We start from the raw sequence: 72,089 nt of genomic DNA, 5'->3' as shown, positions 1-72,089 counted from the left end.
TGATATGGAGAAGAAAACTTTTATCACGCCTTAGGGAACATACTACTACAAAGTAATGTCGTTTGGCTTGAAGAATGCATGGGCAACATATCAACGCGCCATGGTAACCCTCTTTCATGACATGATTCATAAAGAGATTAAGGTTTACGTGGCCGACATGATTTCCAAATCCAGAACTGAAGATAATCACTTGGAACACTTAAAGAAATTGTTTTCCATGCTTCAGAAGTTCAAGTTGCGATTGAATCCATCAAAGTGAACTTTTGGGGTCCGATATGGTAAATTATTGGGTTTCATAGTCAACCAGAAAGACATTGAGGTTGATCCCGACAAAGTTTGAGAAATCAAAGATATGCCACCTCCCCAAGCAGAAAAATAAGTCAGAGGTTTCCTTGGTTGACTTAACTGTATTTCCATATTCATATCACATTTAATGGCTACGTACGAGTCAATCTTCAATTTGTTGAGGAAGAATCAATCGATTGTATAGGATAATGATTGTCAAGTGGCATTTGACAAAATAAAAAAGTATTTGCAAGAACCAGTGATGCTCATACCACAAGTTCCTGATAGGAAACTTATTATGTACCTCACGGTACCCGGTGAATCCATGGGTTGCATTTTAGGTCAGCACGATGACACAAGCAAGAAGGAACATGCAATATATTATCTCAGCAAGAAATTCACTGAATGTGAGACCAGATACTCACTTTTAGAGAATACTTGTTGTGCTTTGGCTTGGGTTGCTCGACTCCTGAGACAATACATGGTTTGCCATACTACTTTATTGATATCTAAAATGGATCCGATAAAGTATATATTTGAAAAGCCTGTTGTCACTGGTAGAATTGTTCGGTGGCAAATGTTGTTGACCAAGTATGATATCTAGTATGTGACTTAGAAAGCGATAAAAGGGAGTATTATGTATGACTGCCTAGATTATTTACCTGTGGAGGGTATCAACCGTTGAGGTTTGACTTTCCATATGAAGACATCATGTTTATCAGAGATTACGTTATTTCAGGCCCCGAACCAAGATCGCGATGGACACTCATGTTCGACGGTGCTTCCAATGCTCGTGGTCATAAAATAGGCATAATTATCACTTCTTCAACTGGCTTCCAACTTCCATTTACCGCTAGATTATGTTTCAACTACACCAACAATATGGCAGAATATGAAGCATGTATCTATGGTATCGAGACAGCCACTGACTTAAGGATTAAAATTCTTGAAGTATATGGGGATTAAACTCTGGTAATAAGTCAGGTAAAAGGTGACTAGGAGACTCGGGATAGCAAGTTAATTCCTTTTAAAGAGCATATCAGAAAATTGATGCCTTACTTTGACGAAATCTCTTTTTATCAAATTCCTAAGGAAGAGAATCAGTTGGCAGACGCTCTGCTGCATTGGCATCCATGTTTAAGGTAAAAGGAAAGAATGAAGCACCAACTATCCATATTTACCACTTGGATGAACCAACACATTATCTAGCAATCGAGGCAGATCTTGTTGATAAGCCCTAGTTCTACGACATAAAGACATTTCTGGAGAAACAACAATATCCTGAGGGTATATCTATTACCGATAAGAAAGATTTGGGAAGACTTTCCTCCAAGTTTATCTTAAATGGTGATGTGCTATACAAGAGGAATTATGATTTCGTGCTACTCAGATGCGTGGGTATACATAAAGCAAGCAGGACCATAAAATCCATACACGAAGGCTACGAGGGTGTACATGTGAAAGGTCCTGTTATAGCCAAGAAGATCCTTCGGGCTGGGTATTATTGGACATCAATGGAGGTTGAGTGTTACAACTTTGTTAAAAGATGCCACAAGTTTCAAATATATGGTGACAAAATCTTTATGCCACCAACTCCGTTGAACGTTTTGACGTCTCCATGGCCCTTCTCTATGTGGGGTATTGATATGATTGGGATGATAAAACTGAAAGCTTCCAATGGTCATCGATTCATCCTAGTTGTTATTGATTACTTTACAAAGTGGGTCAAATTTGCTTTGTATGCCAATGTCACTCGATAGGTGGTTACTCGATTTATTAAGAAAGAGATAATTTGTCGCTATGGAATTCCTAGCAAGATCATCACTGACAATGCCAGTAATCTCAACAATAAGATGATGAAGGAGTTGTGCTAAGAATTTAAGATCGAGCACCACAACTCTTCACCATATCTGCCCAAGATGAATGGTGTCGTAGAATCAGCTAATAAGAACATCAAGCGAATTATACAAAAAATGGTAAGAATGTATAAGGATTGGCATGAGATGCTACCCTCCGCTCTGCACGATTACAAGACCTCGACTTGTACATCCATTGGGGAAACTCCATAGTCATTAATGTATGTGATGAAGGTTGTTTTTCTAATCGAAGTTGAGATACCTTCACTCGGGGTTATTATGGAGGTTGACCTTGATGAAGTTGAAAGGGTTCAATCTCAGTATGATCAACTAAATCTGATTGAAGAGAAACGTTTGACGTCTGTATGCCACGGTTAGTTGTACCAAAGATGCCTCAAATGGAATTTTGACAAGAAAGTTATTCCTCGTGAGTACCACGTAGGAGAACCCGTGCTTAAGAGATATTCTACTATTCACTCGGATCCTTAGGGAAAATGGACTCCTAACTACGAAGGACCTTTTGTCATTAAGAAGGCCATCTTAGGTGGAGCCCTGATCCTCACCATAATGGATGGGGAATATTTATCGTCGCCAGAGAATGCTAACATAGTCAAAAAATATTACGCCTAAAAAGAAACAATGATAAAAGCCTGCTAGATTGACCTTCACAAGATCAATCTAGGCAAAAATGGTTATCCCGGTGGACCAAAATATGAATTATCCATGCAAAAGTTAGGGATCAAATAAAGATATAAAGCTCGCTAAGTTGAAAACCCGAAAGGGAGACTTAGGCAAAAATGAGCATCCCGGTGGACGAAGAAAATAGAAAAGGTCCAGGAAAAAGTTAGGGATAAAGGCATTTGACTATGTTTCTTGAGCCTACCTTGCTACAAGATAGATCTCAGACGGTCGAAGATCGATCCAATCATCATCAATCGAAGCGAAGTATTAGGATTCATATCCTACAGTAGATGACAGCCAGTGTTGTAATCAATGGAAAAATACAAAAATATTTCCCATTGCCATTTGTTTTATTTTTCAATTCTTGCAACTTTCTCTTTAAGGATTTTTGCATCCTTGTACGCATCATATGTACAGATTTGTTTACAATCAATAAAATTCAGTTCTTTTACCAATTGTTTTTCATTTCTCCTGCGCTTTGTTTGCGAAATAACTGATTTATTTTTATCATATAATGCTATAAAATTTGGGGAATAATAAAAGCTACATTAAAAGAAAACCTTATGCATTACTTTAACTCCTGAAGAATCCTAAAAGATGATCGGTAGTTTGAAAGTTTTTGTTTAAACATCTGGAATTATCTTGATGATTGCCCGGTTAGATCATTTGTCATGGTGCTCTCCAGTAGGACCATGTGGGCTCCCCAACATCGATGTTAATACACAATGTTCTCATAATAATAGTTTCATTGGTATAATCAGTGACGAGTCAAAGTTTCCGCTATGCCAGAAACCATACATCATGCAACATGTATATCATGTCCCTCATTTGTAATATCCCCTTAGACTATCAATAAATCCTAGAAGATGAACCTATAAAAGTCAAATTGTCATCCCTATATTCCATATGACGGTTCTCAACGAGTAAAATTTCGGATACTTCGGTATTTAATCCCCTTACACCTCGAATATCTGAAAAGCTCTCGTAATTTGACCATTCAGGTTTAAGTAGATTAAATAGGGGCAATTGTCATACCCTAAAATTTGATCTCCCATTTTCATCTTCTCATTCAATCATTGACTTGGGAGTCATTTGTTACCTTCATGCCTTATTCATATGCATCATTCATTCAATAAGTTGATCACTATAGATTCAAAGCTCTTGGCTTACAAGCTAGAGATGGTGTATGGATCAAATCTTCAAAGGCATGGCATTAAATATTCATCTAAGCACATGGGATGTGAAACCCTAATTGAATGGTCTATTGAAGCATGGGTTCAACAAGATTTCATCATAGCACTCCTCAGGGGTCTCAAACCCTAATTCCCTGATGACTTGGTTATGGGGCTTCGTGGGTACTCCTTGGGATTTGAATTAGCTACCCAACCCCTAATTGGGGGCTCACATATTGGAGATTTATTTGTGAAAGCATTGTGATTGATTCAAAGACCTTGGTTGAAGGGTATGCCTTACGAAACCCTAATCAGGGAGGATATGGTACTAAGGGACCTTATAGCTTGACTTTTCATCTGGATGGTCTCCAAACCCTAGTGGTATTTGATTCTTCACCCATTACGTGTTTGTTTATCTTGTTTAAGGTCCCCTAATACCCTCGCGTTCATGGTTCATTCATGTTGGTTACTTGGCTTTGGCTCTATTCATTGGTGCTTAAGCCCATTGGTCCTAGCTCAAGTCTTGGGTCCCACAACTTCCATGTTGATTCCTCCCAAAGCCTTGCATTTGGTCAGTTCAAGTGCCTAGTCCTTACCCTACTTGGTTTCATATGATCAATGTTGGTCAAGTCCACTTCATACCATTAACATGCTTTACTGTCTTGTCCATAGATATTTGATTAAATCATGTCATTTTTCATTGTGGTCCTTGCTAAAGCCTAATTAGATTCATTTAAGATCATATGTTATTCTTTCGTAGTTCTTTTATGGATCTTTGGGATGTTTTCTGTTCAAGTCATATCCATAGCTAAGTATAATTTATTTTCATCACCTGATTCATTTCAAATAGCCATTCAATATCAAATTCAAATTCCATACAAGTATAAGTTTCAATTCCATTCAAATAGTCAATCCCATTTATACAATTGTTCATCACATGGAAAAATAAAAATAAAAAGTGGAAGTTGACCAAATGTTGGCTTTGGTCAACAATTAACTTTTTGGTCAACTTTGACCAAAGTCAACCTAATTTCCCAAAATCCCTTTTTTTCCTAACCCTGGTCCTAATGCTAATCTTCAACATTTTATCCATCTTGATTGTTTCACCTTTACTACTTGGTCATAATTACTTCAAAATGCCAACTATGGATGTTATGTTGGTTCAACCATCATGCTATGAGTTTAAGTAGAATATGGCATGCAACAAGAACATCACCCAATCCAAAATCATGCAGCCTATGATTCACATTAGCAAACTTGCATAATACACAAACAAAACTAATGAGACAACTTTGCATCATGGGCTAATAGAGCAATATGATTCCACATGGCTTATGTTCATAACAACACATTAACATCTCATAACATGTTCAAATAACTCCTCTGCACAACAATGTATACCAGCAGAAAACTCAATAGGATCCACCTGCATAATGCATAGCAGAGCAACATGATTTTACATGTACAATTTTTTACTCACCTATAAATTTTCTAACTCAAGAAACCATTCAAATTGCATACAATTTTAACAGAAAATACAAGTTAATTCCCACCCTGTGAATTTTCTAAGAGCATACTCACACTCTAACTCAATTCATTTCACCCTTCTAACCAACTTGCATACATTCAACTAACCAACTCGATCCCCCTAACTAGAAATCAACCAACCTCTAACTAACCGAATTGGAACTAACTGATTCCAAACTCTAACCGAATTTTCTTTTAACATAAACTACACTCTTAACTATCACATTCCACCCTAACAAGTCAATCCAAGCAAATTAACCTAACAACCTAACATAAATAACTCATTGAAATTCATCTGTAGCTAACAACAAACCTAACCGGAAGTTAACTTCCAACTAACTTGTACCTAGTGATTCTAACCGAGTTAATCTAACTGAACTTCAAACTAACTAACTAATTATAATTGAATTCTCTAACAGAGTTATAACGATTAATAACTTTGCATTGGGAGTTCTTAACAAAGTTAATGGATTAACATCTCAAAGATCTATATAATGTTCAATCATTGCAAAGGAGATCAAATTTTCACAGATTTCACACATCACAATTTGATTCCCTCACTCTCATTCTCTGAGTTCATCACCCTGAATCTCTCTAAGTTCTTTGTAACAACCCAATCATTCCATAAATCACTCTCTAATCTCTCTATAATTTCATATCGAAATCACTCACAACCTCTCTTCATCAACCTCATAACTCTCAGTCCTATCAAGCAATCACCACTTTGCACTCATGTAGCATTGAACAAGAACAACAACAAATCACTGAGCCTACAGGATAAAGAATATTTGAAGAAGAAGAAGCAGGAAGAAATTGCACAAAGCAAGTAAGGAGTTGAAGCGTACCTGGATATACATCTCTGGTGTTTTCTTTGCAAATTCATCTTCAAGATCTTCAACGCTTCTCAGAGCCAACCTCCGCTCTGTAGGTAGGTCCTTCTTCTTCAATTCTTAACTTCCTTGCCCCAATGTTATTACCAGGATGTAGCTTTTGAGTTGACAAGAAGAAGCCATATGGTTTAGGCTCATATTGACATAGGGTTAGCATTTAATTCCAGTTTAAAGAGTTAGGGTTCTTGAAATTATTGTGGGGATTGAGAGAATTTAGGGAGGTTGAAGCAAAATACAGGTGAGAAGTGAGGAGAGGAGAGTGAGAGAAATCCAATAGTGGTATTAGGTGGTGTTTCTGGGTTGCTCCGCCGCCTCTGGCGCGGTGTAGCAATTTATGGCAAAAGAGAGTACTAGAGAAAGAGATAGTGTGTAGGTTGGAGTGAAGGAATAAAAGGAGTAAGTCTGAAACATTTCTCATTCCTTTTCCCCTCACAACCTTGGGCCTTCAAACACCAAGCCCAAAGGGCTTTTACTCCATACACCCTCATTGCATTGAGTTGGATTGAAGTGGGATTTTGGTGGGCCTTGTCTCTAGGCCTACATGTTTTTGCTCCTTCACACTCTGATCAGGGCTTGTACCCCTTATCCAGACACATTTACTTATTTTAATTGAATTCTTATTAATTATTTATTTAATCAATTGATTTTTTTTTGCCTTATTAATTCTTGATAATTAGATTAATTATGAACTTAATTAGGATTAACATGTTCATAATCTAGTAGTATTTAATTAGATTTTGATGGTTTTCTTAATTAAAATTAATTTTTCTAATTAGAAATAATTAGAATAAGTTTTAGTTAGATTAAATTCTAGGTTTAATTCCTTAATTGTTTCTATGAATTTGACCATTTTAACCCTAGGGTTTTAGTAGTGAAATTCATGTTCCCTTAGGATTAGGAATAAATTTAGATTAATTGATCTCTTTAATCAAATTAATTTTCATGTGATAGTTGGTAATTGAAGATTAATTTGACTTTAACCTTTGCATGATCCCTTAGTATAACTTGTACACATTTTTTAACCTTTAGATTAGGTTAACCATAGATTTCAAGTTAATTCAAACCCTTTGATTTAAGTTGATCATTAACTAAATCTTTTAATTCATGTATAATCCCACAGTCTATTCAAGTGATTAAAAGCCCCTTGATCACTTGATAAGACTATTCTGTAAAGTTATGAATCTCAAGGCCTCAAGTTCAGACTTTAGTACGAGGCATCTCAGGCAAATCAAGCAGTGGATTGTAAAAGGCATATCAAAAGTATTTCTTCAAGAGCTTGTGAATCAAGGTTAAAGTTGTGTGACATGAGTCTTAAGAAATAGGGAATGAATGAGAGTGGAAAATTCCATTAAATCATTCTGAATATCTTTGGGTATGAGACGAATGACTCAGTTGCTCATCGTATTCACCTCTATTCATAAACTTTATCACAATTCAAATCATATGATTGACAAGTCTCTCCCTTCAAAGCAACAGTGCAACAATCAGAGGTCTCCATCAATAACTTATTGATCATTATTCAAGTTGTATGTCATGAGCCTTAAGTAACAAAGAATGATGAGAGTGGAGAATTCATATCCTTGTCTAGGGTATCCTTGGGTACGGGGTGGATGACCCATTTACTCAAGTTATTCGCCTTTGTTCATAGACTTTAATGCAATTCAAATTGAATGATTGATAAGGTTTTCACCATCATAAGGAGCAGCAAGGATTCTTCTCCAACAACTTGATAGTTATAATGATAATCATATGCCACGAGCCTTAAGTAGTAAAGAATGAATGAAAATGGAGAATTCCATTAACTCATTCTAAATATCTTTGGGAATGACTCAGTTGCTCATCGTATTCACCTTTACTCATACACTATAGTGTGATTCACATCAAACGACTGCCAAGTCTTCTTCATATTCCATTATCATATATCACTTCTCTTGCCTCAATATCTTGTTGTCAGCCCTAGTAGGCTGAAATACAAAAGCTTTGACTTTCTCATTGCATAATGAGAATACGTAAGCAGGAGGATTCAGATTCTCTGCGAGCTACCTTATTTATTAGTCATATCTTATTTATTATTTCTCCATTCATCAATCAATACCATCTTTTTGAGATCAAATATCATTTTTTCTTAGACTTCATGCACATCCTTTTAGGACGACATAGCGGCAGTCCACCTCATGAACCAAGAGATGTTTGGCTACGAAACCAAACACTTCACTCCTTATTTTTTTGGCTAAGACGCATGTTTACTCTTCAGTTCAGATTTTATTCCTTCATGGATCCAATATATCATTCTTCTTTGGTTTCAAATTGTTTGTTCCCTACAGTGATACATTATTCCATGTACTAAACAAAACTGCTGCCAACCCTTGAAGTTGTGTTTGTCTTATTGTAGCGGTGTATTCGTCACCATTGGAAATATTAACTAGATCCAAGGTAAATCATACAAAGTCGAGTCGCCACCGCACTTCTATTTATCCAAAGGAATGGTTAGAAAGCGAACAAAAACCTATAAAGTTTTACAAACAAAACTAGTAAAAGGGGGTCAGAGATCTGGGTAAGGGGGTTGGTTATGCAAAGGGAAGGTGTTAGGCACCCAATGCATCCTAGGTACTCTTAGGGAGCCCTTTTCACAACTTGTTGCATTCGTTATTGTTTATGAAATTATTTTGTGCAAACATGATTGAAGAGATGAGAGAAGAATATACAAGTTTATTTACATTTTTGTGTTTGGATGGATGAACCCATTGCCTACGTACCTTTTCATGAAAGATAAGGATCAAAACCTCGTAGTTCGGCTAAAAGATTTCCAAAAAGTGAGTGGATTGATTTTAAACAAAAGCCCTAAGTTCTTTCATTATCAAAGGGAGAACACTCGACCTGAACAACCATAAGTCCACCATGTGAGAACAGCTTCGACATGCTAGTGAGAGATTATGCCCTATAATAAGCATGGAAGTCTTACAATTCAATCACTAAGGACAAAGGTGAGATTCACATCAACCACTAAGATAATTCAGATCTATGGCTAATGCATGAAAACTTGATTAAGAAGTGGACCAGGGCCACAAAAGCAATTGAGTGGGTTGAATTAACCAGTTAGAAGTATTCACAAAGATAGTCAAAGTTTGAATTAGAGTTCATTTACAATGAGTATTAGTGAAAAGAGAGTTTGAAAATCAAATGCATAAGGCCTAGGTTTCTAGTTTTGAAAACAAGTTAGATGTTTGCACAAAAGTTTTCTAGTTTTGGTTAAGGATGAGAAAATGTGGATCAAGGTTAAGCATGCAAGAGGTGGGTCAAGGGATAAAGCCTCAAATAGGAGTTCCTTTCTCGAGATCATAGAGATGATCCAAGTAAGTTCCTTTGAAATTAGGCAACACAAAGTAATAAGCGAGTAAGCAGGGCCTCATAAGAGAACAACAAAAACTGGAAACGGAGTGCCAATCAATGGTCTTACATCCAACTCCACAAACAAGCTGGAAACAGATAGCCAATCAATGGTCTTACATCTAACTCCACAAAAGAAAATAGAATAGGAAACAGATAGCCAATCAATGGTCTTACATCTGACTCCACAAAAGAAAACAGAATAGGAAACAGATAGCCAATCAATGGTCTTACATCTGACTCCACAAACAAACAAACAAAGATGCATGAAAAGCAAACGTATGAATGATGCACAAATAAGCAAACAAGCAATCAATTATCACACTCTATACACAAGCAAGAGGCTCAGACAAATTGGTTGGGCTTTAGTCAAGGGGTCATATCAACCTCGACAAACAAGCCAAAACTGTAGGGGTGTTTTTGAGCTCTTAACCACTAACATTGAGAGTTAGGGTGAAGCTGATGAATAGGAAATGAGGATAAGACCTCATGCTCTTAACCCTGGCCTAGGTGAGCTTGAATCAAAGAAGGTGTGGGGATCCAGAATGAGGGACCCTATTCCACATGACTGGCTCTATACAAGATCTTGGGGTGTTTATTCAAAAGCATCAGCACGTAGTGCGAGCATCATGAAAGACTCAACTGATTAACAGGGGATTGATTGCAAATCCCTTCTATCTGTCAATTTCCTTTTCACTTATGAGGACTTAAGTCACATGCCTCGACAAGGAGGTCTTAAGCACAAACATAAACAATCACAATCATTGCCTCTTAAGGAGGACTTCAGCCAAATGCCTGCCAAAAGAAACAACAGGGCTTCTAGACTACATGGACTTAGAGAGGTTACCTAAGTGGTATACCAACCACAAGCAAAGCAAAGCTCAAGTAATAAGCTAAAAGCGACTAATGTACCTGTACAAAAGCCAAAACAATCAGTAGGATATTCAGACAAACAACCAACAGACAACAACAGTGGTTTCCAATATGTACACAAAGCAAGTCCTAAAAGGCAATCACTCAACTGAGTTCACCACCAAAGGACCTACAACACAATCAAAGTTAGTTAACCAAAGTAACTTGCATCTCAAGTAATGATATCACATCAACCATTATAGCTAATTGCTTGATCCTGAAATACAAAGCTCAAAAGGTGAGTACAAACCACTAGTGCAAAGACTAGGGTCAAAGGCAAAGCAAAAAGTAAAAACAGAAGTTGATGTTCAACATGAAGCACATTTAATCAAGTAAGAACACGTCCTAAAAAGGATCAAATCCAAATCAATAAGCAAAGCCATCTAATGAACAAGATAAGGCAAAGGCAATCACAATGCACACAATTGGATATCAAACATAAAAAAAATCCACATTAAAACAGAAATGAATCCAATGATCATGAAAATTTTTATGTGCACACAACATATTAAACACAATCATCATGCAAAAAATTGGAATCAGAAAAGCTCAATTGACATGTATATGAAAATGAACAAGAGCAACATCAAAATGTGTGAAACACATTGTCACACCATACATCCATGTATCCAAAATAGAGATGGAATATGCTAAAAATGCCAAACAAAAGCTCAAACATCATGTAACATGTTAGGAATGAGCATGTTAAATTTCATGGCAATTGGACAATTAATGAGCATTTCACAATCAATTGAATGAAGCATGATAATTTTGCATACATGTTCAAACACACAATCTCAATTAAAAATCCAGAACCATTCAATTCACACAAATGACATCTAAAAATAATAGACATCAATACAATCAAGTGAGAAAAAATTGGGAGCAATTTGGATTAATTTCCTATTTTTAATGTTTTTTGGAGTTTGAAGAAAATATATGAAATAATGCATGAAATAATGTGGAGGGAAAATGAAAATATTTGATGATATTTGAAAATATGCTGGATGCAAGAGTTGAACACAGGATGCCAAGGTCACATGAGCGCTGGGAAATAAAATTCAGAAGTGCCAAAGCCAGGTTTCGAACTGATGAAGGTATGGTCAAGGCAAGTGTATAAAATAAAATAAATCAAAAGTAACATGCCAGGGAATCGAACAGAGGTTTATGATGTACAAGGCGCGCTAGGCAAAGATTAATTCAGAAATGACTGAAGCCAGAATTGAACCAAGTACCAAGAGGTTATAAGCGCGATTTGTACAAAACGCTGCCGTTTCAGTTGGAAGAGGAAATGAAATTGGAAAAATAAAACAACACACATGAGGAATCGAACTGGTGAGGCCAAGGTTAATAGCGTCCAAACAGTGAAACGCAAGCGCTGAACCAGAAACCCTAAGTTATTGTTCATGCGCGGTGGAAGACGGTGGTTTCCACCGTCTTCCTCAATGAGACGGCGGCGCTACAGTAACATTCAACAAAAAATTTCCCAGAATTACACATATGATACATCATTCGAACCGTCTCGATGCCAAGAGCAAGAATCTAATGATCATTAAGCCTAATTCATCACATAATGGACGGATCGATCGAAAACATAAAGCACATCAAAAGTTCAACTCAACATATCTCATGCAATTCTTCACCAAATCAAATTCTATTTATATCAGCATCATCAGTGAGAAAAACTCTACATATCCATGGCAATAAAACAGCAAATAGTGAGATTCGATTTCTGACCTTTTTGAAGAACAGTAAGTTGAACCAGTGGATTCAAGCTCCCTCCAGCTCCAAATCTTCTCCTCCAACCTTGATATGAAGTCTGGTACACGAATTGATGCTTGAGAAGGCTTGGATCTAGCGTAATTTGGAACCTCCATGTTCATGTTCATATGCTTGATGTGCATGAATCTTGGCCAAAATCTTCAAATCAAACCTTGATTCTTCATCAACAATGCTCAATAAACCAGAATATGCAAGAAAATTGTTGTGCTATGTGAAGAATTTTGAAGTTCCAATTGAGAGAAAATTTGGAGGGAAATCTCAAATCTAGATCTAGAATGTGATTGTTCTGAAAATTCTGTTATGTTTAAGCTTTTATACCATGTCTTAATCACCCTGCTAATCAAAATTTGTATTGGTTAATTGGGATTAATGAAATATGAGGTGTATGGCAAAATTAGTAAAAACACCTATGCATGTCAAGGCACACGTGAACAGTGCACATGTGAGGGTTCAAAGTCACTTAAAAACATCTCATGAGTAAGATAGAATTGGAATTTTGCATGTATGATGCACCAAATTTGAATTATGCATTTTCCCTCCAAAATACTCATGCATGGATAAATGATCATGTGATTTAATTTCATGCAATGCAATGATGGATTTGGAAAATATTGGTCATAAGAAGCATAATGCAAAAAAGAGGGACTCAATTTGGAGCTTTGGATCAAAAGTTATGGCACTTTGAAGTTCCAAGCACACTTTGCAATCATTGGATCATAACTCCTCAACCATTCATCAGATGCTCATGATCTTGGACTTTTTGGAAATGAGAGAGAAAGATCTTCAACTTTCATGTTCAACAAAATTTCATTTGAAGCTTCTTTGATGTTGGAAAGTTAAGTTGAATGTGAACCAAAAACTTGCCATTTTTGGAAACTTGAAATTATAGGTCACTTTCCATTTTGGGAAACTTTTGACTTGACCTCAAAATCTTCAATATGGATGTTTGAAATGTCAAATGAACCTTGTTTGAACATGAATGAGGTATTTCAATCATCTCCTCATCCTCAAAATCCTAAGTTGGCTGTACAGTTGACTGTCTTGGTCCTCAGATGACCTGAAAATGTTCTGATGAATTTGGGCCTTTGCCACTTGGGGAATTTGCTCCAAAATGAACCTTAGCTCATATAAGCTCAATGTAAAGATCATGTGGTCCTCATATCAAGAAAAATACCATCCTCTCTTGTACAAAGGAAAACCTTGAATTGCCTTGACCTGTGACTGCTTAAACTGTCAAAACAAATGTTAGATGACATATTTTGGTGCTTTTGGTTAGTGATTAAACAAGAAAAGCAATGATATACAATGCAAGAAATGCCTGGTGATCCAAAACCACTCACATGAATATCCCACCCAAAGGAAAGGAAGGCAAGATGCTCAAAGATCCTTGAGGCTATGCAATGCTATGATATGATGCCATGAGGGATCTTAGGGACAAAATTGGGGCCTTACACTTATCAATCCATGTTGCCTAGGTGAACACCTCTTTGTTTATACTGCAGTTAACCCCTGAAATTGTGTTTGTCTTATCAGTCTTTGTTACTTAGGCAAACACCTTTTTGTTGCCACCATTCTTTTGGTACAAGTTATATTTCTCATCACTATCAATCTCTCTCCTTTGTTCTCATGGTTCCATAAACTACGAGTGCTCTGACTTTCTCATTGCACGATGAGAACACGTAGGCACAAGGCTTCGAATCCTTGGCGAGCACATTCCTAATTATTCCTTTTTCTACCTTATGGAACCATTCATATCTTTCAAGAACCATCATCTACCTTCATTCACTCCATGTGATATATTGTTATCTTTGACCAAATACACTATCTCTTTGAGCCCTAGCTTGTGTCTGCTTGTGAACCAAGAGATGTTTGTGTTGTTAAACCAAACACTTAATTCTCTTAGTTTTCGGCCATACCATATATAATGGTGAACGCTTCCGACTACCCACATATTGGTAAAAACCATTTTACTCTTGGGTTTAGTTTTCATCCCTTTTTGGAGTTCAAATCATACAATCCTTTGGTTCATACCATACCTTGATCACAACTTCTTTCACCTCCCATGACTAGTTCTATGAACTACAGAGCTCTGAACTTATTACTGCATTATAAGGATACGTAGGCATGAGGGACCCAATCCTCATTGAGCACTTTATCTACTTCTTATTTTTCCTTTATTCTTTTGTGAGTAATCCTTAGATATAACATCCATTCGAGCAAGAACAATCAAAACGGTTCTCATGGAGTACCATGGATGTTAGGGGTGCTAATACCTTCCCCTTGCATAACCTACTTCCTTACCCAGTTTATATTTCCCCGGGTTTTATCAATATTTTACCTTTCCTTCGGGAATAAATAAAGTTCTATGGGGACTCTGTTGTATGTTCGAGCGTGCGATGCGTTCGGGTATATTTATGCTCGCTTCAGTCACAGAAGTAGTCTGAGTATTCATCCTGGTGCTACTAAAATGTATCAAGACTTGAAGAAAATGTTTTGGTGGCCAGGAATGAATAAGGATATAGTTGATTTCATTTATGCTTGTTTGACTTGTCAAAAGTGGAATATTGAACATCAGAAATCTTTGGGTTTGATGCAACCATTGGATATTCCTGAATGGAAGTGGGATGGTATTTCCATGGATTTTGTGATGATTTTTCCTAAGACTTATAAAAGGAATGATTCATTTTGGGTTATAATGGATAGATTAGCTAAGTCAGTTCATTTTATTCTGATTAAGATCAGTTATTCATTGCAAAAGTTGGTTGAAGTGTATATTGAGAAGGTTGTTAGCTTGCATGGTATTCATTCGAGTATTATTTCTGATAGAGATCTGAGATTCACATCAAGGTTATGGGGGAGTTTGCTGGAAGTCATGGGTCGTAAGTTGAAGTTGAGTTCTTATCATCTACAAATGGATGGTCAGACAGAGAGGACTATCCAGTCTTTGGAAGATTTGCTGAGAGCTTATGTTTTAGAGAAGGGAGGTAACTGGGACAATTACTTATTGTTAGTTTGGTTAACTTACAACAACAATTTCCATTCTAGTATTAGAATAGTATTGTTTGAGGCTTTGTATGGTAGAAGGTGTATGACACCTTTGTATTGGTATGATTCTGGTGAAAGTGTTGTGCTTGACCTGAGATTGTTCAGCAGACTATTGATAAGATCAAGATAATCCAAGAGAAGATGAAAGCTTCACAGAGTCGCCAGAAGAGTTATCATGATAAGAGGAGGAAAACACTTAAGTTCCAAGAGGGAGATCATGTGTTCCTGCGAGTCACTCTAGTGAAGGGTGTTAGTCATGCTTTGAAGTCTCGAAAGCTCACGCTGCATTTCATTAGTCCTTATCATATTATGAAGTGAGTAGGAGAAGTGGCCTATATATTTTATTTACCACTGTCTTTTTTTAATCTTCGCGGTGTGTTTCATGTGTCCCAACTTCGGAAGTATGTTCAAGATCTGTCTTAGGTGGTTCAAATGGATGATGTACAAGTGAGAGATAACTTGACATTGGAGGCATCGCTAGTGCGAATCGATGACCGAAAAGTGAGACAACTGAGAGGTATAGAGATCATCTTGGTAAAGGTTGTTTGGGGAGGACCTGGTGGTGGAAGCATGATGTGGGAGCTGGAGAGTCGGATGAGACAGTCTTATCCTGAGCTGTTTCATTCAGGTAATTTTCGAGGGCAAAAATTTTAGAAATGGGGGAGAGTTGTAACACCCCAAATTCAATTAAATTATTTAATTGAATTTATTTTTGTTTTATTTAATTATTTAAATTAATTTATATGTTATTATTTGATAATTTGTGAATTTATGTGTTTTGGTGGGTATCAAGAGAGTTAAGGGAATGGTAGAAATTAATTGAATTTACTTTAATTAATATAATTTAAGAGGAATGATTAAAAATAAAAATAAGATAGTTGTAAAAAAAATAAGTGAAATGGTAGAAATTGGTGGGAAATTGAGTTATTAGAATTAAAAATAAAAGAAAGTAGAAGTTAGTAAGAGGAGTAAGGGAAATATAGGGAATATGGGAGTAAGTTGAGGGTAATAAGTGAATCACCTAATTAAGGAGAATTATGTTTTGGTTTAAATAGAAAAGGTGAGAGTTGAAAACTTTTTACAGTACGTATTATTTTGGAACAAGAAAAAAGAGGCATGTGAGACAACCTAGGCTTTGGGAAGAAAATACCATTGTTGAGGAGTTTAGAGCTTGCTTTGTTGGAAATTCAAGGTAAAAGGGGATACTAATCTATTATGGTTCTATATTGTATCAAGGGTTCCTAACCCTCTTCTATTTTCCTTGTATCGCACCATTGTTGATGTGTTCATGTGTTCTTGATGAAAATAATATAAATTATATCTCTAATTGTTGTGATTCATGATTTGATATGTGTTTCATGACATGTTTAACTGTTATGAAACTGATATATGTTGTTAAATTCATGATATGATGTGTTTGGGTGTTGCAATATGAATTGGTTTGATGTATGACGGTTAGGGGATGGAGAAGATGATTGCCTTCCATTTTTTCGAATTCACTATATGATAAAAAAACATAATTTTTTTGGCTCTTACCTTGAAGGTGCATATTTCTAGATTGAGCCTCATATTATACTGTTAGACTCTTCGACGGACCCGGTTGAGATGTTGGTCGTGTAACACTTCTTCGTTGGACTTAATGATCATGTCATTCATACTCACTTCAAATGTTTTGTCTATCTCTTCTTTAAAAAATTATTCAGAATTCTTTGATATGTTTGTCTTTAACTTTTTAAACTAAATGGAATCACGTTGTAACAATAGTTGCTCTGCTTGGGCATGAAAGTGGTTTTCACTCGGTCAGGCTCGTGCATTGGTATCTGATTGTAGCCGGAGTATGCTTCCATAAATGACATAAGCTTGTATTCGGCTGAGTTTTTGACCAACTTGCATATACTCGAAAGTGGATACAAATCTGTAGGGCATGCTTTATTCATATCCGTATAATCGATGCACATTCTCCATTTTCTTGAGACTTTCTTGACTAGCACCACATTATATAGTCAGTCAGTGTATTTCACTTCAAAAATGAAATTAGAATTCAACAAACCTTAGGTTGTCTTTGTTGCCGCCTTTTCCTTCTCAGGAGATTGTTGTATTCTCCTTTGGGAGATGTGTCGGGCATTGGGATCAATGTTCAGCTGGTGACATGCTACACTAGGATTTATGTCAAGCATATGGGGAGAGATGGTGAAGATATCACTGTTGGATCTCAAACATTTAACTGATCCTTCCTTTACTTCAGCAGGTAGGCCAACTCATATTCTTACCGGCCTCATCGGCTTAACGTCCAGCTAGACGGCTTCGGAGTCTCCATCTAGAACTGATCTTAGGGCCTTTGTCATGACCCCATTTGAGAGGCCTATCTTGTCTCCCTCAGGGATTCATTGTAACACCCTAAACCCCGACTCTTAATATAAAAGAGAAAATAGTACTTATTTAGAAATGTTACTTCACACAAATAATTTATTTCATGAAAATAGTTTCAAACTCGCAGCGGAAAACAAATAATCCTCATAGTATCAATATTATAATAAGTCATCAAATAACGAAAAATAAATTTCAGCAGGAAACTCCAAAATAAATAAAGCTCATTTCCCCTGTGTTACAGATTAGAGCAGATAAATACCAACTAAAAACGATAAATAAAATAAACGAAGACAACCTCCAAGGCAATCTTTCAAATCACAAGCAATTACTCCTACTGAATACCTGATTGTATGTACTCCCGAAGAGCACAATGCCACAAAAACAACAAGGGGGTGAGAATACATATAACAAATTGTAATTGTTAAATTCAACAAAATAGGATAGTAATAACGAATATAACAATATTCTCAATCACACTCAAACACAATCAAACAACTCATAATGCAAATGCAATATAATGCCACCATATCCATCTCAAATGCATGTGGTACCAAAATCACTAGATCAAAGTTATTTGACTTATATTCTCATGTCTCTGGTTCCTTTCTAAATTGTTTCCCTTTCTGGAGGTGAGACTGCCAAATTCCCTCTCTGAACCAAGCCATCACTAGATCGAAGTCCTACCTATCTCTAAAATACATGAATGCATGATCATAAAACAACACAACATGCATCATCAACATCGTCTCAAAATCATAATAAAACACTGAAATTCTGGCGTAGTCAGTATTCAGATGTTCTACTTCAAGTCACGACATCTGATCTAACATTGTAGCTATTACAGCAAGACAGTTATTACACTCTGTACTAATGTGCACCTTTTCACAGTGTCACGACCTCTCCTTCTATGTCATCCTAGAAAGGAGGAACCCTTAGTTATGTGCACCATAACCTTCACTTCTGTTGTTTTCCTACACAGATATCAGCACGATGTCTCAATCCTGTTTTGAACATCGTCTGTTACATTGTTCCAGTTTGTTGGTCATGTACTTGTATTTCCTAAATTAAAGGTTGTAACAAGTTAAACTAATCTTCACTTATTAAGGAGCTAGCAAATAGATTATTTGCCAGGTTCATTAATTGTAGCTTAGTTGTTAGTTTCCTAGATTTTAGATCAGCTGGTGGATTCCTGAAGAATAGCCTGAGAAAAATCCTGAAACAGAAAACTAACCATCCAACAATTTAGCATATGCAGTGAGGAGTGAATGTCACAACATTCCGTTTGACATCCAAGTCCAGAACCATATGCTAAGTCTGTTTGGTTCCTGAAAACAGACTGAGCTAAATTTGCTGTACTGTAAAAGACCAACCAGTCTCTACATCAGTATTAGCTTTCTGGAAGAACTGTCAAGACACCCAGTTTGACAGGTTCACAATGATCTTTTGGCCAGGTCTGTGATGATTTTGAAATTCAGACTTCACTACATACTGAACTGAGATCATCAGCTTATTATACAGTATGTGCTGTTGTTGATGAATGTCAAAACATTCTGCTTGACATTCCAACAGAAGGCTATGTATCAGGTCTGCTATTATCTTGCTGAACAGACTGAATTACATGCTCAGTTTGGCAGACATGATTATATCATACAGAAGGAAAACAAACACAGGAAATTGTTAACCCAGTTCAGTCCAACATGACCTACATCTGGGGGCTACCAAGCCAGAAAGAAGATCCACTATTAGTAGTATCAATTCAGAGTTAAACTCCCCCGTTTACAACTCATCACTTAATCCCTACCCAATGCAATCTATACCTAGGAACTCCTAGATAGAAACCTCCAGTTTCCATTCCTATCACTACAAATACAATGTAATGTGCAAACACCTTGAACTTGCTTCACAGCTTCATTCAAGAACATAATTACTCTTGCCTACAGGCTTTGAGTAACAAACACTCTCAGGTTTACCACTGAGAAACACATGGTACCCTTCCCACAGATTGGGAGGTTTACCTTACACACACCCCTAAAAATTCATTCTAAGAGGCTTACAAAAACTAGATTACAATCAGCTATTTATAACCTAATCACCCAACTGGATTTGGGCCTTCAGAAAATTGCAGCAGACTTGTTCTTTGCTGTTGCAACTTCAGCAGAAAAATTCTGCTACAAACAAGGTCTTCAAGTTCCTAAACTCTCTCCATATATATCTCCATATTTAGAGCCTATATATATTCTGATTTAGTCTTCAAGACCTCCACAAGGGAGTTAGGATATTCACCAGATATCCTTGCTGATCCCATGAAATATACTGAATTAATTAATTCAGTTTCCTACACATGTGCGATGTCACAGACCTGATGTCGTGACATCGTACATGACATGTTGGTCCAGATGTTGAATTTCTTCAACCCAACATATTAAAACAACAGAGATGATTACATTATTTGTTTTCTAAAATTACTGCCAATCCTAAGGAATCAACAATCTCCCCCTTTGGCAAATTTTAGCTAAAACAAATAAACAATACACTGGACAAAGCATCCCAATTTGGGAATGCTCTTCATCTCCGTCATTGGCTCCACCACCACAAACACCAAAGTTGGTGTACATGGGGAAGAAGAGGGACAATACTCAATTGTACCAGAACCCTTCCCCTCAACCGGAGAGCTTCCAGAAGAATATGTAATGCTGAGTACATAGACAATGTAACTCAGATCACAGGGCACAACTGTCTTCTTAACTCAGATCACAAGGCACAAGTGGAAACCCCAGTTGGTGGATTTTGTGCCTGATGCCAACTTCTGTTTGCTGCCACTTCCACAGTTGGCTTGCTTCTGGTACAGTCTCAGCCCCAGGACTATCTTTCTCTCCCCCTTTTTAGCTAAACATTTGTAAAGGCACCCTTCACAAAACCAGATCCAGGCGCAGCTTGCCCAAACCTTAACATACCCCATGATTCTGAGAATGGAGTGTTTTTCTTGTGAGAGGAAGAGGGCTATTGCATCCTTTAAATAGTCCAGCCCGTGCCTAGGAATTTCCGGTAGAAATAAATGCTTGGTCAAGATGCATTTATTTTTGCTGAGAAACAGTCAGAGAATCACCAACAAAATCTCAGACTATCTTTGAATACCTTTTATAGCTCTTGATTGTTTCTTTTCCAAAACAGCCGTTCCAGTGTATGGAGACCATTCCATATATGCAGTCAGACACGTTGTACGCGATGTCTTAACATTCCTGCATTCAGCCAGTATTCAACAAGACCTCTGTCATACCTCCAGTGAAGACTTGACACCTAGCACTGCTACAGCCAACTTTTCACACTTCAGTTGATGGTTACTCCCCTTGTACCACACAGCTGTAGCCATCAGGCTTATTCTGGTTTATCAGACTTAGCCACATCACCCTCATAATTCCTACTGACTTTAAAATTCAGGAGGAATTAACAGCAATGTCCAGGGCAATGTCATGACATCCGGTCAGACATTCTTCTACTCACTCAGCCTTGACATACATCACAGCATCCTGATAACTACCTAGTCATCTGGGAACACATAGACCACAAGCTTGGTGATTGCTTGCAGCACAAAGGCACAACTCCCCCTGTCATGGACAACCTACTCTCTTGGAGGTCACACATATCCAACATGATTGGACCTTCACCTTCTTCCTGATTCAAAAAGAACTCAACCCACTTGATGAATGGAAAACATAAGACTCATCTTCATGTCTTCAAGAGCGCACCCTCTGTTCAACCCTCTTGGTTGAACACATCCACACTCTGTGTCAATCTCTCTTCTAACCAGAACAGAAAGCCATTTCACAAAATGTTCTAACATTCGTTAGGACATCCTTCACACATAACAGGGAACACCATCTGATAGTCTTCAAATATCACTGAGTCACCAGCTTGATCAAGAAGAACCCAGACATAAATTGGGACATATGCCTTTTCATCCCATTACATGAGATAATCTTCCATAGATGGCTCAGAACTCCTACCACAAGCTCCAAGGGATGAATAGAAGACACCTACTTTAGTCTTCAACTTGCTACTTTTCTGCTCAAAAGTAATTAGTCTCAGACTTTCCTCAAGAATAACCAGCTGCCTTATGTTGATTATCTTGATTCTTCGAACTCACTTCTGAGATAGACCAACTGTCACTGGTTGATTACCTCCTTCATGAATTCTCATATGAAAAGGTCAAATGCTGCTTTTTGACCTCCCCAAGTTTATCAGACTTCTCCCAAAGATATTCTGATCTTCCAAGTGAGACTTGAACTTCAAGCTACATGTTGAACAAAGCTTAGCTCTTCTAAAACATGCACATGTACCATCCTTTCTATCCAGCAACTCCAAAGTACTGCTACGAGGACGACCCTTTTGAAGTATCCAATCTACAACCCTGTAGACCCTTCTATCTCAAGTTGATGTGCCACTTCACCAACTAAGAGTCTGATGTTGAGCCAAATGTCATAACATTGTGTTTTGACATCTAGCTGTTGAATTCAGCTCCTTCTTCTGCCACTTGAAAGAACTTCCTCCCTTCACAGAACAAGAGTTCAATGTTCTCATAGACTTGATTGTGGAACCAAGTTTGAGTAAACAACCTCCATCCTGCAAGTTTGCAGTTAAGTCATCCAAGCTCACACCTTGATGAATCCCTGCTTCTTTTCCAAAGACATCAGACACTCTGATGCATGAGTCTTCAGAAGGACCAGTTGGAAACTAACCCTTCAGCTCTGCCAAGGATTCCACTTCCTAAAGCAAGGCTGTTTCCATGAGGTTAAGAATGCTGCCACTTGTTCTTAACTCCACAGTGTGCATTAGCCAATGCACTTCCTCACCTAGATCAAAAATAAACTGATCCAAGTAACCACCATCAAGGCTGTGATGCCTTCTTCTTCTTGTACACACCAAGGCTGAACATGTTTCTTGCCAGGAAACCTTTTCAGAGATCATATGCTTTTGCTGCCACCAACGAGCTAGATCATACCCCAATGTACTATCCTTCCTGTGATTCTGCACAGGGTCTTGAAGAAGAGATGTTCCAACATCTTTAAGAACATCAGTTATCTTGAGCTCCAAGGATAATCAATTAAATACTTGTACTTGACACAAGTAGACATTGATCTTAAATCCTTTCCCAATTATCCTTTCAGATACTTCCACCATAAGAATACTTTGAAAATACTCTTCTAGTGTCAACATCTTCTGCTTGCAAGCACATTAATAGTCTTGAGACTCTTTCCAGATTAGATTCACCCTTAGGAATGAGAGAGATGAATCCTTCCTTGCAAATGTGTCACACATCAACCAGAACCCATGTGACACAGGTCAACAGCCAACCTGACCCTAGGCTGACCAAACGTGAGGAGGTTAACCAAAACTCCTCCTCAAATTAACAATCATGGAAACTCCACACCAATATCCATGCATTGTACACAAATGTCTCAACACGACATCCACCATCCCTTACCAGTGGCAACTAACTCCTCCAATCACACCAATCAGACTTCAGCTGACCATAAGTACTAGTGAGACAGACATCACCAGTCAATAGTAGATATGCATTGCCAGAGCATATTACCTCAACCAACCTCTGAATCTTCATATTCTCACTCCTAGTAAGAACTGCCACTTCTGAACGTGGTGTTTGAATAACAAGATTCATGGTTCTAACCCCCTTTAATGATATCACAATCAGGTTACCCCATTATTGACTGCTAACATCCAGGAGACTTGTCTTCCAACACACCATAGTACTTCAGGGAACAACTATCCAATCCTGATCAAACTGCAGGAAGATGCCTAACAGCAGGAGATTGCACAATGTCACATCTCAACCAGCTCAACTTCTAGGGATGACCTTCTTGAGCACACACCCAGTTGACCCTGCTCTTGTCAACTTAGCACACACAGATGTCTCCTCTTCCAGGTCAGGAGTAGGTTCCAAACAGAATTATCCCTTTGTTTGAACCCTAAAAACATCTGCTCTTCAACCAGTAGCTGCATACTTGTTGAACAACATGTTCTAACATCACATAGAACATTGGTTCCACCTCCTTGGAACAACCCTTCCTTGAAGGTCTTCAAGGTCTTCATATACACTACTCAAGAGAGTAAGAGAATCAATGATTGAGTGACTCTTACCATCCTGAAGTGAGAACGTCATGATGAGTGGACTTGAGGAGACTCAAGTATCTTTGACATCTTCAGTAGATTATGATGAGATCTTGAACGCAGCAGCCTTTCATCCACATGAGGGGAAACTACATCAGAGTTTGAGTTTTGCCATGTATTATGCAGCGGAAATCATAATACAACTCAACCTATGAACACACGCTTCACCAGATTGGCCTCCAAGACCATACCAGGTTTGAATGTGATTTAGTACTGGCACAGCTGTCCCACACACAGGCCAATAGCCAACCTCCAGAGACAGGTACACACCATTCCTGTCATGAACAGTCCATCCACCTACTTCAAGGGACCATTCAGGGAATTACAGAACCTTACACAGGTTCCAGCATCAGTACTAACATAACTCCTTGCCAGCTACTAGAAAGTATCACCCATGGATCTCATCCAGAGACAGAACAGGATGCCTGCTCTGATACCAATTGAAATTCTGGCGTAGTCAGTATTCAGATGTTCTACTTCAAGTCACGACATCTGATCTAACATTGTACCTATTACAGCAAGACAGTTATTACACTCTGTACTAATGTGCACCTTTTCACAGTGTCACGACCTCTCCTTCTATGTCATCCTAGAAAGGAGGAACCCTTAGTTATGTGCACCATAACCTTCACTTCTGTTGTTTTCCTACACAGATATCAGCACGATGTCTCAATCCTGTTTTGAACATCGTCTGTTACATTGTTCCAGTTTGTTGGTCATGTACTTGTATTTCCTAAATTAAAGGTTGTAACAAGTTAAACTAATCTTCACTTATTAAGGAGCTAGCAAATAGATTATTTGCCAGGTTCATTAATTGTAGCTTAGTTGTTAGTTTCCTAGATTTTAGATCAGCTGGTGGATTCCTGAAGAATAGCCTGAGAAAAATCCTGAAACAGAAAACTAACCATCCAACAATTTAGCATATGCAGTGAGGAGTGAATGTCACAACATTCCGTTTGACATCCAAGTCCAGAACCATATGCTAAGTCTGTTTGGTTCCTGAAAACAGACTGAGCTAAATTTGTTGTACTGTAAAAGACCAACCAGTCTCTACATCAGTATTAGCTTTCTGGAAGAACTGTCAAGACACCCAGTTTGACAGGTTCACAATGATCTTTTGGCCAGGTCTGTGATGATTTTGAAATCCAGACTTCACTACATACTGAACTGAGATCATCAGCTTATTATACAGTATGTGCTGTTGTTGATGAATGTCAAAACATTCTGCTTGACATTCCAACAGAAGGCTATGTATCAGGTCTGCTATTATCTTGCTGAACAGACTGAATTACATGCTCAGTTTGGCAGACATGATTATATCATACAGAAGGAAAACAAACACAGGAAATTGTTAACCCAGTTCAGTCCAACATGACCTACATCTGGGGGCTACCAAGCCAGAAAGAAGATCCACTATTAGTAGTATCAATTCAGAGTTAAACTCCCCCGTTTACAACTCATCACTTAATCCCTACCCAATGCAATCTATACCTAGGAACTCCTAGATAGAAACCTCCAGTTTCCATTCCTATCACTACAAATACAATGTAATGTGCAAACACCTTGAACTTGCTTCACAGCTTCATTCAAGAACATAATTACTCTTGCCTACAGGCTTTGAGTAACAAACACTCTCAGGTTTACCACTGAGAAACACATGGTACCCTTCCCACAGATTGGGAGGTTTACCTTACACACACCCCTAAAAATTCATTCTAAGAGGCTTACAAAAACTAGATTACAATCAGCTATTTATAACCTAATCACCCAACTGGATTTGGGCCTTCAGAAAATTGCAGCAGACTTGTTCTTTGCTGTTGCAACTTCAGCAGAAAAATTCTGCTACAAACAAGGTCTTCAAGTTCCTAAACTCTCTCCATATATATCTCCATATTTAGAGCCTATATATATTCTGATTTAGTCTTCAAGACCTCCACAAGGGAGTTAGGATATTCACCAGATATCCTTGCTGATCCCATGAAATATACTGAATTAATTAATTCAGTTTCCTACACATGTGCGATGTCACAGACCTGATGTCGTGACATCGTACATGACATGTTGGTCCAGATGTTGAATTTCTTCAACCCAACATATTAAAACAACAGAGATGATTACATTATTTGTTTTCTAAAATTACTGCCAATCCTAAGGAATCAACAAACACAAGTCTCAATCATTCACAAAAGTTTCCACTCTTGAACATATAATTCTCCATACTCGATCATCACTATAATCCCTCTCTGGATTACTAAACTCAAAACGTCATTCAAGGCCATCACTATAATCCATCTATGGATTACTATGCTCAAAACACACTGTAATCCCTCTCTGAATTACAAAACTCAAATATATTAATTATTTATCTCAAAAGGTAAAGTTATATTATTACCAATTATCAACAACTCATCAAATTACTCAAAATAACTCAAAAAGTCTAAATGAATCATAGTTTCTCAAAAACTTGTTTTTTTTTCAAAAAATCTTTAAAACTCAATATTATTATTATATCAGAGCATCAACAGAGTAATGACAAGCAATTCTCTCGATTTTCTCAAAAGTGACCCTAAGGTCACCAAAAGGACTCTAATGTCACAAGATGCACTAAAATACCACAAAATGGCTATCGGACTTCAAAAATTCCAGGAAATTCTCAAACTAATCTTCGAGTACCCCAAAGATACTTTAAAGTACCCAATTTCTCTAAGGGTGATATTCACGAGTGATAACTCTACTAAGGACATAAAAGATATGTTTCCTCAAAATTACTCAAAATGTAACCTTATAATGTCAATAGTGAAGGAGAAGGGCGATCCAAAACGCAGCGGAGTTTAAAATTTCTCCTTTAATGATCCTTACGAATGGGCATGATCAGTAATAGAATTGTTACCTCTTGTGGCGATTATAACCTTTGATGCAGATCTACGGAGCGATCACGAACGTTGAACGATGACAACGCCTCTACTCAGTCCACACGAACGGATTCCTTCAATCTCAGTGCTAGCTGCTACGATAAAGGGTTTGAGTGAGAGAGAGAGAGAGAGAAACAAAATTGCAACTGCTTAATGCTTCTACACAAGGGTTCTATTTATAGAACCACTTATGTGGGTTGCAAGCTAAAAAGCCCACTCAAGTGTATATGGCCCATATCTTATAATATGCCAAAATCACTTAAGCGCGTGGTACCTTACCATATTTCATATTCTACTTAAGTATACCGTACCTTACGATGTTCTATAATTCACTTAAGAGCACCGTACATTACGGTATTCTTTAATTACTCTATCTCTCATCAATCCGTCCTTTGTGTGTGACCCTATAGGTTTTCGCGGCATTGGCAATTATATCAAATCACGTATTTAACATAATAAACAGTGAGCAGTATCTAGCAACACATCACTGCTACCCAAGACACGAAAATATCATGTGATCTGATAAATCCTTTTGTGATAATAATTATGTGTATAATTACCCTTTTGCCCTTATGTCTATATTGAACACAAGGCATAGACCGTGTCATCCTTGTCCAGTTCAATATTGGGCCCATAGACATTTATCATGTTACGCAGGATGGGAAAATTCCATCTAGGTCACTCATGTCCCTTAGAATGCTTTGTGGAGTACCCATCAACTGTCTTTATGGTCATCCAATTACGGACAACGTTTGATCAGCAATAAGGCACTCGACTCTACATCTAGGGTCCATAGTGGTTTCAGGTCGAAGGGTGGTATACACCATTATCACCATGAGAATAACTTATGACACTTTACATAACATTCTATATAGTATTCTCATAGCGGGTCAATCCAGTATAAATATTACTCTTAATATTCATACTTATGTTTAAGACTTGATAACTCTTTATCCATGATCCATGAGATGTGATCATCAGTCTATAAACATAATAGTCTTCATGCTTTAATGTTATCCCACTTCACAATAAAGCTTGACTACGGATACTTTAAGAATAGTGTCCTTATGTTTAATGTGATCTCATGATTAAGTCATACTTGATACATTAAACGGACTAGCTATTCTAGGGACTTTACTAAACAAACATAATAAAGAAAAAGCCTTTTATTATTAATAAATAATTCGATACAGGTACCAAAAGTATTGGCCTCTAGGGCTTACACCAACAATCTCCCACTAGCACTATAGCCAATCAAGCATACCCCTAATGCCCATAGATCTAGTATGGCCATCATGCTTCTGCTGCGCAAGAGGCTTTGTCAGTAGGTCAGCAATATTGTCAAGTGTAGGTACTCTGCATATTTTCACATCTCCTCTATCTATTATCTCTCAAATGAGGTGATAACGCCTAAGTATGTGTTTGGATTGTTGGTGAGATCTAGGCTCCTTAGCTTGTGCGATAGCGCCATTGTTATCACAATAGAGACCAATGGGATCCACAATGCTAGGAACTATGCCAAGTTCACTAATGAACTTTTTGATCCAAACAGCTTCATTTGCTGCACTTGAGGCAGCAATATACTCGACCTCGGTTGTAGAATCAACAACTGTATCTTGCTTTGAACTTTTCCAGCTCACAGTGCCATCGTTTAAGCAAAACACATAACCAGATTGCGATCTAAAGTCATCCTTATCTGTCTGGAAGCTAGCATCGGTGTATCCAATTACAGCCAACTCTTCCTGACCTCCATATATCAAGAATGAGTCCTTAGTCCTTCTCAAATACTTAAGGATATTCTTGACAGCTACCCAATGGGCATCACCAGGATCAGATTGGTACCTACTCGTTGCACTTAAAGCATACGAGACATCTGGTCGAGTACATAACATGGCATACATGATAGATCCTATTGCAGATGCATATGGAATCTTATTCATGCGATCCCTTTCTTCCTTAGTTGAAGGGGATTGTGTTTTTGATAGACACATGCCATGTTGCATAGGTATGAATCCTTTCTTGGAAGCATGCATATTAAAGCGTATCAGCACTTTGTCTATGTACGTACTCTGACTTAGGCCAAGCAGTTTTTGTGATCTATCTCTATAGATTATGATTCCTAATATATAGGCTGTTTCACCTAGGTCCTTTATAGAAAAGCATTTCCCTAACCAAGACTTTACTTGTTGCAGGGTAGGGACATCGTTTCCAATGAATAATATATCATCTATATATAATACCAGGAAAACGATCATGCTCCCACTAACCTTCTTGTAGACACAAGGCTCATCTTCGTTCTTGATGAATCCATATTGTTTTACCGTTTCATCAAAATGAAGGTTCCAACTTCTGGAAGCTTGCTTCAATCCATAGATTGATCTTTGTAACTTACATATCTTTTGGGCTTCTTCTGGTATGTCAAATCCTTCAGGATGTGTCATGTACACATCCTCAAGAAGATTCCCATTAAGGAAAGCAGTTTTGACATCCATCTGCCATATTTCATAATCATGATATGCAGCGATAGCAAGTAAAATCCGAACAGATTTAAGCATTGCAACTGGTGAAAAGGTTTCATCATAGTCAACCCCATGAATTTGTTTATATCCTTTTGCAACCAGTCTTGCCTTATAGGTATGTACCTTACCATCCATGCCAGTCTTCTTTTTGAAGACCCACTTGCATCCTATAGGGTTAACTCCTACAAGAGGCTCTACCAAGGTCCAAACTTGGTTTGTGTACATGGAATCCATTTCAGATTTCATGGCTTCTAGCCACTTCTCAGACTCGGGACCAGCTATGGCCTCTTGGTAGGTCACAGGCTCATCTTGATCCATGAGTAATACATCACCTTGATCAGTTATGAGATATCCATATCTCTCAGGTTGGTGACGTATCCTGCTTGACCTACGCTGGTCTTGTTCTACTTGAGCAGGTTGCTCTTCCACAACTACTTATGTTTCCTGCTCTAATTCCTCCATAGGTGTATCGATGCTTTGTGATTCTTGAATTTCTTCAAGCTCTACTTTCCTCCCACTGATTCCTTTGGAAATAAAATCCTTTTCTAAGAAAACTCCAGTTCGAGCGACAAACACTTTGCCCTCAGAAGGATTGTAGAAGTAATACCCTCTTGTTTCTTTAGGATACCCCACAAATAAGCATTTATCAGATTTGGGCTCAAGCTTAGTTGAAATTTGTCATTTCACATAAACTTCGCAACCCCAAATCTTCATGTAAGACATATGTGGTTTCTAACCACTCCATATTGTCGCACCTCGAAAAAATGCGATCCCTCGCGATGGAACGCGGAAAAATATTGTTCGAACAGAGTCGCCACCGAACTTTATTTATTCCAATGAAGGAATAGGAAAATATTGAGAAAACCTTTAGAAATTAGAATAATGGTCGTCGCAACCATATTCGGGTTCGGGAGTCAATTACGCAAGGGGTGTATTAGCACCCCTCACGCCCGTTGTACTCAACGGGAACCTTTTAGTCTGATTTGCTATTTTGACTGTTAGTTGACTGTTATTTGCTTGCTTCGAGTAATTAGAATTTATGATAGATATGGATGAAGACCTCAGGAGGGAAAAGGGGGTTTTTTTATTAGCGTGCTCGCGAAGATACAGCAATCTCCTGCTTACGTATCCTTATAGTGCAATAAGGAAACCAGAGCATTCGTAGTTCGGGCTACTACGAATAAATGGTGTGTTTTGTTTTGTGAACGACTGTATAGGTCGGCGTTCTAACGGCTAAACGCTGGCTTGTCTACTCTCGGTGGAGGCTCTAGCACTGGTTTGTTGTGCGCATTAGAAAGGATTGACAGTGTTCGTTTTGAAAGGGTTTTGGTCACGTGGGGGTGACAAGTTGAATTGATGCGTTTGGTGTTTGATTGGTTTCGATCGCTCGGGGGCGAGAAGTTAGGTTTAATGTTGGAGATGTTTTTGAAGAACGACGAAAGATTGAGCAATGTGGTGTACACCAATCGTCCAATTCTTTCGAGGAATAATAAGGCGAACGCCTTTCATTCCTTTTTCGTTCAAATTATTTTGAAAGTTTGTTTGTGGATGTTGAATGTGCACGGTAGTGAGGCGTACGCCTCCTACTTGCTTATTCAAGGAATAATGAGGCGTGCGCCACCTATTCCCTTATCCAAGTTTATTTAGCGTGTTTTAGTCGGAAGTCGATAATTTGAGCAATGTGGCGTACGCCAATTATTCAAATAATTGAGAGATGGTGAGGCGAACGCCTCCCATCTGTTGAAATCCGAAGTTTAATTTAAAAAAGATATGTTTTTAGACGTTGTATTTGATTTGCGAAAATAGTTTGAATTTGAATTGGTTGGTTTTGAAAAGTCGATGATTTGAGCAATATGGCGTACGCCAGTTATTCAAATAATCAAGGAATGACGAGGCGTACGCCTCCCACTCTCTATTGAAGTTTAAGTTATTTATTTTGCGAAATTGTGTTTGATATAAAAGATGATTTGAGTTTATTCGATTGTGGTTTTGAATTGATGACAAATATTCGAGCAATGTGGCGTACGTCAATTATTCAAATAATCGAAAGATAGTGAGGCGTACGCCTCCTATCCTTTTATTATCGGAAATTTAAAATTAAAAGAGTTTGGAATTTGTAGTTGATTTAAAGGAAATAATTTAAATAATGTATGATTGATATTTTAATTAGATGACAAAAATTCGAGCAATATGGCGTATGCCAATTATTCGAATGATCGAAAGATAATGAGGCGAACGCCTCATATCCTTTTATCATCTGAAAATTTAGAACTTAACGGATTTAGAATTGGTAATTGATTTTTAAAAAAATGATTTGAAATTGGTATTTAAAGTGATTTGATTTGGAAAAAGTGATTTGAAATTGGTATTTAAAGTTTAATCGGGTGACAAGAACTCGAGTAATATGGCGTGCGCCAATTATTCAAGTACTTGAGAAATAGTGAAGCGAACGCTTCCTATCTCCTTTTCATCCCAAGCTTTATGTTAAAAGAGAGAATTTCTTTTGAAGTTAGATAGTTTGGAAAATGATTTGAATTTGAATTCGTGAGAATTAGTCGGGAAGATGGTTTGATCGAGTATAATTGGTTAATTGGTAAAAAGTGAAATTATTTAATTAGTTAAATTAATTAAAAGTCAATGGACAAAATTAATTAATAAAATAAATTTAAAAAAAATTAATTACCTCAATTGGAAATTTGATCAACAAGTTAATCAACTTAACCATATTATAATTAATAAAAAAAAGTATGACAAAAATGGATGTTGATTATTAAAACTGAGTGGGCTGTTTGAAGGCATAAGGCCTACTAAATTCGAATGGGCGTTGGGGGTCGGAGTAGCATGTTCAGGGTGATGCAAAAATCCTTTCGGATAAGGCCCGACCCCAATCCAATTAATCCTAGAACTAAAAAAAAGAAAAGAAATGTGAGGATAGTAGCAGACCCCCCTCGTGGCGGCTTCCTACTGTTTTCCAAAATGTTCTGGCTAGTCATAACAATAAGTGCTACCTACAGTCTTTTAAGATGGCTAGCGAATCGATGAAAATAAAAGCTCTTAAAAAATGGATACATGTTAAACTAGTACAGTGAGTTATTACCCAATGGAATTTTGACCAAACCATTATCCCTACGATGAATGCAATACCATTAAATATGCATAAAACCCATAAACCAAAATAAATTCAAATGATTATTCGTGAATGCTCATATATCCCTTATTCTGCCGAACTCTCCTTCCGAAAACAAAATTAAAACACCATAAAAGCCTGCATAATACCCTAATCACTTCTCAAGAACACTTGAAAGTTCTTGAGCGATTTTCCAGAAATTTAACAAACCAACATGACTTCTAAGATCTCAAACATCAATCCTACCCCAAATCGAATTCCAGACGTGATGCTAACTTTAAATGAACAACAATTAGAAGGATCGGAGTCCTTAGAGGCGAAACAAATTCCGCCTTTTAAAACCGAACTCCAGATTTTCGTTCTCAGCACCTTCAAAGTCGGAATCAAACCTCACATGGTTTGCAACAAACACAATTCATCCAACAAATGAAAAAAATAAATCAACAGTTATCGCCATACATCAAAACAGAATCAAAATGCCCTAAGAGTCATGGATCTATACAAAGGCAAAGCGCATAAACCAATCGGATCTGCAGTGTATAAGGTATGCCTTATCGCTTCCCCTTGCTCTGCTTTCTTCTTGTCCTAATCTCTGCTTCTTCTTGTGCGATTTTCTTTCGTTTTGTCGGGGTTGCTATCAAGGTAGTGGTTTTTAGCTCAAACTTGTTGAGATTCAGTGTGAAATCTCAACAGGCTTAGAAATTTTAGAGCTCTAATAAGTGTTTTGGATTTGTTTTCCGCAGAGTAACGACGCTCTAGGAAGGAGTCCCTGCTTCAGTCATCAAATGGTTCTTATATAGAGTTCTTGTACGAGGTTCATCCGTCCTTATCCTTCATGAGCTGTCAAATCTTGGATAGGATCAATCCGTTAGAATAAAATCTCCTTTAGATTTTTGGTGTGGTCCCGTACAGATCTGTTTGTAGTGAAATGTGCCACTATTTCGTATAGAATTTTACTGTTGTGGAACACCTATGTATTGTGGTAAGAACCTTATTTTCACTGTCCTGTAACTCTGAATTTCTCGCAGGTTTTGATTAACTGGTGCGACGAAAAAAGATAATTATTCAAAGTCCACTTGCACCACCGTGACTGATGATCTAATACGACATTTAATTTTGGCCAGTTTGGTTGCAGTGGGTTCTGGCTGCTGCGAATTGATGACGTATTGCAACATGATGTGCCCTGGTGTACACTTTTGATATCGCGACTTGTTTTGGATCTTGTTTTGGATCGTTAAGGTAAATCCCCTTTTATTTATGCTTGAATATGTTGCGGTTTTCAGATGTCTTGCCATAGCGATAATGACATTATTCTTGGCATTGTTTGTAGGTTCAATCATCACCTGACGGGCTTAGCCAATGCTTGGAACGACAACATGAAAACAAATGATCTAGGACTTTGGTGAGAAGAATGGACAATTGGGATTTAGAATTTTTTAGGAAATGGTTGGAATTGTTTTGTTGATCTCTTTGATGGCATACTCTAAATCTGATATGCAACAGGTCCTTATGCAATGCCTTGATTGGAGCAGCTTGTGCTACTCGCATTTATTCGGATTAACACGATCATCCGTATGATGCAATCCTTCTTACGGCTTATCAGAAATCAGTGAAGCTGACTTTGAGAGATGAATTGCGCATCGTGTACTAGGGAGTATTGTCGACCACAATGCGGTTCATTATCCGGGAAGCGCGAAATTCTGCCACAATCAACATCCACAAGTGTTTCACCAGGTGCAGGTTTTGACTTCTCTAAATATTTTCCATTATGAGTATGAAATCCTGTCAAACACAATATTCATGATTTCCTGTTATATGCTGCAGACCACCATTGAGAGCTAGCCCTGGCATAGCAGCGATCCATCAGTAATCGAGTTTACCGAGGGTATCACTCTTTGTTCGTATGTTCTACATTGCTCGACAACGAACCCATGTCTAAGCCCTTCTTTTTAAGCACATCTGTGAGATCATACATAAGGCTATGTGCATCCTTTATCTCTGTCAAACTTAGTGTACGTATGCTTGGAAGTATGTAGCCAACGGTTGTGTATGCGAAGGATCAAATACAACGGTCAACTATTCGGATCTTCCTTTTTCTGAGAAAACATCTCCCTTAAACGCACCAGTTCCTGGTATGAAAGCTTTTAGAATAATTTTCGTCTTTCTTGTATAAGTTTCATAACCTCTTTTGGGATGATTTTTACTGTATGTTTCCCTTTTATGAACTCTGCAGGTTTTACTTGTAATACCACGCTTATCGACTCTTTGAAGTGTGTTGAAACAAAAGGTGTGCGGAGTTACCATGGTTAATGGGCATGATGCCTCAAACTCATATACCTTTCTTTTGTAACCCAAACTGCAACTTGGTGTAAATCGTGAGGTTACCGCTATAATCGTAGATTATGCCTTTAATAATGAATTCCTTGGTTCATTGGTATCGGTTTGATTAATTGTAGGTTGAACTCGGCTGCATCTTTCCGTCGTTGCGACATCGTTACTTGCTGCTGGAAGCGTCGGGAATGTTGCCGGTAGCGGCTTTGGTTTATCTTATTGGTATGCCGCAGCTTGAAATTTGGATTTGAATGGCATGGACTCCCTGTTGGCTTACCTGGTTTACCGTGTTGCAAATAAAACCTGGTTGTAATTCCCCTTTGTCTTACTTGAAATAAACCTTTGGTCTTGGGTTATGTAAAATTATTTTCTCTGTTATGTAAACTGAACTGCCGTTTGGATTGTAATATCTTTTAATCATTTTGATCAAAGTGGACTGTGATTCACGGTTTTTCTAGGCATAATGGTAACTTGTGGCATGGTACTTATAAACATCATATTGCTTGATAATTGGACACCAAAACTTGTGGGGAAGCTATTGAATAAGCGTGTATGCCCTTTGTAAGCCATGAAGGCGTATAGTAATCAATCCATGCTATTAGTGACCAAACTTGAATTTGAAGAACAATGTACATAATTTGTATAAAAAAGCAAAAAAATAAAATGAAATGGTCTTTACACTAATGAGGAAAATGTGGTGAATGTAAAAAAAGTACTTTTATGGTTTTCTTTCATTTTGCACATGATAAAAAAAATATGGTGTTAAATACACCGACAAATGGAATGATTCTAAAAATGTGAATGAATCAATTCTACATCAATGTGAAATGTGATGAGTTATTCTAATGGAGATGAAATGCAAATATGGTTAATGATAAGATGAAATGAAAATGCTCTGGCAAAATTGGGGTATGACAGCTGGCCCTATTTAATTAACCTGAACTAGAAGGTAAGAATAACAACAGTCTTCATACATTCGTGGTGGAAGGTAATTAAATACAAAAAGACCCAGATTTTGTCCTTTGGAATGCAATGGAATGGATGCGGAAAGAAAATGCAATGGACATATGCAGAAAGAAAATGCAGTGGATTCTAACAACTCCAAGGTGATAGGGGTGGAATGTTAAATCAATGTCAACCCTCGAGTCGACACTCGGTCTTGCAAAGGCCGTTTCTGATGTAAAGACAATTGTGAGACTAAAATTGAAAGGTTCTTTGGCACCAAAAGGACGACAGTAGAGATTGCGACCACCAAAAGGATGATAGTAATTCAACACAATTTCCAGGATCGTCATCACCAAAAGGACGATGGATAAGTTGAGCTTCAAAAGTAGTTATCACCAAAAGAATGATGGTTACAGTGGCTACAACAAAGATCGCCATCATCAAAAGGATGATGGTAAGATCAATAACAAATCTCGCTATCACCTAAAGGATGAAAGTTAGACACGATTCAAAGATTTCTATCACCAAAAGGATGATGTCCGTCACCAAAAGGATGATGGTTATTCTGATAAAGTTTCTCATTACTGAGAGTATAGTATCAAGGCTATCACCAAAAGGATGATAGTTAACTCATCAATTTCAAAGATCTCCGTCACCAAAAGGATGAGGGTAAGGTCCAACAACAAAATTGTTATCACCAAAAGGATGATAATAAGTCAATAACTTCAATGGTCACCATCACCAAAAGGATGAAGGTATAGTCACACAACAAATTTATTATCACCAAAAGGATGATAATAAGTCGAAACTCAATGATCACCATCACCAAAAGGATGAAGGTAAGGTACAAGATAAAACTTGTTACCACCAAAAGGATGATAATAAGTCAAAACAATCACCATCACCAAAAGGATGAAGGCATAATTAAAAACAAAACTTGTTACCACCAAAAGGATGATAATAAGTCACACAACTCAAAGGATCCCCATCACCAAAAGGATGAAGGTAAGGTTAAACAACAAAGCTTGTTATCACCAAAAGGATGATAATAAGTCAATAATCACCATCACCAAAAGGATGAAGGTATAATAAAAGACAAAACTTGTTACCACCAAAAGGATGATAATAAGCACCCAACACAATTGATCACCATCACCAAAAGGATGAAGGTAAGACCAAGACAAAACCTTGTTATCACCAAAAGGATGACAATAAGTCAACAATCACCATTACCAAAAGGATGAAGGTAAGGTCAAACGACAAAACTTGTTACCACCAAAAGGATGATAATAAGCACACAACACAATTGATCATCATCACCAAAAGGATGAAGGTAAGATCAAGAAAAAAACTTGTTACCACCAAAAGGATGATAATAAGCACACAACGCAATTGATCGCCATCACCAAAAGGATGAAGGTAAGATCAAGACAAAACCCGTTATCACCAAAAGGATGATAATGAGCCCATAACTCAAATGGTCACCGTCACCAAAAGGATGAAGGTAAGACCAATCAACAAAACTTGTTACCACCAAAAGGATGAAGGTAAGACCAATCAACAAAACTTGTTACCACCAAAAGGATGACAATAAGTCGATAACTTTTACTGATCACCGTCACCAAAAGGATGAACGTAGGATCGAACAACAAAACTTGTTATCACCAAAAGGATGACAATAAGTAGACAATCACCATCACCAAAAGGATGAAGGCGCTACAACACAACAGGACTCGTTATCACCAAAAGGATGATAAAGAATCAACAATCACCATCATCAAAAGGATGAAGGTGAGATCATAACTTCGAAACTTGTTACCACCAAAAGGATGATAATAAGTCATAATAACTTCAAATGTTGCTGACACCAAAAGGATGACAGTGGGATTGGACTTTCCAAATGTCACCATCACCAAAAGGATGATGGCTTAAACCAAACTCCATAGTCTCTATCACCAAAAGGATGATGTTTAGATTGAACTAGACGTCATCCCCAAAAGGATGATGATTGAACCAAAATGACAAGGATCCTTATCACCACAAGGATCGCCGACACCAAAAGGATGACGGTAGGTTGTAATAATTACAGAGGTCATTATTCACCAAAAGGATGAAGGTTGAACCAAAACTTCAAGGATCTTCGACACCAAAAGGATGATAGTAAGATCACAAATGTCAAGGATTTACCATTACCAAAAGGATAACGGTTACCATAAACAGGACAATGATCAATATTATTCCTCAATGGACTTTCACCAAAAGGATGATAGTGAGAAAAATATTGGAAAAATAAAGCTACTGTCAAAGTTCAATAAACCTGACTTGTTGGGTAGTATCGGAACATTGTTGGGTAAGACTTGCTTAGGGTATCCATCAACAAAAGGTTGCAGAACAAATATTCTCTGAGGAGATGTAGTTTCTGTCAACAAAAGGTTACAGGAAACGACTCATTGAGGGATGCTCAACGTGAAACCAGGTAGGTGTTTAAAGAAATATTGCTTGACTTAGCTAAGGATAACATCTTATCAATAAAAGGTTAAAGTATGTAACTCAATGGGGAACACCTGATGATAAGGTAGGAACTCACTTAGAAAAAGTGACAATGACTCGATTGAGGGTTGGCCTGGATGCCCACGACTAAACCTTGGATTTTGATTTGTGCTATATGCATAAATGTCATGTATGTGTTACGTAATGAGGTGATGCATATGATGCATGTGATTCATGTTTGAATGCGAAGGATAATTGGCTTGTTTGGGATTGGCCCCCCCTTTTCAAAGGCAATGTGTTTTCTGGAAACCAGTGTTGGTTGTATTTGTTTTTGTGTGGGTGCCAGTAAGGTGGACTTTAGGTTTTTTGTAATTGTCATTGTGACTTGGACTATTGATTGGTGAAAGGATCTGACTTCCCGACACTCGGTAGTTGATGATGTGATGAACACGCAATAGATGCGGATACTCTTGGTGCCCCAAGTTTAATCTCTTGCTGATATGTTGTGTATTCATCTTTGAGAAGATCTCGATTTCTTCTTCTGAGATGTTTGTCCAGCCTGCAACTGAGCATAGCGACGTGATCAACGCATGATGATCATGCCTTTGACGTGTCCTAAGGACTCTTGTCAAGATATGATGTTGTACTGGTATGAACTTTTGACGTCTTTGTTATGAATTCAAGCAGTTACTAGTGTCTGACGCAATCTGCTTGACTGACTTGAAGATATGAAGGGAATTTGCCCCTTGCAACTTGTATTGCCATTGTCTGTAGGGTGTTCAAATGGCATTCTCCTTGAAAGGAAGTCTTGGGAGTGGTTATCCAATGACATGGTATGAGTCTATTTCCTCAAAGGTATGACTCTTGCAATGGTCTGCCCCTGATTAGCCTTTGAGGGACTTGTCCCAGACATACTGAGTACTGAAGTGTTTTTCCTCCTTGATCAACCGATGCTTGGAGATTTGTCTTATACTGACTACTTCTTAAGTCAACATAATCAAAAGATGCCATGCCCTTGATCCATAGGGTTATGAGATGGTCTTGATTCGTGTCAGCACCAACGATCAAGTACCTCTTGGATTGCCCCTTGTTGGAATTTTCTCGACGTCAAGCACTGACTGACAATTAAGAATTGTTACTCAAGAAATGGTGATTTTAATGCAACAGTTATGCAAGTTTTGAAAAACAACCATTCATTTGGGAGTGTCGTGGTAGTGTATGACGAGTGAACCATGAGTCCAAACGCAATGTTGATTTTAGCTAGTGTGTGAGTGATATAGTGAGAAGAGAATATTAGCAAATCTTTGGGAGTCAGTTTACTCAACCTTGTTGTAGTATGCTTTCAGAACAAACCTTACTTCAATTAGGTCTTTTGAAGGTTGTAACGTGGCTTGGTTCATGGTTATTGAAACAAAAGGATATAAGGCTCAAAGTTTATTTTAACCCACCCCTTCTTCATGATGATCTCCAATCCTACGTTCAGTTAATTCACACACATTCGTTTTTTGCAGGTGTAAGGATAAAGATGGTGATTCAAGGTCTCTTGGAATGGTAGCCACCTTATTTCGTTTTTTTTTATGTCGGTGACCCTTTGATTTTGGTATGGTGGTCACTGAATCTTGCTTTGTTTTGTTGGAGACTTTCATTGTCTCTTTCGATTTTTGTTTTGATCCCTGATTTTTGCATGGACCGCTTGTTGAAGCGTTAATCCATCGGGATTACCCCTGTTTTTTGCCTAAGTCTCCTTTTTGGGTGTCTGACTTAGCGGGCTTTTTGATTTTTTTTGGAAAATTATGACTGCCAAGTCATTGGTCATTGAAAAACAACCGACATAAAATTTGGATTTGTATGGTTCCTTCGACACTTCAGGATATGTGCGAGGAATATCATGTGGTTGATCCTCACATGGGATATTTCATCTTGTAATTCGAAAGTGTAGTCAGATCAACTGAACACTACCCTGCCCCAGGTTAAGCGTAAGGGTTTTTTTAGATCTGAAAGAAACTCCTACTTCTAGGCTCGAAGTGCTTGACTAGGGATTAACTCCTTATCTCTCCAGTGTTTGGGGATTTGAAACAATGCCTGTACATCATCAGTAGGGTTTTATCCGATAGCATACAATCAATAATTATGAGTATTTTTTTTTCGTCATCCTCCTTCCAACATTTACTAACAATAGTGTGATAAAGAAGGTGAAGCAAAAAAGTATGTGTTTGTGATTTGCAAATGTGATAGATGAGTGAATTATGAAAGATTGATTCAAAGCATGCATAATTATCCCATTAATAAGACCAAATACAAACAACAATGTTTAAAGCATATAGTACTTAGACAAACAAGAACAAATTACAAAATTGTGAAATGGTAAAACTGGCATAATGACTGCCTTCATTCAAATGAACAGACCTTCATCTTTGGATTCTTCGGCGGAATTGCTCTGCTTGCTCAGGCCGGTGAGGAGCTCTATCTTCGAGCTTCACTGTGCTCCGCATGCGCCGGCATGGGATTTGTCGCGACATTTGGCCTAACTAGCGTGAATGTAGCTACTTTACTGTCAATCAAATCTTGAACCTTATGCTTGAAAGCCTTACAGTTCTCTATTGTGTGCCCTAGAGCACCCATGTGATACTTGCAGTGAGCATTGGCGTCGTAGCTTGGAGGATATGGTGGAGTTGTAGGTGTTAGCTCCTTCAAAACAACTGATCCATCCTTTAGCAAGTAGGGGAGGATCTTGCTATATGGTACTGGCAAAGGATCGAAATGTCTTTCTGGCCTTCTTGCCCTCTGCTGATTAGGTTGACGTTGTTGTGGAGCACGTTGTTGTTGATTTTGATGTGGCTGCTGGTAAGCCGGCTGTTGATAAGGTTGTTGATACGATTGCTGATAGGGTGGCTGATATGGTGTCGGGATGGCCGCGGAAACCTAATGATAAGGCGTATGAGCATACGGAGGTGCCCTATATCCTCCTCCTCTCATTATGGCGTTGGTCTGACCTTCCGACTTCTTTAGGAGATTGGGATAAGGTTTCTTCATCCCACTTGAAGCATTGGCAGCACAAGGTAGCTTTCCCTTCTTGATCTGGCTCTCGATCCGTTCTCCCACAGAGACCACCTCAGCAAAAGTTGGGAAGCTGGATCCTACCATTTTCTCCATGTATTGGGTATGCAGAGTTCCCATAAACATGTCAATTAGCTCTTTGTCAAGGAGAGGAGGTTGGACACGAGCTGCAAGCTCTCTCCACCGCTGGGTGTATTCCTTGAATGACTCATTGTTGCGCTGAGTCATGTCTTGCAGCTGGGTGCGGTTGGGTGCTAGATCAGTGTTGTACTGATAATGCCTAAGGAAGGCTTCGGCAAGGTCTCTCCATGATTGGACCTGACCTCTCTCCAGTTGCATGTACCACTCCAAGGATGCCCCACTGAGACTATCTTGGAAGTAATGCATCAGGAGTTGATCATTACTGATGTGGGCAGCCATTTTGCGATAGTAGGCTCTGAGGTGAGTTCTCGGGCAGCTGATCCCTTTGTATTTGTCAAAGTCTGGGACTTTGAATTTTTGTGGAATCACGAGTCCTGGCACCAGGCACATGTCAACAGCGTCCAAACCGGGAGTAGTGTGAACCTCCAAGGACTTAAACTTTTCCTCCAAAGCATGGAGTCTATCAACAGCTGGGTCTGGGAGACCTCCAACAGCAGGTTTGGCGGGTTGTGGCATGAAGAAGGCGCCGTATGGATCTTCATCACCCATCATTGGTCCATGTCGAGCAGATGTAGCAGAATGCTCATGGGGGTTCACATTGACCATTGGGATCGGAATAGGGATCGGCCCTCCTCTAGGCTGGGCGGGGTTACCATCAAGTTCAGTTACTCCAGGGATGCTAAGTGATGGCGATCCAAACTGGGCAGCAACTTTCCTAGCTTCGGCGCTAGTCTCTGCATCCTTTTCCTTCTGGGCCAAGAGTAACATGGTCTCAAGCAAGCGATCCATCTTTTCCTGCACGGAGTCAATATATGTCCTCATCGAAACCTGGTTTGCTTCCAGCTGTTCAAGTGTCATCTTGTAGTTGCGGCGTGTCTCGTACCGGTGTCGAGTAGTCAGTGTTACTGGACAAAGGGTAGAATATGGTGTAAGTTTTTGTTTCTGGACAATGATATGCAATGCATGTTGATGATGTGCAAATGCATGAAATTTTGCCATGTTTGCAAAGGAATACAAATATTCAAGATCATCCACACGTCGGGTACGTCGGGATAACAGGAAGAAGCACAGGTTTCTATGATTACTAGAAATTCCCAAAGGTAGGTTCTATAGTTATGTTTTCGAGGAAGGAACTTAGACTCACAGATCAAGTTCAAAACTACCTCGCAATGGTGGGCTAGCCACATCGGGATGGGAGTTCTGAAATGATCTAATCTAAGTGGGATTCTCATATTGTTCGAACAGGGTGTAGACCCTTCGGTTCAATACTACATAATCACCAATCATAAAAACAAAACTTGGGTTTAAGGCGAGGTCCCTAGAGTCACGGATCGTATTTAGAACCTCCCCACAATAATGGGCTAGCCATATTGTGATGGAAACCCCAAACAGATCTACTTTAGGTGGAGTCTTCGTATTGTCCCAATGAGGTGTACACCCCCCGGTTCGATACTACACAACTCCGGGTTCTAAGTTTTTCTCGAAGCTCGGGTATGGAGCTTATCTTACAGCATACACCAAGTCCCATATCAAAGTATCAAGGCAAATTATATACAACACAATCAATCAGAATAAAATACAGAGAAATAAACATGGAAGAAAAGAATATCTTCCAACAGTCATAGCAAAATCAGACTAAGTTAGGCTAGACTCTCTCTTGCTTGAAGAATGGTCCCCAGCAGAGTCGCTAGTCTGTCGCACCTCGAAAAAATGCGATCCCTCGCGATGGAACGCGGAAAAATATTGTTCGAACAGAGTCGCCACCGAACTTTATTTATTCCAATGAAGGAATAGGAAAATATCGAGAAAACCTTTAGAAATTAGAATAATGGTCGTCGCAACCATATTCGGGTTCGGGAGTCAATTACACAAGGGGAAGGTATTAGCACCCCTCACGTCCGTTGTACTCAACGGGAACCTTTTAGTCTGATTTGCTATTTTGACTGTTAGTTGACTGTTATTTGCTTGCTTCGAGTAATTAGAATTGATGATAGATATGGATGAAGACCTCAGGAGGGAAAAGGGAGGTTTTTTATTAGTGTGCTCGCGAAGATACAGTAATCTCCTGCCTACGTATCCTTATAGTACAATAAGGAAATCAGAGCATTCGTAGTTCGGGCTACTACGAATAAATGGTTTGTTTTGTTTTGTGAACGACTATATAGGTCGGCGTTCTAACGGCTAAACGTTGGCTTGTCTACTCTCAGTGGAGGCTCTAGCACTGGTTTGTTGTGCGCATTAGAAAGGATTGACAGTGTTCGTTTTGAAAGGGTTTTGGTCACGCGGGGGTGACAAGTTGAATTGATGTGTTTGGTGTTTGATAGGTTTCGATCGCTCGGGGGCGAGAAGTTAGGTTTAATGTTGGAGATGTTTTTGAAGAACGACGAAAGATTGAGCAATGTGGTGTACACCGATCGTCCAATTCTTTCGAGGAATAATAAGGCGAATGCCTTCCATTCCTTTTTCGTTCAAATTATTTTGAAAGTTTGTTTGTGGATGTTGAATGTGCACGGTAGTGAGGCATACGCCTCCTACTTGCTTGTTCAAGGAATAATAAGGCGTGCGCCACCTATTCCCTTATCCAAGTTTATTTAGCGTGTTTTAGTCGGAAGTCGATAATTTGAGCGATGTGGCGTACGCCAATTATTCAAATAATTGAGAGATGGTGAGGCGAACGCCTCCCATCTGTTGTCATCCGAAGTTTAATTTAAGAAAGATATGTTTTTAGACGTTGTATTTGATTTGCGAAAATAGTTTGAATTTGAATTGGTTGGTTTTGAAAAGTCGATGATTTGAGCAATATGGCGTACGCCAATTATTCAAATAATCAAGGAATGACGAGGCGTACGCCTCCCATTCTCTATTGAAGTTTAAGTTGTTTATTTTGCGAAATTGTGTTTGATATAAAAGATTATTTGAGTTTATTCGATTGTGGTTTTGAATTGATGACGAAGATTCAAGCAATGTGGCGTACGCCAATTATTCGAATAATCGAAAGATAGTGAGGCGTACGCCTCCTATCCTTTTATTATCGGAAATTTAGAATTAAAAGAGTTTGGAATTTGTAGTTGATTTAAAGGAAATGATTTAAATAATGTATGATTGATATTTTAATTAGATGAGGAAAATTCGAGCAATATGGCGTACACCAATTATTCGAATGATCGAAAGATAATGAGGCGAACGCCTCCTATCCTTTTATTATCTGAAAATTTAGAACTTAATGGATTTAGAATTGGTAATTGATTTTTAAAAAAATGATTTGTAATTGGTATTTAAAGTTATTTGATTTGGAAAAAGTGATTTGAAATTGGTATTTAAAGTTTAATCGGGTGACAAGAACTCGAGCAATATGGCGTGCGCCAATTATTCAAGTACTTGAGAAATAGTGAAGTGAACGCTTCCTATCTCCTTTTCATCCCAAGCTTTATGCTAAAAGAGAGAATTTCTTTTGAAGTTAGATGGTTTGGAAAATGATTTGAATTTGAATTCGTGAGAATTAGTCGGGAAGATGGTTTGATCGAGTATAATTGGTTAATTGGTAAAAAGTGAAATTATTTAATTAGTTAAATTAATTAAAAGTCAATGGACAAAATTAATTAATAAAATAAATTTTAAAAAAATTAATTACCTCAATCGGAAATTTGATCAACAAGTTAATCAACTTAACCATATTATAATTAATAAAAAAAAGTAGGACAAAAATGGATGTTGATTATTAAGACTGAGTGGGCTGTTTGAAGGCATAAGGCCTACTAAATTCTAATGGGCGTTGGGGTCGGAGTAGCATGTTCAGGGTGATGCAAAAATCCTTTCGGATAAGGCCCGACCCCAATCCAATTAATCCTAGAACTAAAAAAAAGAAAAGAAATGTGAGGATAGTAGCATACCCCCCTCGTGGCGGCTTCCTACTGTTTTCCAAAATGTTTTGGCTAGTCATAACAATAAGTGCTACCTACAGTCTTTTAAGATAGCTAGCGAATCGATGAAAATAAAAGCTCTTAAAAAATGGATACATGTTAAACTAGTACAGTGAGTTATTACCCAATGGAATTTTGACCAAACCATTATCCCTACAATGAATGCAATACCATTAAATATGCATAAAACCCATAAACCAAAATAAATTCAAATGATTATTCGTGAATGCTCATATATCCCTTATTCTGCCGAACTCTCCTTCCCAAAACAAAAGTAAAACACCATAAAAGCCTGCATAATACCATAATCACTTCTCAAGAACACTTGAAAGTTCTTGAGCGATTTTCCAGAAATTTAACAAACCAACATGACTTCTAAGATCTCAAACACCAATCCTACCCCAAATCGAATTCCAGACGTGATTCTAACTTTAAATGAACAACAATTAGAAGGATCGGAGTCCTTAGAGGCGAAACAAATTTCGCCTTTTAAAACCGAACTCCAGATTTTCGTTCTCAGCACCTTCAAAGTCGGAATCAAACCTCACATGGTTTGCAACAAACACAATTCATCCAACAAATGAAAAAAATAAATCAACAGTTATCGCCATACATCAAAACAGAATCAAAATGCCCTAAGAGTCATGGATCTATACAAAGGCAAAGCGCATAAACCAACCGGATCTGCAGTGTATAAGGTATGCCTTATCATTTTCCCTTGCTCTGCTTTCTTCTTGTCCTAATCTCTGCTTCTTCTTCTTGTGCGATTTTCTTTCGTTTTGTCGGGGTTGCTATCCAGGTAGTGGTTTTTAGCTCAAACTTGTTGAGATTCAGTGTGAAATCTCAACAGGCTTAGAAATTTTAGAGCTCTAATAAGTGTTTTGGATTTGTTTTCCGCAGAGTAACGACGCTCTAGGAAGGAGTCCCTGCTTCAGTCATCAAATGGTTCTTATATAGAGTTCTTGTACGAGGTTCATCTGTCCTTATCCTTCATGAGCTGGCAAATCTTGGATAGGATCAATCCGTTAGAATAAAATCTCCTTTAGATTTTTGGTGTGGTCCCGTACAGATCTGCTTGTAGTGAAATATGCCACTATTTCGTATAGAATTTTACTGTTGTGGAACACCTATGTATTGTGGTAAGAACCTTATTTTCACTGTCCTGTAACTCTGAATTTCTCGCAGGTTTTGATTAACTGGTGCGACGAAAAAAGATAATTATTCAAAGTCCACTTGCACCACCGTGACTGATGATCTAATACGACATTTAATTTTGGCCAGTTTGGTTGCAGTGGGTTCTGGCTGCTGCGAATTGATGACGTATTGCAACATGATGCGCCCTGGTGTACACTTCTGATATCGCGACTTGTTTTGGATCTTGTTTTGGATCGTTACGGTAAATCCCCTTTTATTTATGCTTGAATATGCTGCGGTTTTCAGATGTCTTTCCATAGTGATAATGACATTATTCTTGGCGTTGTTTGTAGGTTCAATCATCACCTGACAGGCTTAGCCAATGCTTGGAACGACAACATGAAAACAAATGATCTAGGACTTTGGTGAGAAGAATGGACAATTGGGCTTTAGAATTTTTTAGGAAATGGTCGGAATTGTTTTGTTGATCTCTTTGATGGCATACTCTAAATCTGATATGCAACAGGTCCTTATGCAATGCCTTGATTGGAGCAGCTTGTGCTACTCGCATTTATTCAGATTAACACGATCATCCGCATGATGCAATCCTTCTTACGGCTTATCAGAAATCAGTGAAGCTGACTTTGAGAGATGAACTGCGTACCGTGTACTTGGGAGTATTGCCGACCACAATGCGGTTCATTATCCGGGAAGCGCGAAATTCTCCAGCAATCAACATCCACAAGTGTTTCACCAGGTGCAGGTTTTGACTTCTCTAAATATTTTCCATTATGAGTATGAAATCCTGTCAAACACAATATTCATGACTGCCTGTTATATGCTGCAGACCACCATTGAGAGCTAGCCCTGGCATAGTAGCGATCCATCAGTAATCGGGTTTACCAAGGGTATCACTCTTTGTTCGTATGTTCTACATTGCTCGACAACGAACCCATGTCTAAGCCCTTCTTTTTAAGCACATCTGTGAGATCATACATAAGGCTATGTGCATCCCTTATCTCTGTCAAACTTAGTGTACGTATGCTTGGAAGTACGTAGCCAACGGTTGTGTATGCGAAGGATCAAATACAGCGGTCAACTATTTGGATCTTCCTTTTTCTGAGAAAACATCGCCTTGGAACGCACCAGTTCCTGGTATGAAAGCTTTTAGAATAATTTTCGTCTTTCTTGTATAAGCTTCATAACCTCTTTTGGGATGATTTTTACTGTCTGTTTCCCTTTTATGAACTCTGCAGGTTTCACTTGTAATACCAAACTTATCGCCTCTTTGAAGTGTGTTGAAACGAAAGGTGTGCGGAGTTACCATGGTTAATGGGCATGATGCCTCAAACTCATATACCTTTCTTTTGTAACCCAATCTGCACCTTGGTGTAAATCGTGAGGTTACCGCTATAATCGTAGATTATGCCTTTAATAATGAATTCCTTGGTTCATTGGTATCGGTTTGATTAATTGCAGATTGAACTCGGATGCATCTTTCCGTCGTTGCGACATCGTTACTTGTTGTTGGAAGCGTCGAGAATGTTGCAGGTAGCGGCTTTGGTTTATCTTATTGGTATGCCGCAGCTTGAAATTTGGATTTGAATGGCATGGACTCCCTGTTGGTTTACCTGGTTTACCGTGTTGCAAATAAAACCTGGTTGTAATTCCCCTTTGTCTTACTTGAAACAAACCTTTGGTCTTGGGTTATGTAAAATAATTGTCTCTGTTATGTAAACTGAACTGCCGTTTGGATTGTAATATCTTTTAATCATTTTGATCAAAGTGGACTGTGATTCACGGTTTTTCTAGGCATAATGGTAACTTGTGGCATGGTACTTATAAACCTCATATTGCTTGATAATTGGACACCAAAACTTGTGGGGAAACTATTGAATAAGTGTGTCTGCCCTTTGTAAGCCATAAAGGCGTATAGTAATCAATCCATGCTATTAGTGACCAAACTTGAATTTGAAGAACAATGTACATAATTTGTATAAAAAAGAAAAAAAAATGAAATGGTCTTTACACTAATGAGGAAAATGTGGTGAATGTAAAAAAAGTACTTTTATGGTTTTCTTTCATTTTGCACATGATAAAAAAAATATGGTGTTAAATACACCGACAAATGGAATGATTCTAAAAATGTGAATGAATCAATTCTACATCAATGTGAAATGTGATGAGTTATTCTAAATGGAGATGAAATGCAAATATGGTTAATGATAAGATGAAATGAAAATGCTCGGGCGAAATTGGGGTATGACACATATCTCATATGGTGTCTTCTCAACCTTTTTGGATGGAACACGGTTAAGTGTGTAAGCTGCTGTCAATAGTGCATGTCCCCAAAAGGAGTTTGGAAGATCGGCGTGACTCATCATTGATCGGACCATGTCTAACAGGGTTCGATTTCTTCTCTCAGATACACCATTCCATTGGGGTGTTCCAGGAGGAGTAAGTTGGGATAGGATCCCACACTCTTTCAGATGGTCATCAAACTCTAGGCTTTAATACTCACCACCTCGATCTGATCGAAGAGTTTTAATATTCTTACCTAGTTGGTTTTGTACTTCATTCTTGAATTCCTTGAACTTTTCAAAGGACTCTGATTTGTGTTTCATTAAATACACATAACCATATCTACTGAAATCATCAATAAATGTGATGAAGTACTGAAAACCTCCTCTGGCTTGTATGTTCACTGGTCCACATACATCAGTATGTATGAGGGCCAAAAGATCATTAGCTCTTTCACCTTTTCCTGTGAATGGAGACTTTGTCATCTTTCCAATTAAACAAGATTTGCATGTCTCATATGATTCAAAATCAAAAGAGTTCAAGAGTCCATCTTTATGGAGTTTGGAAATGTGTTTCTCATTTATGTGGCCTAATCGACAATGCCAAAGGTAAGTTGGATTTAACTCATTAGGTTTCATCCTTTTAGTATTAATGTTATAAATAGGCATTTCAAGATCAGGGACATATAGTCCGTTGTTCATTTGTGCAGTAGCATAGAATATATCATTCAAATAAATTGAACAACAATTGTTCTTTATTATAAATGAAAAACCAAACTTGTCCAAACAAGAAACGGAAATAATATTCCTGCTAATTGCAGGTACATAATAACAGTTCTCTAATTGAATTATTAAACCACTAGGTAAAGTCAATACATAAGTTCCTACGGCTAAAGCAGCAACCTTTGCTCCATTGCCAACTCGTAGGTCGACTTCACCTTTTGCCAAATCTCTACTCCTTTTTAGTCCCTGCACATTGGTACAAATGTGAGAACCGCATCCAGTATCTAATACCCATGATGCAGAAGTAGATAAATTAATTTCAATAAAAAAAATACCTGAAGTTGAAGTCTCTACTCCATTCTTCTTATCTTCCAGGTACTTTGGGCAGCTTCTCTTCCAGTGTCTGGTCTTACCGCAATGGAAGCAGGTGCCTTCTTTTGCTATGCCTCCACTAGGCTTCCAAGCAACAACAGTGGGTTTGGGTTTGGCAACTTCCTTGCCTTTCCCTTTATCACCCTGCTTGGTGGGCCTTTTGTTCTGTCTCTTTCCATTTCCGATCATCAGAATGGACTTCCCTTTTGATTTCAGATTCTGCTCAGCAGTTCTTAACATGGCTAGCAGTTCAGGAAGAGATTTGTCCATATCATTCATATTAAAATTTAGGACAAATTGACTGAATCTATCTTGCAACGATTGCAAGATCAAATCAGTCGCAAGTTCCTTTCCGAGGGGAAAACCCAACCTCTCAAGGTTTTCCACATACCCAATCATCTTGAGCACATGGGGACCTACAGGGGCTCCCTCGGCTAACTTGCCTTGAAAAAAGGCTTTTGAAATTTCAAACCTTTCATGCCTTGCTTGCTCTTGATAGAGCATCTTCAGGTGTTCGATCATATCGAACGCTGCCATGTTCTCATGTTGCTTTTGCAACTCTGAGTTCATAGTAGCTAGCATGAGAAAAGCAGTTTCATTGGCATCATCGACATGCTTCTTATAAGCATCTCTTTCTGCCTTAGGTGCAAAACTAGAAGGTTCCTCTTCAGGAACAGGTTTCTCCAAGACGTACAGCTTTCTATCATGTTTGAGGACAATCCTCAGATTTCGGTGCCAATCCAGAAAATTTGTCCCAGACAATTTTTCCTTGTCAAGGATTGATCGCAAAATTTTGTTAGAGGTGTTTGTTGTCATGGTAATCTACATGAAAATAATGAAAATATAAGTATCAATAACATATTTAATTAGGCCTTTAATTAAATATGCTCCCACTATTTTACTCAAAACAAATGACCCTCACCATTTGATTCGGAAAATCCCGTTGGAAGATTTTCTAGTGGGTCGAGATCCATATTTCACTTTGTTTTAAGTCCGCGTAGGCGGATTACACAAAACTAGGTTATTTAGGTAGGAACTCCTTCCAATTGTATCTAATACAACTCTCGAATATTTTAGTTGGGTGAATAACTCCTTATTCCAATCCATCACATGGATCATTTCCAACTCTTGCTTCTAAACATATATAATCTTATTATAATTTGTTTAGTTAAGTTTGACTCATTGTTTTAACAATTGGATATTACCATTATCCCATCGCACCTTACTAATATAGAACATGCACCTCGCGTAGGCGAAACCTACATTATCCAATACTAGTCTTGATGAGTGTTAAAACTTGGAAAGCATAAACTTAATATTTAATTTGAGGGAATTTGCAATTATTCTGATCTCACCGGCTTATTTATCATATAAATCGTCTCTCACATGCATCAACATACATTCACATGCATCAACATACATACATAATGAAACAGTTATGGCCCCTAGCGCAATTGTTCTCCCAAGCCAATGAGAGAACCTAAGCTAACCTAATAACGATCTAAGCTTCTCCAAGCAAGATCTTCAAGGTTGTCCTCCTTTGATATTGAATTCTTCTCTTTCTTCATAACATTACATTACATAAAAGAAACTCGTTTTACATACGAGGGAGTGAGATGAGAAAAGAAGTTACATTAAGAGATTAAAAGAGAGGCACGACACGCATGTCGTATTTTAAAACCCAAAATAAAATAAAGGAAAACTAAGGCCATAACCGATCACCACAAGACAATAATAATAAACACATTATTATTATTAATTTTAATTATTTTAATTAATTAAAACCAAATTAAATTTCGGCGACCGATCACACTACGCAGAGTTAGCCGGGGGTCCGCTGCCCGGTCAGCGGGAACTTTCGACATCGTTTTTCGCATCAACACTTGATACTTTAAAGCACAACCTTTGTGCCGTCATTAACCTTAATCGCATAACTCTTTGACAACACAACCCTTGTGCCGTCATTAACCCTAATGCATAACTCTTTGACAACACAACCCTTGTGCCGTCATTAACCCTAATGCACCAATTTCAGACCGTCAAACACATCTCGATTGTTGATTCAGTATGATTGATCAACACGTCATTGCTTCACCATACTAATGTCGGATCAAGAAGCAAACGACCATTGATCGTTCAAAGGAAAACAACCATTAAGTGTTTGAATGAATGAAACAGAAACAGTATATCATATATACCGTATTTTGCATCAGGATTACTTATATCATATATATAACTTGATCGATCTCAATTTAATTACTCGTTTATTCTTTGATTCATTCTGTCTTTTAATCGTATTAATACAGAAAATACAGAAAATAAACAGCTATCAGATGCATGGTTTCGTAAGTGGCTCTGATACCACTGAAGGAGAAGGGCGATCCAAAACACAGCGGAATTTAAAATTTCTCCTTTAATAATCCTTACGAATGGGCATGATCAATGATAGAATCGTTACCTCTTGTGGCGATTGTAACCTTTGATGCAGATCTACGGAGCGATCACGAACGTTGAACGATGACAACGCCTCTACTCAGTCCACACGAACGGATTCCTTCAATCTCAATGCTAGCTGCTATGAATGAAGGCTTTGAGTGAGAGAGAGAGAGAGAGAAACGAAATTGCAACTGCTTAATGCTTCTACACAAGAGTTCTATTTATAGAACCACTTGTGTGGGTTGCAAGCTAAAAAGCCCACTCAAGTGTATATGGCCTATATTTTATAATATGTCAAAATCACTTAAGCGTGTGGTACCTTACCATATTTCGTATTCTACTTAAGTACACCGTACCTTACGATGTTCTATAATTCACTTAAGGGCACCGTACATTACGGTATACCTTAATTACTTTATCTCTCATCAATCCGTCCTTTGTGTGTGACCCTATAGGTTTTCGCGGCATTAGCAATTATATTAAATCACGTATTTAACATAATAAACAGTGAGCGGTATCTAGCAACACATCACTGCTACCCAAGACACGAAAATGTCATGTGATCTGACAAATCCTTTTGTGATAATAATTATGTGTATAATTACCCTTTTGCCCTTATGTCTATATTGAACATAAGGCATAGACCGTGTCATCCTTGTCCAGTTCAATATTGGGCCCACAGAGATTTATCCTGTTACGCAGGATGGGAAAATTCCATCTAAGTCACTCATGTCCCTTAGCATGCTTCGTGGAGTACCCATCAACTGTCTTTATGGTCATCCAATTACGAACAACGTTTGATCAGCAATAAGGCACTCGACTCTACATCTAGGGTCCATATTGGTTTTAGGTCGAAGGGTGGTATACACCATTATCACCATGAGAATAACTTATGACACTTTGCATAACATTCTATATAGTATTCTCATAGCAGGTCAATCCAGTATAAATATTACTCTTAATATTCATACCTATGTTTAAGACTTGATAACTCTTTATCCATGATCCATGAGATGTTATCCCATTTCACAATAAAGCTTGACTACGGATACTTTAAGAATAGTGTCCTTATGTTTAATGTGATCTCATGATTAAGTCATACTTGATACATTAAATGGACTAGCTATTCTAGAGACTTTATTAAACAAATATAATAAAGAAAAAGCCTTTTATTATTAATAAATAATTCGATACAAGTACCAAAAGTATTGGCCTCTAGGGCTTACACCAACAAATAGTGCTCCAAACTCAGCTCAAGTGTATCCTATATTATGATCTCCAACTCAAAAGCAACTATGACAACTCTATAATAACTCTAACCAAATAAAATAGGACCCTTAAACTCATCAAAAGGTAACGAAAGATCACACCACGCAAAATTGCTCAAAACTCTAGAGCTAACTCTAAAATTGTCTCACCTCAAAATAATACCAAATATTATAGACTTATGATAAAATTATGAAAATATTCAATTTGAAAATTCTTTAAATCGTCTTTTAAACGCACTTAATCGCATATCAAGCGGAGTTATAAAACTTCAATTCTATCTGCTTTAGTTCAATCCTAACGGGACAATTTCTGCATAAACTCTAAAATAAAATGACTGACTTTAAAATAGCATAAAATATTATATACTCATGATAAAATTATGAAACTCTCTATTTTGTAAGATCATTAAGCCCTCTTTCTAATGCAATTGATGGAATCCCAAAAGGACTTACAAAACTCAAGTTACGCGTGAAACATGATGACCAAAGCTATATTGAAATTGACTACACCTCTAGTATAAAAACCAGCGAATTGCTACTGTTATAGCGCTCCTAAACCCAAATTATCTACTTCAAAAGGAATATTATTTGGTTAGCTTTCCATCGCAACTGACAGCATCTCAAACCGACTCCTAAAACTCAAGATATGTCTGAAATAAGACGGTCAGTCCCCTTCTTGGTCTACCTGCGGTTTTTCTTCGTTTTTTCTTCTTTTTTTTCGTGAAAAATCGAGTTTTTTTGAAAAAAATAGGTTTCTGACATTTGGATCTTTTTTTGAAAAATAGATTAAGGTTTTCTGGAAATTTTGGGAAAACTCGACTGATTAGGGTCGCTCAAAAAACTACACATTCTCCAATAAAATTCTATTACAACACAATTGTTACAATCAAACTTATATTCATATCAAACAAATATGTTCATGCATCAAAAAAACTATTTACGGTGACCATTGGGGATTTATCTCAAATTCCTATTAGTCATCTACAGTAATATAACAAAACACTGAGTTATTCATCGATCACTGTCAATAAGATTTTGCCCAAACCTTATTTGGCCAAACATATTGCAGAAATATACAAACTCATTGTTTTATCAATAACAAATCATATCACGATGACCATAGGGGATTTATCCCAAATTCCGTTTGGTCATCACAGTAAAACAAACAATAAAAATATTTATTTATCTATGACAATAGGGTTTTGTCCAAAACTTATTTGGCCAAAACACACAAACAACAATTTCATTCAATGGATGCTAATGGGGTTTTACCCTAACCCCATTTGACCAAACATATCACAGATTCACTGGAAATCGAAGGAAATTGAAGAAATTGAAGAAAGTACTAAAATTATCCATGGTGTTGATGGGAGGGTAAGGAACCCTCACTATCTTGCATGCCTAAATCACCCATAAGAAGGCAATCTCCCCCCTTACCTTAGATTTGCAGCAAGGTTGGCGATTCTAGCAATTTTTTGGGTTCCTACTCTCAAACTTTGCTCCTCTTCCCAAAATCCCATATATTCCTTCTGCCTCCTTTTCACGAATGCCAAAAAATTCTTAAACCTAACTTCTCTCCACACTTTAGAATTTATATGGCCTTATTTCTCAAAATTACTCTTTTTTCCAAATTTAGTCTAAACCTCTCTCCTCGTACTCTTCTTTATTCACAAAAATGACTCATTCTCACATTTATTCAATTAAATTATTAATTAAATTAAATAAATATATAAATTAAATAAATATTCAACTTAAATAATTATTTAATCAAGATTATATAATATTTATTATTTTATCTTATTACCAAATAACTAATATGTCTACTTATCTGTAATAATCTAAATAATACTATTTTAATTATCTTCTCTCAAATCTCATAACCACAGTAATCTATAAATTATAAAAATACCTTCATACTCCGAAAAACATCCAAATCAGATATAATGAATAATTCACGCCAACAACTAAATAATATACTTTATTTACAAGTTGGGGTGTTACATTCATCTTCGTGAACACCAAACTCAACTACTTTCGATGCTCCATCAACTTCCCTCGACTCTCCCGCCAAGAACGAATGTCAATGTCAATGGATTCTTTAATATTGCTTCATGTATTCAACGTGCTCCGTAGAGGTCGGCTTTGAATACGATAAGTCTTCCAATATCATTGTATTACTTTATCTTCAGGTGGACGGGGGATGCCATCGCGTTTAGAGCTGCCAAGAATGGTTTGTCGAAAATTCCTTTATAGACACTTTCACACAAAAATTATAAAGAAACTAGCATTCATCATCCTCTTACCATCTCCCTCTCCCAAGGATATTGGTAAGCACATTTGTCCACACGAATGAGTAGAAGAATCAATGAGCGTCAAGAGGTTATGGCCTTCACACGACCTCATATCTTGTTTCCTTAAGCCAAGTTCAATGAAAATTTTGAAGTAAATCAGATTGCAGGAAATTTCATCATCTACGGGGATCCCTGAGACGGAATGGTTAGTGATAATAACAGTAATGATCACCAGAAGAGTAACATTCAAAATTCCTTCCACCTTCTCATGATCTTGAAACCTTAGGATTGGTCTTTCATCTTCTTTCTTCTTGTTTAAAGAGGTTTTTTAACAGATCTTTGTGGTGGGGGTTATGCTCGCCTGATCGGATCTCCATTAACCCTGTATATGGAGAATGTTGAAGAACGAGATTTAGATAATTTCAGAGGATTATTTTGGAAAGAGATTTGAAGTTCTTCCATCAAAGTAGTTGGGGTTTTGAAATGGAGGAAATCTAATTGAATCAAGAAAGATCTGATTGAATCAGGTGCTTAATTATGGAAATTTGTAAGAATCAAAAGTTGATTATGAGATACGACATCATTATTCCATTTAGGAACTAGAATCGTTAATACAGATCCTTGTTGCGGTGGTGTGAGTTGCGGTTATGCATGATGTAGTTGTAAGGTTAGAACTTCAACACAAATGAATTTTTGGATGAAAATGAAATATAATGAATTATGGATTGAATCATACATTTTGCTCCTCACGTGATGATATTTATGTAATGGAGGAATATTAGGTGTTTCTTGTTCAGACCTCACATCAACCCAAATCAATTCTATAAAAAACATACATCACCTAACATAAAAGAAAGATATACACTTTTCGAATAACTTAGAATCGAACATTTACTTGCGACTTAATATGTGTCGGTGAAGTTATCAATAATACACTTTTGATATACAAATATATCTCTAATTGAATTTAATTCGATTGATTAATTAAATAATTCAACAACTTAAGTGATTTATGAACTTTATTTAAACATGAATTGTTAGATAGAATCTAAACTTAAATTTTGTATAAAATAATTATTGTTCATATAGTAACCGCAACTCTCAACTCAATCTAAAATTACAACAACATCAACGTTAAAACCTTTAAACAGAATTTACGCGGAATCAACAACAAACAAAAAAAAACATGACTAAGTTAAGATCTAGTTAACACTAGTAGTTATATCATATATTTTTATCAAACACCGTCTTGTTTTTCTATTACTCTTTCTTACATCACTAACCAAAATGAACAGAAAAATGAAACACATTCACATGCTATATTGTTAGTTGTTACTAATACCATGTTACTAAGTTGACAAAATGTAACAAAAGCAAAAACAAATTAAACATCAAACGCGCCGCTGTCATCGCTAATTACAAACAATCTCACGCAACCTCATTTGCGTTTTTCCAATTATTACTGTTCCCTTTTTAACGCCTTAAAAATCGGAAACTATTTCCTTTAACTACTTTTTTTCTTAATCATTTTGTCTCTCTTTTAATCCTATAAATATCTTTCTATCATTACCTAAGTGAAACACAACACAACTAAAACTTTTCTATTCATTTTCACAACAATGGCACAACGTTGCTATAGCTCCTCCATCTTGGTTCTCATCTCTTTGCTTCTTTTGCTTACATTCTCTAATGTAGCTGAGGTACATTTTATTACCACACAAAAAAAACAATTTGCTATATATATATATATATATATATTATACAAGCCCAATTATTCTAATCTGGCAAAAATTTGTTTTTTTTTTTTAATTCTTGTACAGGCTTATGGACGAGCAAAACTTCGTCCTTCAGGTAGTTCAGTTGATATTTATGCATGTATTAAATCTGATTGAAAGAGTGCTTACATTTTACCGATGATGTGAATGTTAATTTTTTTTGAACAGATTGTAAACCAAGGTGTAGTTATCGTTGTTCTGCAACTTCACACAAGAAGCCATGCATGTTTTTCTGCCAAAAATGTTGTGCTGCATGTTTATGTGTTCCACCGGGTGTATATGGAAACAAGCAAGTTTGTCCTTGTTACAACAGCTGGAAGACAAAGGAAGGAAGACCAAAATGCCCTTAAGATATATTAAGAAATGTAATATTTATAATTTGGAAATGCTAATTGATTTCATACTATAGTGTATGAAAGGTGGGTGATTTTACTTTTCAATGACACTCACCATGTATGATCTTGTCCTTTTAACCATAATATGAAGGTTGGAAGGCTTATTAAATTTTGGCATTATGTTTTTCAATGTTGTTTTCTTATACTCTACAATAAAAGCAATGCTTTGTTGCTCTTTGTAGTACTATAATAATAATAATATAATTAGTTGAATTTGTGTATTTGAATATTATAACTGGTGACACCCTATTCATATACTACCAAGAAGAAATTTACTTTTAAATCATGGTTTTCAAGGATTAACTTTAAGGCGCAATTGAGACCAACATTGTTTATATACGAGAACATAGTAGAACAAGTTCTTTTCCGTGTTATGCAACAAATGCACAAATTTTAAATGTTCTCTATCCTCGTACTATTTAATGTAAATAAAACTTGAGAAATGGGAGTGAAGGTTTTGGGATCTGAATAAGTAAAATAGTTAGAGATAAAAAAAAAGGGAAAATTTAATATTTTGAAAATTTGAGGAGAGGAGAGAATTAGATATAGAATTTTTATAAAAAAAAACTACTATTCTACTAAGCATCCATTAGCCATGACAACAACAATGTTTTTTGTTTGACTTTGAATTTTTTTAGATTTCAAAATATAAGGTATGAGACGGGTAATTAGAATGTTAGAATCTGTTGCATTAATTACTCTACTAATAATTAAAAATATTTAATTTTGATAATTTAGAATATTAATTATTTATTTAATATATTGATATTTAATTTATCCTTTATTATTTAAAATATATATTTGAATTTTTTAATATTATTTTAATTTATTATTTTTGTTCTATTCAAAATTATAAATGATTGGTGAAATGATGAAATGATATTTTGTTGTGATGGACTTGTACTTCTGATGTACTGGTGAGTGGATTGATCTTTAAGATTAACACTTCAAAATCTTGATTAGACGTGAATTTTTCTTATTGATCTTTGGTTGGTCTAGAACAATTGCATCCAAAACTTCTTATTGAGCTGCAATACAACAATAAAAGATAGTAAGTATTTGTTTATATCATTTTCGTAAGTACTTGTGTGCGAATCTAGAATCGTTCAATAATTTCTAAAATTCTAAGTAAAGTTGTTTGAAAAGTTTGCTTGTTTGGTAAAAAAAGTTAAAATAACAACTAATGAAAAAAAGATTTTAACACATGAAATTGAGGCTGTTGGGTTAGATTTCATTATCCTATTCTCATGCATTTTCTTGACCACTTGTGTATATTCTTAGTCATCAATTAATATTATCACCTATCACTCTTAGTTTGTTGCTTATGTCTAAACAACAAAGTGAAATTAGTCGTATTGCCTAACATACAATTTTTCATCCGATTAACCAATACAGCAACATTAAAATTCAACAATATAAGTAAATTTTAAATATAATTTATGTCCTGAGTTAGCATCAACAGATGAAAATATTTTATCTAATTAAGAAAAGTGTTTTTGAATATCATTTTGAAACCATTATAACAAGTTATAAGTAGGTAATTCATAACAAGTATTAAGAACGAAGATAATAATCAATATTAATGAATAACAAGGACATACATAACACCATGATAAAGATTATACATTAGTGTTTGGGTAACTATATCTAACTTCAACAAAAGAGAATTTAGCTACTCTTACTCATAATAGTCTTACAATGATGATCAGGAAGAATGAGATAAAAAACCATCCACGATGATTTCTCAATTGGGCAGGGCCTCTATCTTCGATTCTTCGATATCTCTCTTGGGAATTTCCCTCCCAATTCTCTCTTGTTGTTATAGAATTTCTAAATATCAAGATATGGACTTTGGAATTAACCAAACATAGAATGTATCTGTTCAACTGGATGAGAAATCTGTTTATAATATTATGTTATGGTATCCTCACTTAACAAGCACTTTGACTCGACTAGCGAGTGTGTCTTTTTTCATCAGTAATCCTTGTTCAACTTGGGCTTGACCTCTATAACTTGCTTGGCTAGCCTCCTTATTTTCCAAGCGAGGAAATCATCCCTTCACCCTAAGTTACTTGATTAGGGGGTCTTTTGAACCTCATTTACTTGCTTGACGAGTTTTTCACTTCTCCCTGCAAGTTATCTTACTTCAACATGAAGTAACTTGACTTGGAAGAAATCTTCAACAATATGAGCATGCTATTGAGCTAATAAATGAGGGTGAAAAAAATACACAAGAATGGGGGTTGAATTGTGTATGTCAAAAATGTTTTGTTTCTGAAAAGACCAACTTCAGAATCTGAACAAAGTTTATTTGAAATCGGGAAGCTCTATACCACTGACATCACTGGAGTTGACAACTCATTCATCAAGAAAATTCGAGAGTTGGTCGAATCATTTTCTGGAAAGGATGTAAGAGTTCACCAAGTTGAGCGAGATTGAAAGATAATCAAAAAGACAAAAGTCAAAGGCAATATCACCCATAGATATAGATTTAGTCGGTGACACATGTTACGATTCATTTTAGTTTTTATTTAGTTTATGTGGCTAGACATGTTTTCTAAGTAATCTTGTATTAATATTAATGATGTCAAATATATACATTTTCAAATATTTCAATACATATTTAAGTTTCTAGAAAATTTTCCCATTTTTCATTCTAAAGCAAGTTATGTTTCTCACGATTTCTGAAATTGCTTATGTGTTGGATGGTTCCGAAAATATATCTCAGAAATAACATAATAGGGTGGTACCAGAAATGTATCTCCGGAAAGTCCCCCGGTACAAGATAGGATTTCTAAGGTCCATATTGGCCTAGAACTACTATAAGTATGGAGTTCTCATCTCATATTTCTTACCAAATCACATTACACTAGAATGAACATCAATTGACATGTCGCATATGTCTACTTCAATGGGGCAAAGCCTTCAATTGAATTTGAGTTCAATGAGTATACCCATCTTGTAGATCTGAAATTTATATTAGAGAATCTACTACCATACTCCAACAATAAAAAAAATTATGACGCTCGAGTACCGTTCACCCACGATTGACAACGAAAGGAAGATTGGTTCAACAACTTTAAGCTGAAGACAGGTGCAGATATAAGAGTTATGTGGAATACGTTTTTCAATCACGAAACAAAAGTTCTGATCGAGTTAGATGTGACGATTATGAGATCGATCAGAGATATTATGAAGATGTTGGAACGTCCACCTAGATGTTGAAATGTAATGTTCAATTTATGTTAACGATTACCAATGTAATATTTCGTTTTTTATGTTATCAATGTTAATATTAATTTTTATTATACAACTTTTTATTTCTGTGTTTGTTTCTGATTCACTATGATTCAAAAATACACTTCTGTAAGATTTACAAATACATTTCCCAACTCAATTCAGACAAATTTTTGGGGCGTGACACAAAATTAATGTGGATTATATGTGTTTGGAATGCGTCTGAAGATGTATCTCCGAAATTTAAAAGTACTTTTGATTCTTCTCCGCTGCTGATAGCAATCATTATGGTACCTTAAACAATTCCTTAAAAAATTTCCTACTTGCAAAGCGAGGAAGAAGGTCATTCCCCTTGTGGGTTAAGAATGTGATCGCTTCATAAAATAATTATGAATATATAAAATTCAAACTAAAAAATACTAAATATGTGCATTGGTCATTAAATAATGAGTATAATCAAATTATTCATAGAATTTTGTAAATTAGAAAATATGCATGTACTAATTAGTCAAAATAGTATATCTTTTAAATTTTTCTTATATGCCATATAATGTGTTGATTTAGATGAATTAGTTCAATTTTAAGTTAATCTTCCATTAATTACTTTTAACATACATACTTGTATAGTATAGTTGGTAAGCAATAATATTTAATGCAATTCATATTAGCACCATCCTTTGACAAAATATAGTTTGCTTGTGCTTCAATTAACTTGCATGAAGAACAAGAAAATGAATTGAAGGATGCAAATCATAGTAAATGCATGAAAAATATGAACACTAGTACCAATGAAGTGAAAGAACTAACCAAAGCTTAATTATCTGAGTTGGCCAACTCCTAATTGACTACAACAACCAACTTAGATTATAGAGAAATCATTTTTTCACACCTCAAGTTTTGATGTGGTTTGGAAAATAACCACCAAACATTCATAACTGCAAGATTGAAACAATAGTGAGTAACACAACAACTTGAATGTATAGTATATACTAGTACTATAAAACTCATATTCATTTCTATGTTTTCACCAATATAAGAATTGGATTTAGATGCTGAAAACATTCAAAATGTCAATACTAAGGCTTGTTTTTGTGACATGTTGTATCTTTTCACTAGCTGAAATTGCTTTTGCAGATAAGCTTGTTACCTATATATTTGGTGATTCTTTGACAGATGTTGGGAATAATAATTATCTACAATATTCTTTGGCTAAATCCAACTATCCTTGGTATGGCATCGACTATAGTGGCGGCCAAGCGACCGGAAGATTCACGAACGGAAGGACGATTGGCGATATCATATGTACATAGTTTTTGAATCTCAATCTTTTTATTGAAATTGAGTAAACCATGCTTTGTTGGTTGAATTTTATGTAATTTTGCAGCTTCAAAACTCGGAATTCCGTCACCACCAGCTTATTTATCAGTGGCTCAAAATGTTGATGATCTCGTCAAAGGAGTAAATTATGCTTCTGGTGGAGCAGGAATTCTCAATGACACAGGACTTTACTTTGTAAGCATTAACACATTCAAAGATTCAAACTATAGTGGTTACTTGTCTAACTTTTGTCTAACTTATATTAATATTTTTCAGATTCAGAAATTGTCTTTTGATGATCAAATCAACAGTTTCAAGAAAACCAAAGATGCAATCATAACAAAACTAGGCGAAAGCGCTGCCAACGAACATTTCAACGGAGCCATGTACTTCGTTGGAATCGGTAACATTCTTCGGACCAAAAAGTACTCTTACTTTGAATCGGTAATACTTCGTCGATAATACTTCAATCGGTAATACCGAATTATGCAGGTAGCAATGATTATGTAAACAACTTCTTGCAGCCCTTCATGGCAGATGGACAACAATATACTCATGATGAGTTCATAGAGCTCTTAATCTCAACTTTAGATCAACAATTTAAGGTATATGAATATTTAACATACCAAGAACATGATAGTTTTACTTTATACTAAAACTATTGGATTTTATCAGAGACTCTATCAACTAGGAGCACGAAAAGTCGTCTTCCACGGACTCGGCCCACTCGGTTGCATTCCATCGCAGAGAGTTAAATCCAAGAGAGGCCAGTGTCTAAAGCAAGTTAATGAATGGATCCAACAATTCAACTCAAAAGTACAAAACCTAATCAGAAAACTAAACCATGGTCTTCCACATGCAAAACTCGTCTTCGCAGATACCTATCCTTTAGTTCTTGACTTGATCGACAATCCATCTACTTACGGTAAGATTTCCAATCGAAACCTGACATTATGCTTATGAATCAACAATGTACTCATTTTGTTTCTTGCTATAACGATTTAACAGGTTTTAAGGTTTCAAATACATCTTGTTGCAATGTGGACACAAGCATTGGAGGTTTATGCTTGCCAAACTCAAAGTTATGCAAAAACCGAAATGAGTATGTATTTTGGGATGCTTTTCATCCTTCAGATGCAGCAAATGTTATTCTAGCAGATAAATTCTTCTCTAGTCTTTTCTCTTTGGCTCCTTCTGCAGCACCTAGCCCTTCACCCTAACAATTATATTGTATTTTGGTATAATACTAATTCAAGTATTAGTATTACTATATATACTCAAGTTTGTAACTGATGCTACCATGTCATATGTAGCAAAAACCAATCACTATACAATCTATATATACAATCGGTTATTGGGCTGATAGCTTCACAATAATTTAATTTACGTTTATTTTTAAAAAAAAAAAAAAATACTAATTTATAATATCAAAAAATTAAATTTGTTTTTTAAATATGTAACATGACACAATCGGTTTAGCTGACATCACAGTGACATTGAATGTCAAGTATTAAATGAAAATGTCACCTTAATAGGTATAAAAAAATCACAAAAATTGTTAAAGAGAAAATTTTTAAGGCTGAATTTTAAAATAAAAAGATTAAAACATAAAAATTAAAAATGGAAGTATTAAAGTGCATTTAAATCTAAATTAAAAGAAAAACACTTACTTTACATGGAATTAGGATATAGTAATTGGCTATTTTTTAATTATTAATTTATCTTTTTCACTTTTTTAGATTAAAAATATCTCATCATCAACAAAATCATAACTACACTAATTTGTTTAAAAAGTCGTGGCTTTGTGAAAGTTAGAAAGTATATAGTTATATGAATTGATTGTGTATTTTATCATATGACAATGTACATATATATGTACAATGATGTCTTAGTCATCAAGATACAAGAATAAAGTCATTTATTTGAGAATAGTAAACTCAGTCACATGTAAAGTAAATTGGATTCTTTGCGTGGGATTAGATGATTAATTTTACATGAGCTTGAGATTCTCTAAGGATTCAATAAAATTGAATTGAAATATCCTAACTCATTTTGAGCTCTAGGATAACAAATGGATTGTAATAGAATATATGGATAATCAATCATTTATAAATGGATAGTCTAGAAGTGTGTCTTAAAACCTTAAGGGTTGAGGAGGAAAAAAACTTATTTTGAGATTATCGAAAACAAAAGTTATTGAATGCCAAAAAACAGTAGAATGGTCAACGAATGACATGGGAATTACAGTGGGGTGGCGGTAGCAGACATGGCGGGGAGTAGAGACTAAACTAGGTTTAAATAGTGATCGATTCTCAATGTTGGTGCACAAGGTGATAAAGATGAACAATGGAAATAAGAGAGAGAAGAGAGAATAATAACAAGTTTCCACTACTCTAAAACGATTACAAATGCTACACGCAAACACTGCTACAGATTGTAAAAGAAGAAGAATGATATTATTTGTTCACACCACTCACTTGCTTAAATACAAGTGGGACTTAATGAAAATACTAAAGTACCCTCTAACAAACTTTATCTACAAGTTTCTGAAAATGAATTAATTCTAACATCATCCCTTAATTCATATTCAGCTTAACCAAAACTAACAACACTAATTTCATCCCTCAAGTGGAGAAATTGATCAGTCTTATTCGCCTTCGTCAGGACATATGTCAACTGCTTCTGGATGCTACATTGCACAACTTTTAGCACTCTATTTTAAACCTGATTTCTCAGAAAGCGATACTTAGTCTCAATATGCTTGCTTCTCCCATGCAGCACTGGGTTATTGGCAAGATTGATTGCAGACTTGTTATCAATCATCAGCTTCAGAAGCTTGTTCACTTTGATCTTCAGATCCTGCAGTAAATTCAGAAGCCACGCAACTTGACACGCAATCACAGCACCTGCAATATATTATGCTTCATAGGTTGACAAAGCAACAACTAGTTGCTTCTTGGAACACAAAGAAATATGACTTCCTAGAAACTTAAACAAGTACCCCTAAGTACTTCTTCTGTCAACTATGTCTCCACACCAATCAAAATCTCAGTAACTCAGAAGTTCTGAGTCAGTTTCAGCATCAAAGAACAAAACTCAATACTTCAGAGTTCCCTTTATATACCTCAGAATTCTGACAGCAACTTGGTAATCAGACCACTTCGGTTTACTCATAAACTTACTCACTATTTCAACTGCATAGCAAATATCATGTATGGTATTACACAAATACCTCGGAGAACTTACCAACTGCTTGAACATTGTCGTATCTACATCATCACCATCAGAATATCAGAATCCAATTTCTTATTTGCATCAGCAGGTGTGACAGCAACTTTACAATTCAGCAACTCAAATTTCTTCAGAAGCTCAAGTTCATATTTCAACTGATATAAAATTATATCTTTTTCAGAGTACATAATCTTTATCCCTATAAAAAAACCATAGTTTCTAGATCAGTCGTCTCAAACTCATTCATCAGCTCCTTCTTGAACTTAACTATCTCACATTAACAACTTCCTGTTAGCAATATGTCATCAACATACAGACACACCAAAATCATATTTCCTTCAGAAGTATGTTTAATGTAGACACCATACTTCATCTCACATTTCTTAAGTCCCTGCTTCTTGAAAAATGAATCAATTTTAAGATTCCAAGCTCTAGGGACTTGCTCCAATCCATACAAAGCTTTGTGTAATCTGTACACCATCCCTTCCTGATTCTTTTTCTCAAATCTAGGAGGTTGTGACACATAAACCTCTTCTTTAATAGATCATTCAGAAATGCATATTTCACGTCTAAATGCATCAGAGGCCAATTCGTGTTAGCAGCTATCACAATCACCAGCCTGATTGTTTCATGTCTTACTACAGGCACAAACACTTCAAAGTAATCTAACTCAGGTTTCTACAGTAAACCTCTCACAACTAACATTGCTTTGTGTTTTCCAATTGATACGTTTGGTTTTAGCTTAACCTTATAAACCCATCTCACGTTGATGGCTTTCTTGTTCTTTGGAAGTTCTGTCAACTTCCAAGTTTGATTTCTCTCTATGGAATCAAGTTCTTCTTTCATGATCTTCATCCATACTTTCTGCTTGAGAGCTTCTTCCATACTCACGGGTTCAGAGTCTACTAACATGGCACACTGAATAACTTCCCCTTCAGAATCTACTTTAGTATTTTGCAGCATGTCAAACTCTGCAAACCTTCTCGGAATGTTTCTGATTCTTTGTGGCCTCTGAACTTGTTCAGAACCTTCTGATTCTGGAATAATATCAGATGCTAGAACTCCATAAATACCGACTTCAAAAGCATGACCACCTTCAGAATCTGGAATATTCCCATAATCTTGATTACCATCAGAATTTGAACCACCGTCAGAATCTGGACCACCAGAATATGAATCACCACCATAATCTGGACCAAAATCAGATTCTTCCTCAGAATCAATCTCGCCTTCAGATTTTGACTCACTCTCATAATCATTTTCAAGCTCTGACTCATCTTCAAAATCAGAATCAATATCTTTAGAAGTTAACTCTGCACCGGAGTTGGATTGAGATTTGCTTCAATCTCATACTTCTGACCCTTTCACATCAACATCTTTGTTGACTTCAACCTTATTAGTGAATGGACAATAAAGCTTATAAGCATATGTACTGTGATACTACACCAGTAACATCACCTTGTTTCTATCATCCAACTTTTTTCTGGTAGCATTTAGAACGTGTTTATAACAGAAAGAACCAAATACTTTGAAATGACTCACACTTTGCTTATCTCTAGTCCACCTCTCAAAAGGAACAATTTCCTTCAGCTTCTTGGTTGGACACCTGTTGAGCACATATGTTGCAGTGCCAACAGCTTCTCCCCACAAAGTGTTAGGAAGCTTCTTCTCCTTCAGCATGCTTCTTGTCATATCAAGAAAAATCCAGTTTCTCCTTTCAACAAGACCATTGTGTTGAGGAGTATATGGAGCAGTCACTTCATGTTCAATTCCATTCTCCTCTCAGAACTTCTTGAACTTTGTAGAGTTATACTCACCTCCACCATCAGTACATCTAATTTGGTCCTCTTTCCATAGTCAAAATCAACCAGTCATTTCGGATTTCCAATAAGATGGTTTGAACAACCAGTGTTCATATACCACCGATCTTCTAGAGACGCATTATCAGAATCAGAAGCCAGTAATAACACATGTTCATCATCAGAACTTTGAACCACTTCGCTGTAGATTGCTATTGTTGTAAGAAGTTTGACCACTTCGCTATATTCATTTCTTCTGATTTCCTCTCCTTGTTTAACCAACAATCTACAGCGAAGTGGTCAAACTTCTTACAACAATAACATTGAACTTTTCTCTTGTCATATTTCTCATTTCCCTTCTGACTCCCAAAAGTTGAGGTTTCTGGCTTCTGAGACCTACCATGTCTTTTCTTGGCTTCTGACAAAAACTACTTCTAGTCTTTCTTGACAAAAGAAGCTTTCAGAGCCTGCTTTACCTCTCTCTCAGAGGTTCTTTTAGTCAGACGCAACTCTTGCACCTCTATATTGTTTTACAACTCTTCTATTCTCATAGTGCTCAGATCCGTATAATGTTCATTTGCTACAACGATGTAATCAAATTGGGGAGTAAGAGATCTAAGTACCTTCTCAATGATACTTTATTTAGAGAGAGTTTCTCCACACGACTTCATCTCATTTGTGATCAGAATCACTCTGGAGATATAATCAGGTACCTTTTCATTGTTCTTCATCCGTAGATTCTCATACTACTTACGTAGAGATTGAAGCTCCACCTTCTTCACTGATGCATCACCTCCATAGCATCGCACCAGTGTGTCCTACGCAGCCTTCGTCGTCGTCGAATCAACGATTTTCTTAAACATGTTCATATACACACTGATGAATGTAGAACAACACCTTCTTATCCTTTTCCTCATATCATGCTGAGCATTTCTCTGCGCATCCATTACATTACTGGAAGTGTGATGTAACCGTCATTGACAAGATCAAGAACATCTTGAGCTCCAAATAATACACGCATCTGAATCATCCAACGATTCTAGTTTTTTCCGTCAAACACTGGAAACTTGATACTCAGATTACTGTTTTCATTCATCTTCAACCTTGTGTAATTCTCATTCCCGAAGAATCAAGATATGTGATTCTATTACAATTCTGATCAGAAATTCAACACAAATTCTCTAAATAGAAATCAATCTCACAATGTCTCACCATTTCACTCGTGTTTCCCTGTAGATCTGAATCTCACAAATTCTCTAAATGTTACAAGTACTACACTACTACAAACTACAAATACTATTTGTTCACATCATTCATTTGCTTAATACAAGTGAGATTTAATGAAAATACTAAAGTACCGTCTAACAAACTTTATCTATAAATTTATGAAAATAAATTAATTCTAACACTCAAGCATTAGGTCCAGTTCAAGCAATTTGTGAGTATCATGCTTGATTGTTTTGATTTTCGGATTCGTTATTAACATATCAGTTTTAGGCTCATTATGAATCTATTTGGGTTTCAATAAATATGTGTTTCTAACATTATTTCTAAAACAACTTTTAGAATGTTGTCAAGAAGACGGAGATAAGAGATGGAGATTCTAACATGGAACTTAGAAAGGCGACGGTAAAATTTCTTTGAAGTTCTTGAAATTTGAAAAACATGAAGATATTTAAGAATATTGTAAAACACTTCTAAATATTTTGGACATGATTCATATATAGAATTGGAGAAATTGAGAAATAATTAACACAAAATAAGTTTTGTTTTAAGAACTTGGAGTATTATTTTCTTATAATTCTTGTCTAATCTCTTGGAAGTTTAATGAATCAAAGAGTAAGTTAACACCAAGATAGTGCATCTTTGAGAAATAATTAACACAAACTCTCTATATATAGTGCATCTTTTATTTCTCTTGTTTGTTGTGCATTTGTTATCACTAATTGTAAGTTATTTTAATTAAGACAATTTATTTTGATCATGGCTCACACACTTTACTCTACGATTTAATATGAGGCTTAAATTCAAAGAGAGTTTGGTGTTTGAACCTCTCAATAAATTCTCTATTATTGTAGACCAGTTGATAACCAGTTGACTACATCCTTATACTTAAAGTGGATTTACATTGGGTTATAAATCTAGTCTTCATAATCAGGTTTGTACACCCCTCCATAAATTTTATGCCATTATGAATGTAGCATGTAAAATAGCATAGAATCAAAAACACTTTGGAAGTTTTGATTGAAAAAGAAGTGTCCCTTATGTTTAAATAGAAGCTTCTTCTCTACTTTACAATTTTGTTGATGTAAGATTCCATTAGTGGCATAAAATTCAAAATATTAAATTCAAAACCACTATCTATGGTGGTAAATTTGATTTTGGATCCTGGTTTGGTTTTAATGAGTTTGATAAAATTCAAACATGCTGTCTATATTACAATCATCTCCAGCAGTTAGAAGTTAGAAGGTATGAATGGCCATAAAAGGATTTAACACCAAGAGGACCTCAAATGTCAAAATGGATCATATCATAAAGACTAAATGTTGATTGTTGCAGAGTATTCAACCGTTTTCTCCATTAGTTTTTCCACATAATCACTAACTATATGTCTTAATATGGATTTAAATTACTACAGTGCTAATCATCAATGGGTTATAACATAGTGTTTATTGAGACATTATATGAATGAAGTAAAATTCCTTTTGCAATGAACCATCACAACCCTCTACAATTTTAAACACCATTAACAAAATAATCAACCAGAGCATCGGAGACGAACAACATTATTACATCACAAAATTGGAAATCAATTTTAACAAATAATATAAACAATTGAATAAGAATAACATAATTCGATAACATCTTCAAATTCTTTTAAAAACCAATTAATTCAATTCACCATAAGAGATCTAAATTATAGAACATGAAGCAATTAAGAATCACACACAAGAGTATATTAGGTAAAATCATAAGGCGTGGTTGTTGATAGCTCTCAGTTAAATGGCACGGTTTTTCCACATGAGAAACATTGAAATGGGAAAACGCCCCTTACATTTAAGCCAAATTGCTTCAAGTGCTTAACAAAGCCTTCCCCCAATCTCTAACATAGGAGGAGAATAGATTAAACCTCTATTGTTAGAGAATGAAGTCACTAAGCAAAATTAAGCACAAAAAGCAGATCATAGACGTAAATGAAAGCAGCATCAAACACCATCCAGATTCCATTCAGTGTGGTTAAAGCAAAATAATCATCATCGAGCGACAACCAAAACGAAATTCAAAAACAGAAATTAACAAATCGAAATCGTTTGTGAAAGAATTTAACAGTGGATTCGTGGATTGAACGAAACAAAAACAAAATTAAGTGAATAAGAAATTGTGGACCCTACGAGAAAAAGCAAGAATCCATTGAAAATCAGGACTATGCCGTCCAGAGGAACCGATTGATATTGCATCATTTCGTAATCTCGATTACATCACATGATTAATTGAAGTGATAGAGAATCATAGTTGATGCGAAAAATGGAATTTAGATATTTAGAAAAGATGAATCTGAAGTTGTGATAAAGGATTGGATCTGAATATACAGAAGAAGTTGAGAGATGCAAGTGGGGATAGCGGTGCATTTATACATCCTGTTGGGCTAGGGTTTTGAAAAAGTATGCCAGAATAACGCGGAGAGAGTGGGGCAGTTTTGGAAACTGTTTTGGGCCTTGGGCACAAACAAGGGCCATGATTTCTTGTTCAACCCCCGTATTTCTCAACTTCTCAACACGTTTGAAAGAGGAAAATTATACCCCATATCTCATCATTTATTCTTGTATACCTATGAATTATAAATTTTGACCAAAATATTCTTTGATAAATACCTACTTCAAAAAATTCACTTTTTTCTTATTTCATTTTTTAAAAAACGATAGCAGTTGTAAATCGAATAACATAAGTCTAAGATATTTGATTCAACAACAAATCGGAAAATACTAAATAAAGATATTTGGTTCACTCTTTTAAAACACCAAAAATCTTACAAGTAAGTTTCCTGGTTTTACATATGAACAATTTTACACACCGGATAACTTGGCATGTGGTTCTCTGGTTCACATTTGTGATAACCGAATAACTCGGAACCATGTTATCTTATTCTTAATATTTTCTATCGGAGAATTTGGCCCCTACAAATTATGAATTTGGACCAAAATATCTTTGTATAAATACCTAGACTTTAAACAATTTCACTTTTTCTTGTTTCATTTTAAAGAAAGCGAGAGTAGTT

General features: G+C 36.6%; 2 protein-coding genes and 1 long non-coding RNA gene across 12 annotated transcripts; all 3 read left to right on the top strand.

Moving 5' to 3' along the window:
- Positions 1–32,361: 32,361 nt before the first annotated feature.
- LOC127118388 (uncharacterized) lies at positions 32,362–48,487 on the top strand. 10 transcript variants are annotated; one of them, XR_007802191.1, is made up of 8 exons: positions 45,561–46,233; positions 46,436–46,674; positions 46,817–46,931; positions 47,023–47,094; positions 47,196–47,426; positions 47,517–47,824; positions 47,926–47,979; positions 48,149–48,487. It is a non-coding gene; the product is annotated as an uncharacterized LOC127118388 (long non-coding RNA). The 10 variants fall into 10 exon arrangements; XR_007802192.1 differs by lacking the exon at positions 45,561–46,233 and adding an exon at positions 32,362–33,195 and having other exon boundaries at positions 47,926–48,487; XR_007802194.1 differs by lacking the exon at positions 45,561–46,233 and adding an exon at positions 32,362–33,195 and having other exon boundaries at positions 46,234–46,674; positions 47,926–48,487.
- A 9,140-nt stretch (positions 48,488–57,627) lies between these two features.
- Positions 57,628–58,450, top strand: LOC127118387 (protein RSI-1). Its single transcript, XM_051048578.1, has 3 exons — positions 57,628–57,759; positions 57,880–57,910; positions 58,003–58,450. Exons 1-3 carry the CDS (start codon positions 57,679–57,681, stop codon positions 58,182–58,184), a joined length of 294 nt encoding a protein of 97 aa, XP_050904535.1. The 5' UTR covers positions 57,628–57,678; the 3' UTR covers positions 58,185–58,450.
- A 4,044-nt stretch (positions 58,451–62,494) lies between these two features.
- LOC127118386 (GDSL esterase/lipase At5g37690) lies at positions 62,495–64,046 on the top strand. The gene is made up of 6 exons (XM_051048575.1): positions 62,495–62,768; positions 62,851–62,978; positions 63,060–63,186; positions 63,276–63,388; positions 63,459–63,708; positions 63,792–64,046. The coding sequence occupies exons 1-6, from the start codon at positions 62,516–62,518 to the stop codon at positions 64,001–64,003; spliced, it is 1,083 nt and encodes a 360-aa protein (XP_050904532.1). The 5' UTR covers positions 62,495–62,515; the 3' UTR covers positions 64,004–64,046.
- Positions 64,047–72,089: the final 8,043 nt, after the last annotated feature.

This window comes from Lathyrus oleraceus, chromosome 2 (assembly GCF_024323335.1).
Source record: "Lathyrus oleraceus cultivar Zhongwan6 chromosome 2, CAAS_Psat_ZW6_1.0, whole genome shotgun sequence".
Taxonomy (NCBI): domain Eukaryota; kingdom Viridiplantae; phylum Streptophyta; class Magnoliopsida; order Fabales; family Fabaceae; genus Lathyrus; species Lathyrus oleraceus.
This window is presented reverse-complemented; position numbering and strand designations above follow the sequence as displayed.

Coding starts and splice junctions, on each gene's coding strand:
- LOC127118386 (XM_051048575.1), top strand. CDS start 62,516: ATGCTGAAAACATTCAAAATGTCAATACTAAGGCTTGTTTTTGTGACA. Junction 62,769..62,850: donor GACGATTGGCGATATCATAT/GTACATAGTTTT, acceptor GTAATTTTGCAG/CTTCAAAACTCGGAATTCCG. Junction 63,389..63,458: donor CTTTAGATCAACAATTTAAG/GTATATGAATAT, acceptor GGATTTTATCAG/AGACTCTATCAACTAGGAGC.
- LOC127118387 (XM_051048578.1), top strand. CDS start 57,679: ATGGCACAACGTTGCTATAGCTCCTCCATCTTGGTTCTCATCTCTTTG. Junction 57,760..57,879: donor CATTCTCTAATGTAGCTGAG/GTACATTTTATT, acceptor ATTCTTGTACAG/GCTTATGGACGAGCAAAACT. Junction 57,911..58,002: donor AGCAAAACTTCGTCCTTCAG/GTAGTTCAGTTG, acceptor TTTTTTGAACAG/ATTGTAAACCAAGGTGTAGT.